The sequence below is a fragment of the Thamnophis sirtalis genome, unplaced genomic scaffold, assembly GCF_051295495.1.
Source record: "Thamnophis sirtalis isolate CommonGarterSnake01/CBP01778 unplaced genomic scaffold, rThaSir2_p1.2 scaffold_2, whole genome shotgun sequence".
Taxonomy (NCBI): domain Eukaryota; kingdom Metazoa; phylum Chordata; class Lepidosauria; order Squamata; family Natricidae; genus Thamnophis; species Thamnophis sirtalis.
In genome coordinates, this window is record NW_028261382.1 from 113,804,538 (window position 1) to 113,876,626 (window position 72,089).

Genomic DNA, 72,089 nt, shown 5'->3' on the forward strand with positions numbered 1-72,089 from the left:
GGGAGCCTGTTTTTAAAAAGCTCACAACGCTCAGAACAGATAGGAGACGTAGATGGCCCAGCGTTTCCCCTCTGCAATAATTGTGCCTGTCGTTTCATGCAAACCAACCAGCAGATTCCAAACTTAGAATATATATATATATTTTTATTGCCAGACAGTCATTCCAAGCAAAAAGACAGCCGTTTCTGGCAACTAGCAGTTGGTGAGAACATTTTGAGGTTTGTAAATGGAGCCTATAATTTGACGATAGACATGTCTTAGTGCTTAGACAGACAGACAGACATTCTTGAGAAAGCTCTGTAGAAAGAGATACAGACCGAGATAAAATTCCCTTTCTGGTTTTCTGCGCCCAGATCTCAGAAGGTAGATGGGGGGCTCTTCACCAGGGCACAATTTTCTATGAATGCAACATCTACAGGTCAGCTATGCGGACCCAGACACGATTCACCCAGCTTTGTTATTCTTTGCTTGGTTTTGAGGGACAGAGCTGAATAAAGGAGCTCAGAACGGATTATAGGTATTTCTTGATTTACAACTGGTCGCTGAGCAAACATTTGAAGTGGTCATCCCTTGGGGGGTTTAAAACACAAGTTCCAAAAGCCACTTTCCCCTCCCCTTGTGGTTACCTGGCTGCATTTCAGATGCTCAGCGACTAGCTTATGTTTATGGCCGTTTGCAGAGGTGGGTTTCATATAGCAAGAGCAATAGCAGTTAGACTTATATACCGCTTCATAGGGCTTTCAGCCCTCTCTAAGCGGTTTACAGAGTCAGCTTATCGCCCCCACAATCTGGGTCCTCATTTTACCCACCTCGGAAAGATGGAAGGCTGAGTCAACCCTGAGCCGGTGAGATTTGAACCGCTGAACTGCTGAACTAGCAGTCAGCTGAAGTGGCCTGCAGTACTGCACTCTACCCACTGCACCACCTCGGCTCTTATGCGTTCCAGTATTTGCTTGTTAGTCACCTTTGCTGTCCAAACTTCCAAGGTTCCAAGCAAGCTTGCATAATCTTACCACTGGTTCGCTGCACACTGAAAATGTGCTCGTGTATGTGGCTTGCATGCATGCACGTGGCTTAGAAAACGTGGCTAAATAGGACGGCCTAACACGAGGGTGGCACCCCCACCCACAGGTCAACGCTACCAGTTCTCGCGAACCAGTCCGAACCGGCTGAATACCACTACTGCCTGTTTGCCAGTGTCCCATGGTCACATCTCTGTGTTTTATGAATTTTCTGTTCTTTTTTTGACTGAAAAGTGATATTTACTTCCAGTTTTTCGACAAAGCCAGCCCATAGCGAACAATTGGTTCCCTAATGAGCAAATCCGCTTCAAGGTGCTGGTCGCTACCTATAAAGCCCTACATGGCATCGGACCTGGGTACCTGAGAGACCGCCTCCTGCTGATTACCTCTCTCAGACCAATTAGATCGCACAGGTTGGGTCTCCTCCGGATTCCATCTGCCAGCCAATGTCGGCTGGCGACTCCCCGGGGGAGACCCTTCTCTGTTGCAGCTCCAGCCCTTTGGAACGACCTCCGCGTGGAGATCCGGACCCTTACTACCCTCCCGGCCTTCCGCAAAGCCACCAAGTCCTGGCTGTTCCAGCAGGCTGGGGGGAGCTGAGAAACATCTACCTCCACGGAAATTGTGAATGTTGGTCTTGTTTTTAATATGTTGTCTTTGTCTCGTTTCCCCCCTTTCCCTTGTCTTTTGTGAGCCGCCCGGAGTCCTCCGGGAGTGGGCGGCATACAAGACAGACAAACAAACAAACAAACAAACAAACAAACAAATAAATAAACAAATAAATAAATAAATGTAGAAAATCAGGTTGGTGACCATCATGACATATAACCATCATGACATATAACCCTAACGGGCAGGCTCCAAGATAAAGACCACCACTTCTAGAGTTAGATGATGGTCTCCATCCATAAAAACTCACGCAAGGAAGAAATTAGCCTAACAGGAAATGATTTACCAGGTGAAAGTTCTAAAATGTATAGATAAGTGTAAAACATAGAGGGGCTTACTTACAGAACAACAGCATTGGAAGGGACCTTGGAGGTCTTTTAGTCCAACCCCCTACTCAGGCAGGAAACCCTATACCAGAGGTCTTCAAACTTGGCAGCTTTAAGATTTGTGGACTTCAACTCCCAGCATAGCTGGCTGGAGAATTCTGAGACTTGAAGTCCACAAGTCTTGTAGTTGTCCCATTTGGGGACCCCTGCCCTATACCATTCCAGAGCAATGGCTGACCATTTGGGTCTTAAAAACTTCAAGTGATGCAGCATCCATAACTTCTAAAGCAGATCATTCCACTGGTTTATTTTTGTCTCTGTCAGGAAATTTCTCCTTAGTTCTAGGTTGCTTCTCTCCTTGGCTAGTCTCGGAGTCTTCTAAAGTCAACAACAAATAAACAGGCCAAAAGAAAAAGGAAGAGAAAAATACAACAAACTCGCAATGACTTAAACATGATTTTTTTTTTTAAATGACCATTTGTCTAGAAGAGTTCAAGGAGAAGAGAGGCCAATTAAGCACTTTTTTTTTTCATAAGAAACCTGGGTTGTTTAGACAACTTGCTGGTTAGGTTAAAAGTCCTGGAAACGAGGTGCCATCTTTCCTCATGGTGCTTCACAAAAATAATTACCGTGAATACACCCTGTAACTTATATAAATCGGTCCTAAATTGTATTTATTTGTTATTCGTGTATTTACTTGCACATTGTGCTGTTTTCCTGAAAAAGCTCAGATTGGAATACAACCAAAACAGTAAAACAACGTTGATAGAGACAATTGGATAAAACCAGGGGGTGGGATTGAAAACTGTTAGCAACCAGTTCTGTGCCCGGTTCCTGGTGGGCGTGGCCATGGTGGGCGTGGCCTACTCGGCCTCCTGCACCATGGCAGGGTGGCGTTTTTGCCCTCCCCGGGCTCCAGAGGCTTTCCTCAAGTCCACAGGAATGAAAACATGGACTTCCCTCGGCTCCGGAGGCCCTCCAGAAGCCAGAAACGGGCCCATTTTTGGACTTCTGATACTTCCAGTAGGCCCATTTTTCACTCTCCCCAGGCTCCAAAGGCTTTCCCCGAGCCTCCAGGAGGGTGAAAACAGCCTCTCCTGGGCTCCGGAGGCCAGAAACAGGCCTGTTTCCGGACTTCCAGGAGGCCCATTTTTCTCCCCCCCAGAGCCTCTGCATGGGCCCTGCACTTACCTGGCAGGATGAATGGGCTGCGTGGAGACTCCTGGGAGGGGAGGGGTGGGCAGGGCCAGCCAGTTCTTGCAACAACCGGTTCGGCGAACCAGATGCAAAATTAACATCTGGGTCGCCTGAACCGGTGCAAACTGGCTGAATCCCACCCCTGGATAAAACAGTCATTAACATCATAGCCAACTGTATGACAAAACAATGAAAAGCAATAAGAGATACATAAAAACATGGGATACATGTCTTCTACGAGGGGATTGAGTCTTCGAACAAATGGTGCCATTCAAATGCTTGGATAGACAGTCATTATTTAAAACAAAGCAGCAAGAGAACCAGATAGACTTCCTAGGAGATGAATTCCATAATCTTGTCCAACTCACCCAGCAGCGCTTAATTTCAGCAGCTGCTGTATGAGCCAGACCTATTGTAGCTCCAAACACAGGGCATTCAGAACTGACCATCATTTGTGTTATGTGATATTAGAGAATAGCAATAGCAGTAGACTTATATACCGCTTCATAGGACTTTCAGCCCTCTCTAAGCGGTTTACAGAGAGTCAGCATATTGCCCCCAACAATCTGGGTCCTCATTTTACCCACCTCGGAAGGATGGAAGGCTGAGTCAACCCTGAGCCGGTGAGATTTGAACCGCTGAACTGCTGATCTAGCAGTAGCCTGCAGTGCTGCATTTAACCACTGCGCCATCTTGGCTCTTGAGAAACTAGCTTATAAGTTTGCATCCTAAATCTGTCAGGAAATTATCCAGGGTATGAATCATTGAAGAGCCATGATGGCACAGTGGTTAGAGTGCAGTACTGCAGGCTTCTTCTGCTGGCTGCCTGCAATTTGACAGTTTGAATCTCACCAGGCTCAAGGTTGACTCAGCCTTCCATCCTTCCAAGGTCAATAAAATGAGGACCCAGATTGTTGGGGGCAATAGGGTGACTCTGTAAAACCGCTTAGAGAGGGCTGTAAAGCACCGTAAAGCAGCATACAAGTCTAAGTGCTATTGCTACCCTTGTCCAAGAAGATCATAGCTGGCCACCAATTGATGTATGGCAGGTTGCCATCTTTTGCCACTGACACAAATGTTAGTCAATGCTTACAGAGTTTGGGTTCCACAAAGCATGTCTGAAATGCTTGCACAGTTGTGAGAGGACACATTTGTCTGTATGTTACTTGGACTTTTGTGGAGTCAGCTTAGATCCATCTTCATCTCCACTGGTATTATGGTAGTGTTTGCTTTCTTCTCCAACAGACATTTTCAGTGACACATTGACCATGGGAGTGATAAAGGAGTTGGGATCTACTAAGCTCTCATTGGCTGCTGTGGGATCACCTTCTGATCACTGGATAGGGCCCTCTACGACCATTTTGCCCCTGAAGAGACTAGGCTCCTGGCTTTTGCAGAAGGAACTGTCCACATAAAGTCTATGGAGATTCTCAATCATCCAGGTCATGGTTGTCTCAAAAGGTGTTCCCCATCCCCCAAAAGGCAAATGGACTTTCTTGGTGTTTTCTTTGCTTCTCATCCAAGAAGCTTCTTCAGAAATAACTGTTAGAAGTGAAGAAGCTTCTTGCTTGAGAAGCAAAACGTTTTTAAAGAAAACACCAGGAAAATTCAGTTATATGGACAGCCTCCAAGCCGTGCACTTGTATTTTCAGAAGAAGTGCTCCTTTATCCCGAAGAAGCCACCTTTTGTTCTGACCGAGGCTTCCCAAGAGCATGAAGCAAACTCCTGGTCCCGACAAAACCCTCTTTTATTAATTTACTGTGAATTCTGCTCATTCACATCCAGCAAAGTCTTTCAAGGGAGGATTTGCAGTCACAGACCTTATCTGGCTTGGAGAGCTGCCAGGCCGATATCTGCAAAAAAGGGCAAGGAACCTCGGAGAGTCACAAACCAATTAAGCGAACTAATTGTCTTCTGCAAACTCCACTCCCCCTTTGCTCCTCTTTTATTTCCTCTGGGAGGGGCCATTCACATCCACCTGTGGCCTTACTCCCAAGTCGACCCCTGTTCCTTAGCTGTTCCCTTCGTCTGGCAACTCTGTGCATGCAACACACTGGGAACAGGCTCCAGCTGTTTATCTGCCTCACTGATATCTGACTCCGAAGGCAGCTGATAACTGGCATACAGCTCTGGCCCCATCTCTGCCTTCAACTCAGAGCCCTCATCAGAGCCTTCCCCAGACTCCAGGACTGGCCCATGTTCCTCCCCAACCTCCTCACTGTCCGAATCTGCTGCCAGCTCCACCGTCCACTGGTAGGCCACAACACCTTTAAATTTCCAGGGAGAAGCCCAGAACTATGACAAACAATTGCATGCAGTTCTTCCCCGCTGCCCCAATCCATTTTACAAAACCAAGCTGACACAGCTGGGAACCCAGACGTGAAAAGTAGACAGACAGTCCAATCCAAGACCCAAACTGAAACAGCAGGGACTCTAAGGATCCCTGGGCTGCCTCTCGCCTTTGCCCAAACTTCTCATCTCTGAAAGATTTTGCTCCACTTCTGCAGGAGCTAATTCTTCCAAGGGAAGTGGTGGCTTGGATCTTAATTAATTCAGGGCTCTTGTATGGCAAAATGCAGCAGCCTTTCGCAAAGGCCGTATAACCTCAAACTTCTGCACCAACCGGGCTTGGTAATTGAATCAATGTACAGTAAGAGAACTTCAACGCAAAAGTCTGGTTCCAGGTTAGATGGGAAACAGATGTTCTAACGGCTCTTCTTTCCTTCTCTCCCCCCCCTGCCAACGGCAAGAAAGGGGACTTCCAGTATAGATTCAAAGGGTTGGCGAGTAGCAGGAGAAGAAATGGCAGGAGGCTTTTGGCTTCTCAAACAATGGAGGGCTTATATTTCTGAAAACCATGCATCGGTTTCCCCAGAGCTCATGGCGGTGAGGTTAAAAGGAATGGCTGGATGTGGGTCTGGAGGGGAGGGAGGTGCTCAGAACCACCAGGTGGCAGTTTTAAAGCAATTTTGGCAGTTTTAAGGCAAATATACTCTGTGACAATCATGGGAGTTCAAGATGGAGGAGGCACCACTTACAGGTAGTTCTCGACGCACAACCAGGGTGGGCTGCTGGGGGTTCGGAAGGGTTCTGGAGAACCCCTAGTTAAGATTCTGTACTGTTCAGAGAACCCCCAAATCCCACCCCTGGCTGGCCCTGCCCACCCCACCCTGCCCTCCCAGGAGTCCCCACACAGCCCATTTTGGTTGCAGGTACTTGCAGGGCATGTGCAAGGGCTTGGGGAGGGCGAAAAATGGGCCTACCAGAACTTTGGGAAGGCTGGAAAAGGGCTTGTTTCTGCTCCGGTGGGCCTCCGGAGCCTGGGCAGGCCGTTTTCACCCTCCTGGATGCTCAAGGAAAGTCCCTGGTGTCTGGGGAGAGCCAAAACGCCAGAGGTGGATTCCTACCAGTTCGCACCTATTCGGTAGAACCAGTTCGTCAAATCTACCGAACCGGCTAGAAGAGGTTCCACCAGTGGACCCGGAAAGCAGGCCACACCTACAGAAGAGGTTCCAAATTTTTTTGAAACCCACCACTGGTCCTTGGATATGATTATTCTACACTATCATGCTCCTATTTATAAAACTCAGTGCCTCTGTGAAAGGTAAGGATGACTTCTGCGTTTGTGGTGCAATCAGAACATTGCGTGTGTTGAAGTTGTTTTAACGCAAACCAAAGATGCCTTTTAAAAAACAAGTTTAAATCATATTCTTATGCATGCCAGTGCTGTGTGTGAGGTAATTTAAAGTAGTTCTGACAAGTGTCGTTGCCACCTTCATATCCGGTCACATGGGCGGCAAGCCACTCCCATCCGGTCACATGGGCGGCAAGCCACTCCCATCTGGTCACATGGGCGGCAAGCCACTCCCACAAAGGAGGCCACACCCACAGAGTAGGTTCGAACAATTTTTGAAACCCATCACTGCAAAACGCCATTGGTGCAGGAGGCTAACTATGAACACCTTATAGATGCAACATGACAAGAATACCTGGAAGTTTTTTTTTTTTAAAGATATGACCTAGGCTTTTTAGGTGATCCATAGATAGCAGCCGCCTCCAGATGTGCATGGGGTTGTGATGGGACTCGGACACGACTTTTTCAACTAACAACAACAACAACAAAATGTACTAATAATTATGGTTGTACGTATGTACTAATTTAGCTTAAGTAACAGCACAAGATTGTATTCTCCATTCCTAAGACATTTACTGAAAAAGATAATTAGGTTTTTCAAAAATCATTTGTCCTACAAAGATGATGAGCAACTGATTCAATTAAACAACAGAAGCCTGAGAATTTTTTTTAAAAAAAGCTTATGGAATATGGCTTTGACTTGTGACCGATTGCTCAGTGACTGTTTGAAGTTATGACAGACCTCCCCATAGCTACCTGTGACCACAAAATGTGGATGGACGGCCCCATCCATGGTCATGTGATTGCATTTTAGCCACCTGGCAACCAGCCTGAACTTAGTATTTTTTTAACATTACATTTATTTATTAAACAAATTTATATAGCCTCCCAACTCACACAGAGTGTTCTGCAGCCAGTTGACCACAATTTATGAACTGTTTGTTGCTAGAAACTGGTGTTTGCTCTCCTGACAAAAAATATCGATCGGCTAAAATTTGTTTTGCTTAATGATCATTGCATTTACTTCTCTACCACCACCACAAAGAACGTTGCAAAATTCATCATGTGACTTGCTTGGAAGATTGGCATGAGTGTAATTCCAGACTCAATGGAATATTGCATCCAGTTTTGGTCACCACGATGTAGAAAAGATGTTGAGGCTCTAGAAAGAGTGCAGAGAAGAGCAACGCAATTGATTAGGGGACTGGAGGGTAAAACGTATGAAGAACGGTTGCAGGAACTGGGTATGTCTAGTCTGGTGAAAAGAAGGATTAGGGGAGACATGATAGCAGTCTTCCAATATCTCAGGGGCTGCCACAAAGAAGAGGGAGTCAAACTATTCTCCAAGGCACCCGAGGGGGGAACAAGAAGCAATGGGTGGAAACTAATCAAGGAGAAAAGCAACTTAGAACTGATCAGAAATTTCCTGACAGTTAGAACAATTAATCAGTGGAACAACTTGCCTCCAGAAGTTGTGAATGCCCCAACACTGGAAGTTTTTAAGAAGATGTTGGATAGCCATTTGTCTGAAATGGAGTAGGGCAGTGGTCCCCAGCCTTTTGGTTAACAGGGGCCACTTCCGTGGACCTGAGAGGGTTGGGTTTGCATGCTACCTGATCCCAAAGATGGGGCTTTGCTTTTTGCGCAACTGGTTACTGGCATGCTGCAGACCGGTGCCGATCCATGGACCAGGGGTTGGGAACCTCTGATAGAGGGTCTCTTGCTTGAACAGGGGGTTGGACTAGGAGACCTCCAAGGTCCCTTCCAACTCTGTTATTCTGTTATTAATTATGGTTGTAAGTTGAGGAGAACCTATATAGACAAAAGCATTTGCTGAGCTGAGATTCTATGTGTATTGATCCAGAACATAGTCATTTATACTTAGTTGGCCTTACTCCCAGTTAATCTGAATGGACAGACAACTGGAATATATTTGCTTTCTTGCGTTAGAAGAGCTGAGGGAGTTTGGCAGCATCCTCATGATGTCACATGAAGAGGGCTTGGAGTTGCTTTCGGGAGATTTGGGGAAGGTTGTTTTAAATTTAAGAAATGCATTAAGTCTGTCAGACATAACTCATGTATTGACTAGTTTCCTGTCACAAGCCAGGAGGAAAACATGCCCCCACAGTTCCATAATTTGCTGCCAATTTCTTTTCTTATAAAGAAATTGAACACAATGAGAAACAAAACATTGAAAACCATAAGCTGAAGGGGGGGGGGAAACCCTCCTTCACCACCAATCCTGCAACACCCCTCATAAAAACGGCACAAGGGAAAATAAGACAGCACTCCCAAACTTTTGGAAAATGTATCAGCTTTTGAAATCTTAAGTAGAAGTACAATGTTTTCTACTTCCATATCACATATTTAATGCCCCAAAGGTATCCATAGAGGCGGAGATAAACTGTTAGGGATTATTTTGTCAACGGAACTCTAAAAAAAAAATAAAAAAAATGAAGAGCAAATGTGAATGAAATAATTTTTTCCAACAAATCTTTGGCATGCAGTTTTGAAGCTCTACAACATTGACATCTGCAGAGATGTCATTGCACAAATTGTACCATGAGTCCACAAAGCACACGAGACTCTTCTGGCTTGTACTACCTGTCTACACCTTGGAGGCCACACATTAGAATTGAGCTAATTTCCATGTTGCGATTTAGGATCTCCCAATGTATAAGCAGAGAACCACTTTGGTGTAGTAGTAAAGGCCTCGGTTAGAAACCAGGAGGCTGTTAAGTTCCTGAGACATGAAGGCAGCTGGGTGATCTTGGGCAGTCACTCTCTCTCTCAGCCCTAGGAAGCAGGCAGTGGCAAACCACTTTCATAGAACTATCCAAGAAAACTAATCAAGCTGAGAAGCAACCTAGAACCAAGGAAAAACTTCCTAACAGTGTGTAGGAAGTTAGCACCCACCCAGGGATGGGTTCCTGCCAGTTCTAACCTCTTCTATAGAAGAGGTTCCACAAATCTACAGTGCCGTTTAAAACCGGTTCCAGTTCTCTCCCCCCGCCCGTCCGGACATCATCAAGATGAAGAGCGAGAGGAGGAATTCTGGGAGTTGAAGTCCACAAGTCTTAAAGCTCTCAAGTTTGAATACCCCTGGGGTTTTTTTTCTAAAGGGTTAGGGTTGCAAGGGTCTTGTAACTTGACAGCTTTAAGACTTGAACACTTCAATGCCAGAGTTTCTGAGCCAATATTTTGGTTGCTAAGCAAGAGTGTTGTTAAGTGAGTTTCACCACATTTTACAAGTTGGCCATGCCCATCCAGTCACATGGCTGGCAAGCCACTCCCACCCAGTCACATGGCTGGCAAGCCACTCCCACAAAGCAGGCTACATGATACAGAAGTGGTTCTAAAAATTTTTGAAACCCACCACTGCACCCACCCCTCTCCTAGAAAATGAAATATTTTAGGAAATATTAAAAGGGCAGAATATTTTCCCCTAAAAGAGGCAGAAATTCATTCCCTCCACCTTTGTCAATGAGCCATTTAGGCCTGAGTCAGAGAAACATGTTTTTAGGCAGAAAACAGACTCACTCTTAATAGCTCCCCCCCCACCTTTGTCAATGGGTCATTAAGGACCAGGCCAGTCTATTCTACATAATAAAGATCTACCCCATCTCATTGTCCTTCATTGCACCACCCAACAAGTTTCAACCAAACTTAGAACACAACCTACAAGTTAGCTAAGACCAACTTTAGCCCCTGGGAGTCTGACAACCAATCAGAATACATTTCTTACACAGGAACAGGAAACAGAGAGGTGGGGCCGAGCAGAGGATATAAAAAACTCAGGAATTCTCAGCAAGGCCCTTTTCCTTTCTTTTTCTTCACTCAACATCTTTGAAGCATGTGATCGTCTTTTTCCCCAGGACCTCAAGCCATGTGGTCATGTCCACCATTAAAACCATCTTTCAAAACAGCCTCCATGTTTCCCCTGTCTTTTCCCCCACTTAGAGCTGAACCCAGGTAGACATTTCTTTCAACAGGTGAAAGCAATCACTGAATGGAACAGCTTTCCTTCCAAAGTTGTGGGTGCCCCATCACTGGAGGCTTTCCAAAAGAGACTGGACAACCATGTGTTTGAAATGGTACTGGGTCTCCTGCTTGAGCAGGGGGTTGGACTAGAACAGAACAGAACAGAACAGAATAGAATAGAATAGAATTCTCTATTGGCCAAGTGTGATTGGACACACAAGAAATTTGTCTTTGGTGCATATGCAGTGTACATTAAAAGACTGTTGAAAGAAATGTCCTTCTGGGTTCAGCTCCAAGTGGGGAAGAAGACACTAGAGACATGGAGGCTGCTTGGAAAGATGGTTTATTGTTGGACAGGGCCACATGGCTTGAGCCCTGAACAGAAAAGGAGATCACATGCTTCAATGTTGGTGAAGAAGAAGAGAAAAAGGGCTGAGGAAGGGGCTTGCTAGGCTTTTTATACCCTGTTTAGTCCCACCTCTCTGTTTCCTGTTCCTGTGTAAGAAATGTATTCTGATTGGTTGCCAGACTCCCATGGTGCTATGCAGGGGGCTACTCTCTAGGCTGTTTTGAATCCAGGTATGAGTTCTCAGATGCCATGTGGAGAGTTGAATAAAAAGCCAATATCATCATGCCTTTCTGTAGCTGCTGCTGAAATCTTTATCATGTAAAGTAGGCTAGCCTGGCTAGTCTTAATGGGCCTATTGACAAAGTGGGGGTGGGCAGGAAGCTACAGGCAACTATTCTGTCTTTTAAAGCATGTTTCTTTCTTTTCATATCCAGAGAAATATTCTGCCTTTTCAATATTTCCTAGGATATTTCATTTTTCTGGGAGAGGGCTGGATGATAACTTCTCACAAGACAAGATACATTCATCAAGAATCATAAGATACAACACTTAGTGATAGTCATAGGTTACTAATAAGCAATCAAATCACACTAGGAAACAAACAGAACAATATAAATTGTAAAAATACAAGCAACATGGTTATAGTCATAAGTGGGAGGAGATAGGTAATAAGGGTTCCACCACAAATCCGCGAAGCCCTTCTGTGCGGAGACATAAGTGCGAAGACTAATTCGCGCCGTTCTAAGCGCTAAGGAAAAACGCGACCCTACCACGATGACATAATCGCGGAGGGCAAAATCGCACATTCCCAAGCACTCAGTACCCTAAACCTAACCCTAAACCTAACCCTAAACCTAACCCTAAACCTAACCCTAAACCTAACCCTAAACCTAACCCTAAACCTAACCCTAAACCTCCCTAAACCTAACCCTAAACTTAAACCTAACCCTAACCCTAACCCTAACCCTAACCCTAACCCTAACCCTAACCCTAACCCTAACCCTAAACCTAACCCTAAACCTAAACCTAAGCCTAAAACAAACCCCTAAACCTAATCCTAACGCCTACCTTAAATGAAGTCGGCTTTCTGCTGCGGCGCCGTTTTAAAGCGCCCTTCTGTTGCCGCGCTGTTGTCGCGGCGGTGATGACGCGCGGTGATGGTGTCGCGGCTTTAGCGCCGCGATTTTATCGCCGTGATTTTGACCAGCGCGGTTTTGTCGTGCCACGGGTAATAAGAAGGCTGAGAAGAAGAATAGTAATGCAGTCTTAGCAAATAGTTTGGCAGTATTAATTGTTTAGCAGAGTGATGGCATTCAGGAAAAAGCTGTCCTTGTGTCTAGTTGTTCTGGTGTGTAGTGCCCTATAGTGTCGTTTTGAGGGTAGAAGTTGAAACAATTTATGTCCAGGAGGTGAAGGGTCTGTAGATATTTTCACAACCCTCTTTGACTCATGCAGTATGCAGGTCCTCAGTGAAAGGCAGAAGACTTCCAAGGTCCATTCCAACTCTATGTTCTTCCCAAAAAACCTTGCTGCAGGGGCTAGTCCGAGCAATCACCAGGAGTCAAAAACTGACTGGGAGCAAGTCCCCATTCCAAGAAAAATGTTCAGGCAGCCCCCCGAGCAGTGATCTCATTGGTCTTCCTGGGTGTGCTCACTCCCATTAGTAGCAGGCTTTTAGGATCCATATATTTTACAAAGACCAGCCTTGCATCTCCCCCGTCCTCTTTTCCTCTCTAGAATTTGATCTGGTTTTACCTTTATTGGACCCTTTTCTCCTCCATAAAGATTTCTTAGACAATGTAATTAGCCATAAAACTTTCCATGGTTGAAGGTTTCCAGATGAAAGCCCTGCCTTTTGCAAGCTAATGAAAGTAAGCCTTGGGCAACTGTTCTTTAAGATCAAAGGATCTTAACGTTGCTCACAAGGCCTCAACTTCTTTCCAACTGAAGCTGAGATCAACAGCAGAGCCTAAGCTGTGGGCTCATCTAGATTTAGTCTCTTGCCAGAAATTCTTACAAAACATTACATCCTTCTCCAAAAGCCAATGCTTACAACTAGTCTTTAAAATTAGGCTGAGTTCACACATCACACTAAACTAGTTAGTGTTAACCACAGTGTGGAAAGATAAACAAACAACGGTTTGTAGAGTAAATCACAATTGCTTGAGCCTCACAATTTAGAATAACAGAGTTGGAAGGGACCTTGGAGGTCTTCTAGTCCAACTCACTGCCTAGGCAGGAAACCCTACACCACTTCAGACAAATGGTTATCCAATCTCTTCTTTAAAACTTCCAGTGTTGGAGCATTCACAACTTCTGGAGGCAAGCTGTTCCACTGATTAATTGTTCTAACTGTCAGGAAATTCCTCCTGCATTTTAAGTTGCTTCTCTCCTTGATTAGTTTCCACCCATCGCTTCTTGTTCTACTCTCAGGTGCTTTGGCGAATAGCTTGACTCCCTCTTCTTTGTGGCAACCCCTGAGATATTGGAACACTGCGATCATGACTCCCCTAGTCCTTCTTTTCATTAAACTAGACATACCCAGTTCCTGCAACTGTTCTTCATATGTTTTAGCCTCCAGTCCCCTAATCATCTTTGTTGCTCTTCTCTGCACTCTTTCTAGAGTCTCCACAACTTTTTTTACTTTGTAGCAATCAAAACTGAATGCAGTATTCCAAGTTTACAAACCACTGGAAAAGAGCCTAACGCTGGGAAAGATTGAGGGCAAAAGAAGAAGGGGACGACAGAGAATGAGGTGACTGGATGGAGTCTCTGAAGCAGTAGGCGTGAGCTTAAATGCACTCCAGGGGATGGTAGAGGACAGGAAGGCCTGGAGGAATGTTGTCCATGGGGTCGTGATGGGTCAGACACAACTTCGCAACTAACAACACAAACTGGAAGAGTTAGGTTTGCCCATGTTGCAAAGCCGGCAATGAGTAGCTAAGCCCCACAAATATGTTCAAGTCCCTCTGTGACCCAATTGTTGAAGACAAGGGGCTCCACGCTCTGTGAGGAAAACCTTGGAAAGAGTGCCGAGCAGAGCAACAAAGATGATTGAGGGGCTGGAGGCTAAAATATACGACAAATGGTTACAGGAATTGGATACGTCAAGTCTAGTGAAAAGAAGGACTAGGAGTAACATGATAGCAGTGTTCCAATATTTATGCAGTTATGCAGTTAGACTTATATACCGCTTCATAGGGCTTTCAGTCCTCTCTAAGCGGTTTACAGAGTCAGCATATTGCCCCCAACAATCCGGGTCCTCATTTTACCCACCTCGGAAGGATGGAAGGCTGAGTCAACCTTGAGCCGGTGATATTAGAACCGCTGAACTGCAGATAACAGTCAACTGAAGTGGCCTGCAGTACTGCACCCTAACCACTGCGCCACCTTTGAGGGGCTGCCACAAAGAAGAGGGGGTCAAAGCACCAGAAGGCAAGACAAGAAGCAATGGATGGAAACCAATCAGGGAGAGAAGCAACCTAGAACTAAGGATACATTTTCTATTCATTCAACCAATGGAACACCCTGCCTTCAGAAATTGTAGGTGCTTAATAGGCAACTAGAATTGTATTTGCGCAACAAAGGAAAGATGATGAGATCCCGTCTGAGGGGAATGTGATCAAGAAAATTTTAGATTGCGCAGAAATGGATAGATTAACACTTGCTATGAAGGATAAAGAAGAAACGGAATACTTTTTGATATGGGACATACTACATCAATGGCTAAATAATAGAACGGAGGAGATAAAACTGGAGAAAATGGTAAAGAGGAGAGTTGTTAAAGAAGATGTCAAATATTAAATATTAATGTTATGATATGATTATGTTATTGTATTATTAATATGATGGCATGGAATTATAAGGACAAAAATGTACAATATGATTACTTAAGCACAACTGTACCCAGAACACACACTGTTGGATGAAAATTGGATGTTACATAAATAAAACAAATAAAACTTGGTGGTGGTGGTGGAAGAAATTGCTCCAACACTGGCGACTTTTAATAAGAGACTGGACAGCCATTTGTCTAAAATGGTCTAGGGTCTCCTGTTTGAGCAGGGGGTTGGACTACAAGACCTCCAAGGTCCCTTCCAACTCTGTTATTCTGCATCAGATTTGCCCACACCCACTTGGCAGCATTGCGAATGGGAATTTCCAAAGACCATTCCCATTTAATGAGCCTGAAGGTTTCCAGATCTGAAGACACAAGGCCCTCTGTGCCAAAGGCGGCTTTGCCTCCTGTTGAAAGGGAGCGAATCGTAAGCTACCCCGAGGGGATCTGACAGTCATAAGCACCCATCAAATGCAATCTATCCAATCCAACAGCAAATGAGCTGTAATGAACCACATCTGGAATTCGCTCAGCAGCTCCGGAGGGCTGGACGAAGGAGGGGCTGGCAGCCCGCAGAGTCGGTCACGTTTCTTGCAAGCATCAAGGCGGTCGTCCCTGTGAATTGGCTGCTTGCCCACTCAGCTCATAAGAGATTCAGCCGACTCTGCGCTCCCATTAAATGCATCCGGGAACCCGTTCAGTTCTTGGGCATGAGGAAGAAAACTTCAGAGATTTCTCCCTCCCCGCCCCACCAACTTCTCTGGGTTTCTCCTCCTGTTGCTTCCTTTTAAATCCTTCCTAAAAACATATGATTGGGGTGAGAGTACATTTTTTCCCCTTTTTCATCCATACCTTTTTCATTCATACATTTCATCCATGGTCTTGTGCAGTTCTTTATTTGTAGCATAAAGTGATGATACCTCTTTTAAGTAAAGCAAGAAGCTCTTTCCTTGTGTCTTGGAGGTTGTCCCAAAGGAGCTTTTTCAGGAGGCAACTGACTTTCTTGTTTTTTTTCCTTTTGAAGATGTTTTGCTTCTCATCCAAGAAGCTTCTTCAGCTCTGACAGGATAGTGGGGAACGGAAGGATTTATATATTTATATCCCTCGCAGATAGCTGATCATTTGCATCCTTGTAGAGCAGGAGTGTCAAACTCAAGGGCTGCAGGCTAAATCTGTCTCATGGGATGCTTAGATCTAGCCCGTCACTGGCCCCATCACTACCTCTGACACAGACCACTTGACAGAGCCTTCCCCAGACTCCAGGACTGGCCCATGTTCCTCCCCAACCTCCTTATTGTCCGTATTTGCTGTTGTGCCACTGGTGGGCCACAACATCAGGAGGAGACACCTTGTAAACACTCACAAAGGTGTAAAATATTTTATGTTAAGACTATGTTACAGAGGTGAGTTCCTACCAGTTTGCACCAGTTCAGTAGAACTGGTTCGTCAAATCTACCGAGCCGGTTAGAAGAGGTTCCACCAGTGGACCTGGAAAGCAGGCCACACCTACAGAAGAGGTTCCAATTTTTTTTTGAAACCCACCACTGACACACACACACACACACAGACAGACAGACTCACACAGAGAGAGAAAGAGAAAGAGAAAGAAAGGAAGAAAGAAAGAAAGAAAGAAAAAGTGAGAGAGAGAGATGAAAGAAAAGAAGGAAAAAGGGACAGAGAGACAAAAGGAAGGAGAGAGAGAGAGAGAGAGAGAGAACACATGGCAAGCTACTCCCACCAGGTCACATGGCCAGCAAGCCACTCCCACAAAGGAGGCCACACCCACAGAGTAGGTTCGAAATTTTTTTGAAACCCACCACTGCTATGTTAGCCATCTGATGGGAGCTAGGAAGCTGGCTTTTCTATGGCAGACCCTGCCCTATGGAACTCTCTGCCCCCCCCGAAAGCTTGGCTGGCCCCCACCCTTTTAGTTTTCTGTAAAGCTACGAAGACTTGGCTTTTCCCCAATCACTGAGAGAAGATGGGGTGACTGCACATTGGAAGTTTGACTTGGCACCAGCTTTTTGTTGTTTTAAATGTGTTTAGTTTTATAGTTTTAAGATGGTTTTGTTTGTTGTTTTAACTTTTGTTTGAGACCCGCTCAGAGTTGGTTATAAGCTAGAGAGTTATATAAATGCTATAAATAAACAAACCAAGCAAACAAATAAGCCAACCAACCAACCTCCAGTCCTGGTGACTGACTCAGACTGGATCCTGCAATGTCATCCTGGAATACATGTATTTGCCTTCATTCATAAATACCATATTTTTCAGAGTATAAGATGCACTGGAGTATAAGACTCACCAAGGTTTTGAAGAGGCAAATAAAAAAAAAGTAGGTAGGTAGATAGAGGGAGAGAAAGGGAGAGAAAGAGAGAGAAATACAGTAGATAAGGAGGGAGAGAGAGAGAGAGAGAGAGAGAGAGAGAGAGAGAGAAAGAGAGAGAGAGAGAGAGAGAAATACAGTAGGTAGGTAGGGAGAGAGAGAGGGTAGGTAGGTAGAAGTTTCCAGGTGTATTTATCCATGTGCTGGAGAAGGAAATCACTAACAATCTGCAGCACCTAAGACTTTGTTTCTGCTGACACAGCACTTGATCAATCTAATTCTCATCAATCAGTTAAAGAGCTTTCCAAAAGTAAAAAAAAGTTTCTGCACTCTGCAAACCTCCCAAAAACGGCCCATTTTTCATGAAACCGGGCCCGCTTTTTAAAAAAAAAAGCATGAATAGCCTTGAGAGGGGGGGGCTTGCAGAGTGCTCCTGGGGGTGGGGTGGGGTCAAAAACAAGGAAAAAATGTCTTGAATGGCATTAGGACTCCTGCTTGCGCAGGGAGTTGGACTAGAAGGCCTCGAAGGTCCTTGCCAACTCTGTTATTCTGTTAAGCCTGGTCTTTCTCCTAGCTGCTGAGCCAGGAGATGACATCAGTTTAACCTGATCTTTGCAGTTTTGTAATGGGCCCATTGTGGTCCCTGGCAATTTGAGAGAGTTTTTAAATTTTGTCTCTTTCAGTCTATATTGGTTTTTCTATTCTTAGCAGCCCAGAGTCATTTCATATATATATATATATAGGGAGCAACCAGGCCAACCTAATAAATAAAGGTTTTTACATTCTGAGTCCATAGCGTATCCTCACAAAATCTCATCGAAGCAAATGGGTAATTAGAAACAGGTGCTTGGTAACAAATTGCTTTGGTTACATGAGATTTTGTTATCATTCCTTTTGTCTGCATCCCCCTCTTCTTTCCTTTCCCCTTTTTCTGGTTGAGAGTGAAATACAGCAATCAAGCTGTGTTGAAAGCTTGCGTGAAATTGGGTGCATGCTGCAGATGGAGAAGAAATAAATAAGGCTGCCCCACACACGTTGGCGACAAGGCTGTTTTTTCCAGGGGCTTGTGTGGTTCAAGACAGAGATGGTATTCAGCAGGTTCTGACCAGTTCTGGAGAACAGGTAGTGGAAATTTTGAGTAGTTCAGAGAACCGGTAACTACCACCTCTGGCTGGCCACGCCCCCATCTATTCTCTGCCTCCTGAGTCCCAGCTGATCGGGAGGGAATGGGGATTTTACAGGATCTTTCCCCTGCCATGCACGCTAAGCCATGCCATGCCCACCAAGCCACGCCCACAGAACGGTAGTAAAAAAAAATGAATCCCACCACTGGTTCTCTCGTGCTGGAGACTGTCTTCCTGTAAGTTTATCATTGCAACGACAAACATGAGCCATATAGTCTTCAGGTCTTTCCAAAGCCTCTGGCTCAATATTTGCTTGAAACAGATGTGGAGCTAGATGGAAAGCTGCAATAGGACATCAGGATCTCTCTTTGACCAGATGCTTCTCAAATAGATACAATACATGATTCCTATGAGTAATTCCAGCTTGCAAGTATAGCACTATGTATTGTATAAGGAAACGATGAATGCCTGCAACCAACGTTATGGATGAATGCATGTATAAATTGGCTTCTATTGTGACTATCAGGTCCTGAGAGTTTGTTTTATCAAGAGAATATATGAAGCTCAGGGTTGAAGTGTGTGGTCCTTGGTGTTCTCTGAGCTTGACTGTTTTCTTGCAAATGTTTCATTACCCAACTGGATAACACCATCAGTGCTAAAAGGAGTGAGGTTTTGCTCTCTTTTTATACACTAGTGATAGCAATTGGTCCACCCCCCCACACCGATAGAATAAGCCACTGGTATATAAAAAGAAAGCAAACCCCACTCCCTTCTAGTACTAGTGATGTTACCCAGTTGGGTAATGAAATGTTTGCAAGAAAACAACCAAGCTCAGAGAGCACGATGAACCCCATCATTGAAGAAGTAAAATGAGGAGGAGGAGGAGGAGGAGGAGGAGGAGGAGGAGAAGAAGAAGATGATGAAGATGAAGAAGAAGGAGAAGACGAAGAAGAAGAAGAAGAAGAAGAAGAAGAAGAAGAAGAAGAAGAAGAAGAAGAAGAAGAAATAATAGCTAGTGAAATCTACCTGTTCATTTCCATTTGTGGGGCTGGAAGAGCACAGGTGAATCTGAAACATGGCAAGAATGTAAATTGTGATGATTGTGAGGATTTTATCACCAACATAGGTTTCAAACCTATTCTGGGAAGAATCTTCACCAGCCAAAGCAACCCAGAAATCTCTTTGAATACAGTTGGCCAGACAGGGTGACGCTTCCCTTCCAATTGTCTATGAAGATTCTCAGTCATCCAAGTCATGGTTGTCCCAAAGGTGCTTTTTCAAAACCAAGCCCAGTTGCCTTTTAGAATAGAATAAGAGTTGGAAGGGACCTTGGAGGTCTTCTAATCCAACCACCTGCTTACACCACTTCAAATGGTTATCCAACATCTTCTTAAAAACTTCCAGTGTTGGAGCATTTACAACTTCTGGAGACAAGTTGTTCCACTGATTAATTGTTATCCTCAATTCTAAGTTGCTTCTCTCCTTGATTAGTTTCCACCCATTGCTCCTTGTCCTGCCTTCAGGTGCTTTGGAGAATAGCTTGACTCCCTTTTCTTTGTGGCAGCCCTTTAAACATTGGAAGACTGTTATCATGTCATCCCTAGTCTTCCTTTTCATTAAACTAGACATACCCAGTTCCTGCAACCGTTCCTCATATGTTTTAGCCTCCAGTCCCCTACTCATCTTTGTTGCTCTTTTCTGCACTCTTTCTAAAGTCTCCACATCTTTTTTACATTGTGGCGACCAAACCTGAATGCAGTATTCCAAGTGTGGCCTTACCAAGGCATTATAACATGGTATTAACACTTCGCATGTCCTTGATTCTAACCCTCTGTTTATGCAGCCTAGTTGGCTTTTTTGGCAGCTTCTGCACACTGCTGGCTCATATTTAAATCTTTGTCTACTAAGACTCCAAGATCCCTCTCACAGTCACTACTATTGAGCATGGTACCACATATACTGTAACTGTGCATTTTGTTTTTCTTGCCTAAATGCAGAACCTTACTCTTTTCACCATTGAGTTTCAATTTGTTGGTTAGCGCCCAATGTTCATGTCTGTCAAGATCCTTCTGTATCGTGAGTCTATCTTCTGGAGTGCTGGCTATTCCTGCCAGTTTGGTGTCATCTGCAAATTTGATGAGTTCCTCATCTATCCCCTTGACCAAGCCATTGATGAAGATGTTGAAGAGTATTGGGCCTAAAACAGAGCCTTGGGGTACTCCACTGCATACTTCCCTCCATGTATATGTTAGTGCAGTTGGTCAGCCAGTTAGGAATCCATCTGGTGGTGATGCTGTCTAACTCACATTTTTCTACTTTTACACATTTTTTGTAAAAGCACTTTGGGGATTCCCTTCCAGTTGATTAAAACTTCCATGTCAAATGTCCAGGTTTATTTCATAGTATAGGATGCACTACAATAAAAATCAATACGCATGCTTTTCATTTCCAAAATAAAAATGTCTTTCTCATCAAAATCAGCATTAATATACATATTGTTTTAAGTTCCAGTATTTCCTATCAAAATTTAACGATAACGTTTAACGATCCCCTTTGAAAAGCCCATTACTAATTATTCTGAAGAATAATAGAGCCATTCCAAAAATCCCCCAATGGGATCCAATGTAATCAATTCCCAGTCCATTACTCCAGGCGAGCAAATGTTTGCTGAGATGCTTCACGAGATGTTCTTCTCTGCCAAAAATTAAATGTCGTTGTTTCTATAAATGTGCTTTCCAGCTGAATCAGCCAATCTGATATCCTTCCCCCCAATCTTGGCTTTCATGTTTTTTATTTATATTTTAAAAAGACGATAGAATTTCCCTTTTGATGCACTGGACAGAAGGCTCAGTTTCAAAAACAGCATTTGAGTGAAGATAATTTAAGTACTAAGGAGGCCAAGCCTTGATCTGTGAAAGAAGCAGGCAACAATCCATTGGTTTGGATGTAAAAAAAAAACCTAGTCAGGAATATCTGTGACGTGAAAAAAATCATGAAAGTATAGCAATAGATTTTTAAAAAATTAAACAGCAAAAAGGAATTTGTTATATACAGGCCTCTGAATGCTTCCTGGACTCAATCTGCGTTTCTGGATATAATTGTGTTTACAGCATAAAAGTAATCTCAGGAGAGTGAAACATGAAAGATAAATGTATAATTAGAATAAGAGTTGGAAGGGACCTTGGAGGTATTCTAGTCCAGCCCCCTGTTCAATCAGGAAACCTTATTCCATTTCAGACAAATGTTGGTTGAAAACTTTTCAGACAATCATTTTCAACCAACCAAAGGAAAAATTATTTCTTTCTTCATCTTCTCAAAACGTGATGCGCTGCAAGAATGACAAAGATGAGCACCGTTCTCTTATCATTTATTTTCTTGTATTCTTTTTCATATTCATTAGTCTTTTTCATTTGCTGTCCTTTGCAAATTATATACATGCCATTGGCAGCCTTTTGCCATTCACTACGAGATTTGCGGGTAGCGTGGAGTCCTTGATACTCTCTGAGCTTGGTTGCTTTCTTGCAGATATCCTATTACCCAACTAGGTAACATCATCAGTGCTAATGAATGTGGTGCTTGCTCCCAGTTTATAAGCAGTCACTTGCCCTGAAGTTGACTTTCTCCTTGGTGGTTTCTTCATTTAGGATATTGTTTTCTTATTTGATTGTTTGTCTGCTATTAATCCCTGCTTATCTGGATGTTGGCGCAGTAATGGGTTTCCATTTTTTTTTACTACTGGTTTGCTCATGCATGCATGCTTGCCTGTGTGTGCGCGTGATGCTTCTGCGCATTCGCAGAAGCATCTGGATAGGTGGGTGGAGCCTCCCATCGCTACCACTACTGGTTTGCTCCATCCAAGCTGAACCAGGAGCAACCCACCTCTGTGTTGCCTGTTAAAAAGGATGTATTCTGGTCTTTTTGATTTTTTTAGCTTGTTTATTATCCTTTTAAATGGTGTGTAAATATGCTTTAACTTTAGTGTATATTGATGGCTATTTTGTTTGACAGCCAAGCCTCCAGGAATTCCCCAGCATTTTTGGATTTGGCTTGGTCTACGATGCTCAGTTTCCTAGTTGAATCTATGGTTGAATCTGTCCATGTGTTCTGAGATTAAGGAGTTTTCATCTTGTACAAGTAGTCAACTATTAAACAACTGCTAGGAGACAACTAGCGGTCAACCAATAAATTTTTCTGAATTAACCAAGAAGAAGAAATGTTTCAAAAGTCTCTCAAGGGCAGGATACTTCCTTGGCAGGAATAATACTTCCTTGGGAAACATCTTCTCAGCATATGTATTGGGAACACTCTTCTGGACGAAGGATTCTTCACACGTTGTCCATTTTCTCACTAAGTGGAACAAAACCATCATATTCCACTCATGAAGATTTGTCCAATATTCTCTCTTCTGTAAAGTTTCAAATTGCTTTCATGCAACTGAATTAGAACTGGTGAAGATAAATGTAGATTTATTCTGGCCCAGACTAAGCAGTAGTGCTATGTGCAGTAGTTCTCCCCACAGTCCGTCGGCCTAGGGGGCGTTGTACTCGCTCCTGATTGGCTACCTGTTTGACAGCCGGTATATATAAAGAGCTGTCAAACATGGCTCAGCTGTTGCCAGTTAGCTGAGACGCGCACGTTGTGAATTGCCGCGTTTGGCAACCTGTTAAGCATTAAAGCTGTTAGTATTTGAAAGACCTGGCTTGCCTCAGTCTGTCCACCCGGCATTCTCCCTAGCTAGAACATTGGTGACGAGGGTGGGATACTGAGGTAGAGCCCAGGCAAAGAGCTGGTGAAGATCACTATTACAGAGCCGAGTCTCTCAGAGGAACTCACTCAACAGTCAGTGGGCCTTGGCTGAGAGCTACAAAATTTACCTCAGGATGGCTTCTATGAACATGCTGGCGATCTTTAACGGAGCCACAGAAACCTGGGAGTCATATATGTCCCATTTTGAATTCTTCTTGGAAGAGAAGGACTATACCAATTTATCTGAGAGCAGAAAGAAATTGTGTTTTTAAAACTTGTGTGGCATGGAAATGTTTAAAATGGTGGGCACATTAGTGCTTCTCTTGTCAGTGCACACAGTGTCCTGGGACAAGTTAATGGCCAAACTCAAGAAGCATTATGCCCCAGCACCATCCCGGATTGTCCCCCGGCACGCTTTCCACAGAAGGAACCAGCGTGAAGGGGAATCCATCAACGAATATGTAGCAGCATTGAGGGCCGCAGCTCTGCATTGCAATTTCAGAGACTTGGACGAAGTCCTTCTGGACCACATCGTCGGTGGTGTACGAGACCTCCACATACAGCGCCGGCTGCCTACTGGCCAAGCCAGACCTGACCCTGCAGACTGCGCTAGATGCAGCCAGAGTGATGGAACTGTCAACACGATCGGCAGAGGAGATCCAGAAAAAAATCAAACCCCCAATTCGCAGGAAAACCATTTGAAGTCCACTATGAAGATGCCAGCCCAGATGTAACAGATGATGATGACGAAGTACACCGATTAAAGGCAAAAGAACCATAATCTCGCTCGCCTACCTCTGAGAGGTTCAACGCCACTGAAGTAGAACCAACCATAGACTTACCTGATCTTCACAGTGCCATTCCAGCATTGCTGGGTCCTGCAGCAAAGAAGGCCTATCCGGGGAAAAAAGATGGCATTGTCTCCAAATAATCTCCAAGCTTCGATGAGCCAACCACCCTCTTCACCTGCTGCAGGAACACGGAGAAGATCTGGGCGGGTCCCGCGCCTCCCAGTCTACTTAGAAGATTATGCATGCACATTCTAAGTGTGAAGGAGTGCTACGTGCAGTAGTTCTCACTCCAGTCCGTCTGCCTAGGGGGGCGTTGTTCTTGCTCCTGATTGGCTACCTGTTTGACAGCCGGTATATATAAAGAGCTGTCAAACAGGGCTCAGCTGTTGCCAGTTAGCCTTGTGAATTGCCGCATTTGGCAACTTGTTAAGCATTAAAGCTGTTAGCATTTGAAAGACCTAGCTTGCCTCAGTCTGTCCACCCGGCGTTCTCTCTAGCTAGAACAAGTAGTATAAAGATCTTTGGGGAAGAAAACAAGAAATAAAACTTGTGTATCTGTTAAGGATAATCAGAACTGACTTGTGTATGTGTGAAATAACCAGCCATTGTCCACAAGTCTCACAGGGAATGTGAACTTAATCTGTACATCAAATGGGAATTGAACATTATTTCCTGGCCAATGTACAGATTCCCTAACAAGCCTTGGGAAATGTGGACAAGCTAGACAGCATTCTGTACCGCACCTTTTCCAATCATTCCGTAGGCAGTCTGGGAATTCTTGGGGAACTGCAACACAGTTCATATATTATCATGCACAGAATTAATTTTGGGGTTAATTGGTTGTGATTTTGGTAGTCATCAAAGTGAAATGTAGCTGTTGTACAACATCTGTTTTGGATCTTCCGACCATTTCCTTTAAGCTTGATAACAAATGTGCTTCTATCATCCAGAATGACATCAACTCTCCCCACTATTCTTGCTCTGATGACTAGTAAATTCATGACTCAAGGTTTAATATCCTACTTCCAAATTCACGTGGAGTTGGCCCAGGAAACAGTGCTGTGGTATTACAGTTACTAGTGTGTAGTGTTGTGCGTGCTTTGCGAGCCGGTAGTAAAACAGGCAGCAATCCACCCCCTGATTTGCTTAATGATGGATGGAATTAACAATGAATGGAAAGTAATCAAGGAGAGAAGCAACCTGGAATTAAGGAGAAACTTCCTTAACAGTGACAGCAATTAACCAGTGGAACAGAAGTTGCCTTCAGAAGTTGTGGATGCTTCAACACTGGAGGCTTTTAAGAAGAGACTGGACAGTCATCTGTCTGCAACGGTGTCAGGCCTGGAAGCCATCTTTTGCATTGGGCCTTCAGGCCTGCCACATTCAATGTTGTGAGAAAATGGGAGGAGGAATTATATGGAGAATGGGCGATATATATAGTGAAAAAAACATTCCTTTCTCAGAGAGTCAAGGACATCTTACCCTGCATTTGGAGTGGTGGGACTGGGAGGCATCTATCTCTAGTTTTGGATGGTGCCTGATTAGACCATGCGATGGACTTGTGGGTGCTTGGCAGGGGCTTAGACTTTTCTTTTGGGTGGGGAAAACCTGGAGCCTCCTAGATTCGGGTTTTTCCAGATGTGCCAATATGAGATCTCTAATAAAATGGAACTTTGAGGAAACCCAAGCCTCAAGAGTCTTCTTTCGTTGGGGGCATTACTTGGAACCCTGACAGTAAGGTCTCCTGCTTGATCATGGGGCTACACTAGAAGACCTCCAAGGTCCCTTCCAGTTCTATTCTGATCAATTGATTTGCATGACAATTGTTGCATAAAAGGTCCTAAAGTAAGGCCAGTCACATAGGTGAACTGATTTATAACTGTTATGACTTATGACCATGAGGGGCAGGTCCCATTACAGTCATAAGTCAAGGGCTACCCATATATTACTGCTGTTGAACATAGAGACCTGTTGGCTTTTGTTGGGCAGCTGGGATGATCTTCATTCCTTGGTGACTCCTGGGACTATACACTTCCAAAATTCCTTGCTCATCCATCCAGGAACAGCCTTCTACATGCCACAACGAGGCAGCCCAATAGGACTTAAGGGGGGCATCATTGGAATGAACGCTAAATGAATGACATCTCTAAAGATGCCTGTCCAGATGTTTTGGTAGATCAATGACATCATTCCATAATTAATAACGTTTAGTGCAGACCAGCTTCTTCTAGATTTGGCCCACAGGGCAAGAGAAGATCAGTTGTCCCAACAATAATGATATATTCCTGTTTTTCTTCTATATCTAGTTTCATATAGGCAAAATATTATGATTATGCATATGGTAGATATATAGTTTGCTTCCACGACTCAGCCTCTTCCTATATTTACACCCAAAGGTAACAATAACAACAGAAAGTTAAAACAAACAGTGTCCAATCTGGACTCCATTACTTCTTGCTTCGGTTGCCGACTTTCCATTTTACATGCTCTTCCCATAAAGGCAATTAATTTCCCTTTTCTGTTTATGTGCAGTCCAATCATACGAAATGTCAGGAAACCTCAAAACTCCCAAGAGAAGTGCATGTGTCTTGCTTGGGGTTAATAACAAAGTTGAAACAGTGTGTTTGGCAATCATTCAGAATTGCCCTGGTAGCTTAGCATCTTGCTAACGTCTCCATACATTCAAGTTTTCCATCTAAGGACAGATAGTTAGGCTCTGCAAAGTTAGACCTCCAAGGTCCCTTCCTCTCCTCTCCTCTCCTCTCCTCTCCTCTCCTCTCCTCTCCTCTCCTCTCCTCTCCTCTCCTCTCCTACCTTACCCTACCCTACCCTACCCTACCCTACTCTACTCCCATTACTTATTCTATTCTATTCTACTCTACTCCTATTCCCTATTCTACTCTACTCTACTCTACTCTACTCTACTCTACTCTACTCTACTCTACTCTACTCTACTCTACTCTACTCTACTCTACTCTACTCTATTAAGATCTCTGCATCCTCTTCCTCAAAGAATGCCCTCTGCAGGAGTTGCAAAAGCATGATCTCCCTATTACTACCATCCAGGAGTGGGCTGCTATAGATTTGCCCAGGTTCGGGAGAACCCATAGTTAACATTATGGACGGTTCGGAGAACCTCCAAATTCCACCCCTGGTGGCCCCTCCCACACCTCCCCTCCCTTCCCACCCTGTCCCTCCCAGGAGTCTCCATGTAGCCTGTTTTGGATGCAAGGTAAGTGCAGGGCCCGCACGGAGGCGTGGGGAGGGGGAAAACGGGAAAAGCTTCCAATGTAATTTTCTTGGCATGCTTGGTGAAACAAATGGAAGGATGAGATACCATCAAACTTCATTTTGGCTAATGCAAGAATTCATTGCATAAGCTGACGCAAAGGTGAAAAGATCTCAATAAATTTGTCTTTAGTGGAGGATGCTTTACTCTTTGTTGTGTAAATATGTTTTATTTTCATTTCATTTCGTACAGTCACACTTTACTCTTGTCGTAGATGTAGACTTAGTCCAAGAGTCAGAATAACTCGAGAAAACCCTTTAGCAGTAGTTGTTTAAGTCAGTATCATTCCTCACTAAAGAAAGATAAAAGTAACAGAGCATTAGTCAAGCCCCAAATATTGATTGATTGATCCTGTGCCATCAAGTTACCAACTTTTAGCAACTACTGTGTTTTTTGGGGCAACCTGATCTACCCAACTATGGGAAGGAGCATACAGCTCCCTTTTTCTCCTTCCCATAATTGCAGGCTTGGGCTGCTGGGGATTCACAGAGGTTTGGGAAACCCTCTAGCTAAGATTCTGTGCTGTTCGGAGAACCACCAAATCCCACTCCAGGCTGGCCCTGCCCACCTTGCCCCACCCCTCCCAGCAGTCCCCACATGGCCAATTTTGGATGCAGGTAAGTGCAAGGTGTGCACGGAGGCTTGGGGAGGGCAAAAGATGGGCCTACTGGAAGTTCATGAAGACTGGAAATGGTTTCATTTCTGGCCTCCAGAGGGCCTCTAGAGCTTGGGGAGGCTGTTTTCACCCTCCCAGAGGCTCGAGGAAAGCCTCCGGAGCCTGGGGAAGGCAAAAACAGCCCCCCTGCCATGGTGCAGGAGGCTGACTAGGTATGCCCACCATGGCCACGCCACCCAGCAACCAGGCAGAGAACCCATTGCTGAACTTTTTGAAGCCCACCCCTGCTACCATCTTCTGGTGAAACAAATCCTCTCACCCATTGAAATAGTCCCTTCCTTGTTACATTTAGGAAGTCTGCAAGGACCTGGCTATTTCAATGTGACCTTCGCTCTGCACAATGACTTGAGCTATTGAAGTTGTGTTCAGCTGATGGTGTTTTATTCCTACTTCTGGATGATTTTATTGATTATAGTAAATGATAACATTACTTTTAATGGCTTGGCTTTATTCTGACATTTGGAGGAGTAATTGTAGGCCTCTCAGTCTGTTCTAACCAGAAGCCCTACAAGTAGCTTAATGAATTAATTTCAATTTTCCCGACTTGGACCACAGCTCCCATTAACTGAAGCCAGGGTGGCTATCCTTTAATACAATGTCAGCCGTGTTAGAATGGAATTGTTCCTAAATTAATTGGATTTAGCGGAACGACCTTTGCATTTGTTTAATTATTCTTCAGAGAATCTATTCATTATTTGTGGATTTTTCAGGATTCAATAGAAGTCATAATTACATTCAGTTGCATGCTAAATAGGCAAAGGGATCAGAATAATCCCCTCTGTGCTTGGCACTTTTCAAATGGGCTTTGTGCAATCTCCTCCAGTCTTGCTTTTAGTTTAACACCACTGATTCATAAAACTGTCAAGCTCGTAAAATATGCCTTCCAACCAGAGCGGCTGCCAACGCACATTTGTTCTGAATTTAGGAGCAAACATTAGAACACTAACATTGTCAAGACATTATCCCGAGATCTTGGTTCACCTTCTCCAACTCTTTCTTACCCTCGATGGGCTTGGGCCTTGGCTGTATTCTTTGCAAAAGAAAAAGAGAGATTAAAAAGAAAAGGAAAAGAAAGGATACATTTCTTGTGGGGACCGATCCGATTTGTAGCTTAAGGTATTCTAAATTTTAGCATGCCCGATTTTGTTGAAGTTATGGCTAGCACTTTTCGCTGAAGTCGCTATTCATTTAGCTGTTATGGTGAATTCACATGATCTACGTAACAGGCTACTGCTGTCCAATGGTTTCTAATTTATTAGCTCACTAGCCGATAACCCGGCATTGCCCGGGTATTTAATTATGGGGGGAAAATGTCTAGACCAGCAATGGCAAACCTTTTGTGGCTTACATGCCATAAGTGGGAGGAGCAAAGTGGGGGTCATGTGTGGGCATGCCGCACCCATAATGCAATGCGCGACACTCCTCCAGTGCACATGCACACATGAGAGGCGCTTCCCCCCATTTTTTGCATGATTTTTTCACCCTCCCCAGGCTCCAGAGGCTTTATAGGAGCCTAGGGAGGGCGAAAACAGCCACGGAGGCCCTCCGGAGGCTTCAGAGCCAAGGTGGCGCAGTGGTTAAATGCAGCACTGCAGGCTACTGCTAGATCAGCAGTTCAGCGGTTCAAATCTCACCGGCTCAGGGTTGACTCAGCCTTCCATCCTTCCGAGGTGGGTAAAATGAGGACCCAGATTGTTGGGGGCAATATGCTGACTCTCTGTAAACCGCTTAGAGAGGGCTGAAAGCCCTATGAAGCGGTATATAAGTCTACTGCTATTGCTATTGCTATTCAGAGACCTCCAGGAGGCTTCCCTGAAGTCTCTGGAAGGCATAAAAATGACCCTACGAGCAAACCGGAAGTGACTTCCGGTATGCTTGTAGGGTCAGTTTAAGCCCTCCGGACGTTTCAGGGACCTTCTGGAGGCTTCCCTGAAGCTACTAACACAGACAGATCTTCAGAATTCCATTATTAGCTAATCTCATTCACAGTAGTTTTAACTTTCTTATAGGGTTGACTTCCTGATGGCCCGATCTACCATTAAGGCACCGTGACATCTTCAAATACCATTCATAAAATCCTGAAATGATTTTGTTTATAAAAAAAAAAATAGGCAAACTCTTGCAAGACTTGATAACAGTCTCAAAATAAATTAAAGCAACGGATCCCCAAATGATTTTCTTTAAAAAAAAAAAAAAGGCAAAATCTTGCAAGGCTTCCAAATCTGATAACGATCTTAAATAAACGAAGACCATGAAGTGATTTGGGAATGAATGTGCCAAGTTTTTCAACCATTCATTTCCAAAAAGGGGGAGGCATCATGAGATTGAATGACAATGTTTTGCCAAATGTTGCCCCTGGTATGGTGGGAGGGGGGGAGGTTAGACCACAAATTATGTTTTGTATTTATCTTAGAAGTAGTTAGTAACTGAAGGATCACGAACTCCAGTGAGACAATAACTCATCCGATTGCCCCATTTTCCTTCCACTCAGCATCTCATGCATTTTCAACTTGCATTCTACAATGTAGGAATGGGAGAGGCACAAAGAAAGCTGGCTCAATTCTGAGAGTAACCATGATATGATACCACACACAGAAAATTTGAATTAAAAAATATTTGGACCATTGTGTATGATCAAGGATCAAAACCTGCCAGGGTATTTGCATAGAAAATGGCATCTTCTCTGCAAGTTTTAGCGGGTGGGGTCTGGGAGAAGACTTTTCTGTCATGACTCTTACCCTTTAGAACAGGGGTGTCAAACTCAATTTGATTGAGGCCCGCATCAGGGCTGTGGTTGACCTTGGGGGGCTGGGTGGGCGTGGCTGACTGGGTGAATGTGGCCAACTGGGTGGGCATGGCCAGGTTGATGCCACTCACTGGGTGTGGCTGACTGGATGAGTGTGACTGACTGGGTGGGCGTGGCCAGTTGACGCCACTCCCCAAACTGCTAGCATGTTTCCTCTTCGCATTGGGTAGACTGGGCCGAAGCGATGCGGTCTGGCCCCTTACATTTTCCAGGATGGCTCCATGGACCAATCTGACCACATCCAACCATGGGCCTTGTGTTTGACACCTCTGCTTTCAAACATCGTATTCCTTGAAGTGAGATATGATATCACCCTCTTGGACTTCCAAAAAGGTCTGAAAACTTGCACATGCCAACTGGTTTTGGGACCCCAAAGGGGTGTCTCATTTTGGAGGTGATTAGTGGATTATAAAGAACTTCCCACTTCCATCCCTTACTGGTTCATCGTTTCCCAATTTCATCTTGTCTATAGAGAGTGTCAAAAGGAAATAAAAGGAGCTTTTGGATGAGAAGTGAAATGTTTTCAAGAAAAAAAAACAAGAAAGTGTAGTTGCCTTTTGGAAAAGTAACTTCCGACCAATTGCCTCTTAATTTTAATGTTTTAATCTATATCTATATCTATATATCTATATATCTATATATCTATATGTCTATATGTCTATATGTCTATATGTCTATATGTCTATATGTCTATATGTCTATATGTCTATATGTCTATATGTCTATGTCTATGTCTATGTCTATATCTATATCTATATCTATATCTATATCTATATCTATATCTATATCTATATCTATATCTATATCTATATCTATATCTATATCTATATCTATATCTATATCTATATCTATATCTATATCTATATCTATATCTATATCTATATCTATATCTATATCTATCTATATCTATCTATCTATCTATCTATCTATCTATCTATCTATCTATCTATCTATCTATCTATCTATCTATCATATATATCTCTATCTCTATCTCTATCTCTATCTCTATCTCTATCTCTATCTCTATCTCTATCTCTATCTCTATCTCTATCTCTATCTCTATCTCTATCTCTATCTCTATCTCTATCTCTATCTCTATCTCTATCTCTATCTCTATCTCTATCTCTATCTCTATCTCTATCTCTATCTCTATCTCTATCTCTATCTCTATCTCTATCTCTATCTCTCTATCTCTCTATCTATCTATCTATCTATCTATCTATCTATCTATCTATCTATCTATCTATCTACCTACCTACCTACCTACCTACCTACCTACCTACCTACATACATACATACATACATACATACATACATACATACACATATAAAAGCCAAATACCACTCACTCATCACAAAATCTCCAGAACTATAAAGCCTACAAACTTGAAATTTGGCACATATGCTCACTAGGAAAGGATTTTTCATATTTCTTATACAGTAATTAACACTCTCTGATGCTAAGGAGTTCTACTTCCCCTCCCCACCTGAAAAGAATTCTTTTCCAACTGCCAGTTGCCTCACATTCCGTTACCTCAGTTCAAACTGGCAGACATTCCACTCTTTCATTCAGGAGCGGTCTGGGGCTCCTTACAGTACTAAACATTGGTACCTCACCAAAATGTTTACACCTTCCGCCTCTAGAAATGGTTCCAAACTCAAGGTGGAGGGAGTGATATTCCCTGATGTGTTTCAATCACCGATCACCACTGAGGCAATGGATTGAACTGGAGTGAACCGGATTTCTCCTGAATTGCCCAATCACATAGTTTTGTCGCGAAGCACGGGTATCCAGCTAGTGTTTATATATTCTTGTTTATATGACTCTCTAGATAATGAGATGGGTGGCATATAAATTTAATCAATAAACAAGTTCCTACTGCAAACACTAACTATCCTTTTCCACACTGAACGTACAGTAGAGCTTAATTGGCTAGGAACTGGCCTGCTCCTCAGTTCCAAGTGACATCTGAAGGACATCAAGGCCTGGGAAGATGGGTGGCCCTGAGATTGCCTGTTCCTAAGGTCTTCTTGAAACTTGAGATGAAAACTCTATGGGTCATTTCACTTGGAAGTTCATATTTGTGCCCAAGATGCTAATCCTACGCTTCTGTTTTTAGTTATTGCTTTAATTGGGAACCAAGATATGGTCATCAAAGCAAGTCTCCTGAAAAATTGGATTTGCTCAAATCGCTGAGAGTCAATAGAATTATCCCCCTCCTCTCCCCCAATTTACAACCAATTTAAAGGGATCCTTAATTATCAGGAAAGTCAAGTTCATTTTCCTTTGGAATCATTGGTGTTTGCTGTTTTTCTGTGAAATTGCAACAGTCTTGCTCCCAACGCAGGAAGGGGCTCTAAATTGATTTTTTTCCCCTTTTTCCACAAAAAAAAGTGCATTGAGGTTGAGAGAGTGACTGACATGCTGGAACAAGGCCTGAATGTCTAGACGGGAACGAAAGTGAGATTCTCTCAATAACGAGCTTCCTGAAATAATCAACATCCCCCCCTCCTTTTTCCCCCCATCAAAGGGAGCCTGTTTCCATCAGGGGAACAATGAGGGACTATTTGTGGATCAACAGAGGCGGCGTTGGTGTTTTCTGGAGGCTTCTGAGACAGCAAGAATCACTATGGCCACAGTAAAGATACAGCCTCAGTGATAAGACTTGACATGGTTGTCAATGGCGTATGTACATTTGTGCACCTGAGGTGAAAAGGAGAGGGGATTGCACAAGGGAAGCAAAAGCACACTCAGAGAAGATATTTAAATTGCAATGGGAGTTAATTAAAAATGATGTAAGCTCTCCCTCCCTCCCACCCTCTCTCTCTCTGAGAGAGAGAGAGAAAGGGACAGAGAGAGAGAGACAGGCAGGCAGACAGACAGACACACACACACACACACAAAGAGACAGAGAGGGAAACAGAGAGAGACAGAGAGAAACACAGACAGAGAGAAAGAGACACACAGAGAGACAGAGGTAGACACAGAGAAAAAGAAACAGAGACAGAGCGAGAGACAGAAAGAGAGAGAGAGACAGACAGACAGAAAGAGAGAGAAAGAAACAGAGACAGAACGAGAGAGACAAAGACAGAGAGACAGACAGAAAGAGAGAGAAACATAGAGAGAGAGAGAAAGACAGAGACAGACAGACAGAGAGTGAAAGAAACAGAGAGACGGAGACAGAGACAGACCGAAAGAGAGAGAGAAAAAAACAGAGAGAGACACAGAGAAACAGAAAGACAGATAGGGGGGGGGGGAGAGGCCTGTATCTTATTCATTGTTTCTAATCCTGAGGTCTCCCCACCCCCCATTTGGTTTGCCTTCTCCAGGCTTCAGACACAATGGAGCTGACTCCTGTCTGACTTCACAGTGGACCCCAAAGAGCCACTGTCCATTACTATTCAACATTTGTCTTCTCTTATGGCTAGAGAGGAGAAATGGGGGTTGGGTGGGCACTGCCCCCTGAAAACAAGAAGGGCTGGGACAATTTAATTTATGCCTACCACTTTAGAGTCCTGAAAATCAGCTGATTGCACTTTAACATTTCCTCTTTTATCTCCTTTGTTAAAGAAGATCTTGTTAAGTATTATTATAATTATACAATTGTATCACAGCGGCCAGTTGTTTAGCCGGATTTGGCATTGGTTACTAGTTGGGCCCCACCCAGGGGCCTAGGACGTCGTAACGTATTTTCGTAATATGCGTGCAGATCCAAGCAGTGCGGTTTTTTGCATTTGACTGATGGTGATTTTGTCAATTTGTCAAGTATTATTATTATTATTATTATTATTATTATTATTATTATTATTATCAACAATATTGTGATGAACACTATAACAAATATGTGGATTAGGACTGCTTAAAAACAACTGTGCCCAGATCACACACTGTTTGATGGAAATTGATTTTTTATATGTTATATAAATAAAATATGAAAAAAAACCCAGCTGATTGCAGAACCTTTGAAAGGGATGAGAAAGTGTAACAATCGGTAGGTCTCGTCCCCAGAATTCTGGATAGTAATAGTGTATTTATTTAGCAAATTTGTATAGCATACTTTGTGTATGTGTACGGATATGTGTGCATCTGTGGTGGGATTCAAATAATTTAACAACCGGTTCTCTGTCCTAATGACCAGCTGGGTAGGCGTGGCCCGGTGGTCATGTGACCATGTGGGCGTAGCCAACTCAAAGTCACTCACATCGATGGGTGCTTTGCTTTAGCTCTTACAATGTAATAAGGGTTAACCAGAGAGACAGTTTCTGTAAGCAAGGCAATAAAGATGAGGCTAGAAACAACACCAGAATGTTTCCTTCCTGCCTTCCTTACAGGATTAGACCTGTAAAAGTGGAAAAAACCAAAAGGAGATTTCTTCCAACAACCAATTCTCTGAACTGCTTAGAAAGTTAACAACCGGTTCTCCCGAATAGGTGCGAACTGGCTGAATCCCACCACTGGTGTGCATATTCTATCTATATAGTATTAGAGCACATAGTACAGGCAGCTCTTGAATTACAATTTCATTTAGTGGCTGAAGTGTCAACAACACTGAAAAAAGTGACTTATAACTGGTTTTCACATTCATTATTGTGTTCTAATTTATGTGTTGTAATTTACAACACACTCCTTTCCGCAGTTCCAAGAGGGTTCCACACCCATTTGCACTATTCAGGTGTGAAGGCACAGATAAACCTCCAAGTGGTCTCAATGACTCGCTGAGAGAGAGCTAATGAACAAGATGACTGCAAGGAATATAAATCCTTCCATCCTCCACCATTCCATCCAAACTGACAAAGTTCCTTGGATGAGAAGCGAAACGTCTTCAAGGAAAAAACAGGAAAGTCTGTTTGCCTTTTGAAAAAACACTGCTGAATGTTGTGTTCTGGAGGACTTTAAAGCTTCAGAGCAACAAAGATGATTAGGGGACTGGAAGCTAAAACATATGAAGAACGGTTGCAGGAACTGGGTATGTCTAGTTTAATGAAAAGAAAGACTAGGGGAGACATGATAGCAGTGTTCCAATATCTCAGGGACAAAGAAGAGGGAGTCAAGCTATTCTCCAAGGCACCTGAGGGTAGAACAAGAAGCAATGGGTGGAAACTAATCAAGGAGAGAAGCAACTCAGAACTGAGGAGAAATTTCCTGACAGAACAATTAATCAGTGGAACAGCTTGTCTCCAGAAGTTGTGAATGCCCCAACACTGGAAGCCTTTAAGAAGATGTTGGATAGCCATTTGTCTGAAATGATATAGGGTTTCCTGCCTAGGCAGGGGGTTGGAGTAGAAGACCTCCAAGGTCCCTTCCAACTCTTTTATGATATATCATATATATCATATAATATTGAGATCTCAGTATATCTAGCATAAATCTGCAATATTTTGCCTAGTTTTAGACTAACGATGACTTCTTAAGTAGTTTTAGGATGGATTTTTCCAATGGACAATTCTTTTTTCCAATTATTCACGTACTTTTCTGTGGGAAAACTTGTTAAACAAGACAATGACTACATGTAGCAAGCCCATTTTAGGGTAGAGCGATGTGCAAATCCAGCCCTTTTGGTTCTTTGTGTCATGTGAATCCTCAAAATTGGTCCAACTCAGCAAACCGCAACTCAATTAATTATGAATAAGCCTGATGTGTAAATGGAACTGCTTGGGAAAAAAAAAATTGGAGAGGTGAAAGGAGAAGCTGCAAATATGGACTGTTCCCTTATAAATACAGATATTCGGTGTATTTGCATACTACTTGTTTGAATATACAATAGTAGGCTGTGTTTGGACTGACCCATCACAACTGTTTGGCTTAATGAATCAGCGGTTGCTAGGGAACTAGAGCAAGTGAAAGATATTTGGGTCTGTTGCTTGATGTTTTGTTGGTATCTTGTTGACCTTTGTGGATAAATAGATAGAGAGGCCTTTGGTCTAATCAGGCAGGATGGTCCTTCATGATTTATAATGAAGCATTTATCTGGATTATCTGTAGGTTGAAATCTGAGCTTGGACAGGCTTCAGTATTTTGGAATTCTGTTTTTTCTTATTATTTTGGTCATAAATATTTGATTGAGTCAACGAAGTGGATCAATTATTTTCTGTGTGTGCAGCAGTTCGATTTTGATTTTCATTGAGGGCCGCATCGGGGTTTGACTTTGGGGGGGGGGGGGGCTGGCGTAGGAATGGGCAAGGTAGCCATGGCCAGCTTGATTTCACTTGTGTTGGGGTTGCCTGTGGTAGCCCGAGCGTTCTGCCAGTGAAAATGGGCTCCCGAGCTCCGTTTTCAGCTGTGACAGCCTCCTGCAGCCCTCCATCAGTGAAAATGAAGCTCGGGAGGGCCGCACACAGCCCTGGCAGAGGAACTGCAGGCCGGTCCTTTGCTGTTTTCAGGCTGGTCCTGCGGGCCAGATCTAAGCATTCCGTGGGCCAAATCTGGCCCCCGGGCCTTGAGTTTGACACCCCTGCGTCTGTGGATTGTGAGCTATAGAGGAATACAGCTAGTCCTCCACTTAAAACCACGATGGAACTGAACAATTCTGTCATTAAGTGAGACATTTGTTAAGTGCATTTTGCCCCATTTTATGATCTTTCTCGCCACAGTGATTAAGTGAATCCCTGCAGTCAATAAGTTAGTAACCCGGTTGTTAAGTGAATCTGGCTTCCTTATTGACTTGTGAGAAGGTTGCACTCCTCTGCTCACAACAGAATACCTTATGCCACCAGACTTGAAATTTTGGGCTTAGACAACTTAGAACTCCCCCATCTTCACTCCTACGTAAGCCTAGAACATAAAAGTATCTCCAACGTTGTCCTACCTGTCAATGAATACTTCATCTTCAACAACAACAACACACGAACTCACAATAGATACAAACTTATGGTAAACCGCTCCAAACTTGATAGCAGAAAATACGACTTCAGTAACAGAGTTGTCAATGCCTGGAATACACTACCTGGCAACTCTGGTTTCTTCCCCAAACCCCCAAAACTTCAATCTTTGACTATCTACTGTCGACCTCACCCCATTCCTAAGAGGTCTTTAAGGGCCGTGCATAAGCGCACCAGCGTGTCTACCGTCCCTGTCCTAACATTCCCTTGTATTCGTTTTCATTTCATGTATTCATAATCATGTTTATACATATATGTTATCTAATTCATGCTTGATGAATTAAGTAAGTAAGTAAGTAAGTAAGTAAGTAAGTAAGTAAGTAAGTAAGTAAGTAAGTAAGTAAATAACTACCATATTTTTCAGAGTATAAGATGCACCAGAGTATAAAATGCAAAATTTGAAGAGGCAAATTAAAAAAAAAAAGTTTTTGCACTCTGCAAACCTCCCCAAAATGGCCCATTTTTCATGCAAATGGGCCCATTTCCCCCCACCAAAAAAAGAACATAAATAGCTTTTAGGAGGCTTATAGAGTGCTTTGGGGGGGGGGGAACGAACAAAAAAAATGGCCCATTTTTCACAAAAACAGGCCCATTTTTGGCAAAAAAAGGGCATGGATAACCTTTAGGAGGCTTATAGAGTGCTCCTGGGGGCTGGGGGGGGGCAAAATTGAGCAAAAACAGGGCCATTTTTTGCTCATTTCCGCCCTCCCCAGCCCCCAGGAGCACTCTATAAGCCTCCTAAAGGCTATGCATGACCATTTTGGTGAAGGGGCAGGGTTTCAGGAGGCAAAAAATGCTGTATTCAGTGTATAAGACACACCCAGATTTTCACCCTCTTTTTTGAGGGAAAAAGGTTTAAAAAAGTCTTATACTCCGAAAAATACAGTAAGTAAAATAAATAAAATAAAATAATGAATAAATAAATAGATTTTTCCAAAGCAAATTAACTATTAAATTGAATTCTAGGACTGGTTCTGTCAAAGATCCAAAGAGTCAGTTTGGTCTACTGGTGAAAGGAAAACATAGATACCAGGAGACTGTGAGTTCTAGTCCCACCTTAGGCATGAAAGCCAGCTGGGTGACTTTAGGCCAGTTATTCTCTCTCAGCCCAACCCACCTCACAGGGTTGTTGTTGTGGTGGGGAAAACAGGAGGAGGTGGGGGGCTGTACTGGAAATATTTTCTGCCTTGAGTTATTTATAAAAATAAAAGTGGAGTAAAGATTTCTTTAAAAGAAATCCAGATATAATGAATACATGCACCATTGGCTAAATCCCCTCGTTCTGCTAAGCCATAATGCAATTTGTTTGGTTTGGGCCTGTTACTACGATCTATGAATACACCATTGTGGCTTGTAGAATATGGTTTAGGGCTGAGATCCAGTTCCCTTAACAAAAATGGTTTTGGTTTGGTATGTTATACGAACCCCACACAGTGGTTTATTAAATTGTGATTTAGAGCTTAGTGTGTTGTATGAATCCACCCAAACATGGTCCAGCCAATAAACACAGTTCAACAAATGAAGGCTAACAATGATGTGTGTGAATCCAAGCAGTGTTTGTTAGAAGTGTTCAGTCTGGGCCAGTTGTGGTAGTATAACGTTCTAGCAGATTACAGAAAGAATATGCATTTCACAGCCATGGTGATTTCCGATAAAATACTTTTATCTGCCCACATAAAAAAAAATCAATTAAGCCTGAAAAGAGCATTTAGAGGAGCGGTTGGAACATGAATCCTTTTAAGCTTATGAGCAATCTTATTAAATTTGGCAAACAATCTCTCTGTGAAAGAAGCTTTAAAGGAAACAAGATTATAGAGAATAACTTCTGTATTTTTCAGAGTATAAGACTCACCAGAGTATAAGGTGCACCAAGGTTTTGAAGAGGCAAATTAAAAAAAAAGTTTTTGCACTCTGCAGACTTCCCCAAAGCGACCCGTTTTTCATGAAATAGAACCCATTTTTTTTCAAAAAAGGGCATTCATAGTCTTTAAGAGGCTTGTAAAGTGCTCCTGAGGGGTGGGGGGGGGCAGAATGAGCAAAAAATGACCCATTTTTCGCTCATTCCTGCCCTCCCCAGCCCTCAGGAGTATTCTGCAAGGCTCCTAAAGGCTATGCACAACCATTTTTGCAAAGGGGGTGCGGTTTCGGGAGGCAAAAAATGCTGTATTCAGTGTATAAGAAGCACCCAGATTTTCAGTCTCTTTTTTGAGGGAAAAAGGTGTGACTTATATTCCAAAAAACCCAGCAATTTTCTTGTGGATTGCAAGTCCACAGGGGGTTGGGGTTGTGCTTTTACAAGCTAGTTACTCTCTCCCTCTTTCCTTGTTTACGGTGGTACTCGGTATTCATAGAGTGATAAAAAAATTCCTCTTCTTTATCCCCCTTCTTTCCATTAATAGTAACATACTGATCAGGGGTCAGATTTAGCAAGTTCTGACAGGTTCTGGAGAACTAGTAGCGGAAATTTTGAGTAGTTCAGAGAACCAGCAAATACCACCTCTGGTTGGCCCCCAGAGTAGGGTGGGGATGGACCAGTGGTGGGTTTCAAAAATTGTTCGATCCTACTCTGTGGGTATGGCCTCATTTGTGGAAGTGGCCTGCCGTCCATGTGACCGGATATGAAGATGCCGATGACACTTGTCAGAACCACCTTAAATTACCTCACACACAGCCCTGGCATGCATAAGAATATGATGTAAACTTGTTTTTTTTAAAGGCATCTTTGGTTTGCGTTAAAACAACTTCAGCACATGCAATGTTCTGATTGCACCACAAATGCAGTAGTTGTCCTTACCTTTCACAGAGGCACTGAGTTTTATAAATACGAGCATGATAGTGTAGAATAATCATATCCAAGGACCAGTGGTGGGACTTCCTTCAGGAGTGAGGAGGGAATGAGGATTTTGCAGGATCCTTCCCCCTGCCATGCCCACTAAGCCATGCCCACAGAACCGGTAGTAAAAAAATTTGAATTTCACCACTGATACTGATGCTCAATTCAGAGCATAGAGGAGGCATAGTGGCAACTGTCCTATTGGCTGAGAAGGCAGTGGGCTATATGGGTAGTCCTTGACTTACAACCATTCATTTAGTGACCATTTAGTGACCATATGAACAGAGGTGGCTCAGTGGTTAGAGTGCAGTACTGCAGGCTACTTCTGCTGACTGCTGGTTGCCTGCAGTTTGGCAGATTGAATCTCACCAGGCTCAAAATTAATTCTGCCTTCCATCCTTCTGACATGGGTAAAATGAGGACCGAGATTGTTGGGGGCAATTGTGCTGACTCTGTAAAATCACTTAGAGGGGGCTGTAAAGCACCGTAAAGCTGTATATACTGTAAGTCTAAGTGTTATTACTATTCAAAGTTCCAACAACTCTGAAAAACAAATATACTATCACCATTTTTCACACTTGCAATCATCCCCATGGTCACATGATCAAAATTCAGATGATTGGCAATTGGTTCATACTTATGACTGTTGCAGCGTCCCAGGGTCATGTGATCACCTTATCAAAAGTGGGAAGTCAGATTCACTTAATCACCATGTTACCAATTTAACAACTGCAGCGATTTATTTCACAGTGGTGGCAAGAAAAGTCGTAAAATGGAGCAAAACTCACTTAACAGGTGTCTCACTTAGCAACAGAAAAGTCAATTGTAATTGTAAGTTGGGGTCTACCTGTGTTCCTAATACATCTGGAAAGTCCCAGATGGGACAAACATATTTTTGAAACCTTGTTGAACGTCCAGATATTTCCATTGGGTTTACGTTAATGCACAGATTATCAAGGAATGTTATTTCTCTATTAATCTTTATTGCCTTCTTATGATGACTGATGCATTTGTCATTTAAGTCAACCTTCTCTTGACTTATTACTTATGGAATGAGGTCCCAAGCACACAATAAAATTGAGTATCGTACTAGGGGAAACACACAACTTAGTCCAGTTTCTTTCCTGTTGGTTAGCCAAAATGGGGAATTTCAACCACTGGATTAATTGTGTCACTAGTGACAATGAATTTACGTGTAGATTTGCATTTGGTGGTTTGTTTGTTTTTTAAATGCAAAGTTACAGGTGGTTTTTCTTAGGTTCTTGGGAAATAGACTGTTTTAATCAAGTAAACCCAATTTTGTTTTAAGTGCACGTTTTCCATTCCTACTATACAAATTTTAGCAGGGGTGCAGGTGATAAAAAGTAGTCAGAATAGTGGTTACAGCCATAAGTAAAACTCCACTCATTTTATTCATGCATTGCATGTGCAACATGTGTAAAATTGAGAGAGAGCTTGCACCTGCCATCTTGACTGTTTTGACCCCCAATTTTATTGACACCTCTGAATTTTAGTCTTTGATACTTAGGTAGAACTAGGAAAGGCATAGAGACTTGTTGCTATTTAATGTGGACAATAGGCAATATACTAAGACAATAACTTCATTTATAGATAATAGCAACCTTGGTTTTCTTAACCACAATCTTTTAAACATGCAATAGTTGGCTGGACTCAGACATTATGAGTTATATTATAATAGTTGATAACCTGGCGTTGCCCGGGTATTTATTTATTGGAAGGGACCTTGGAGGTCTTCTAGTCCAATCCTCTGCTCAGGAGGAAATCCTATACCATTTCAGACAAATGGTTGTCCAATCTCTTCTTTAAAACTTCAAGTGTTGGAGAATTCACAACTTCTGGAGGCAAGTTGTTCCAATAGCTAATTGTTCTAACTGTCAGGAAATTACTTCTTAGTTCTAGGTTGCTTCTCTCCTTGATTAGTTTCCACCCATTGCTTCTAGTCCTGCCCTCAGGTGCTTTAGAGAGGGTTCTTCATATGTTTTAGCCTCCAGTCCCCTAATCATCTTTATTGCTCTTCTCTGCACTCTTTCTAGAGTCTCAACATCTTTTTTACATCGGTGCGACCAAAACTGGATGCGGTATTCCAAGTGTGGCCTTACCAAGGCATTATAAAGTGGTATTAACACTTAACGTGATCTTGATTCTATCCCTCTGTTTATGCAGCCTAGAAGTGTGTTGGCTTTTTTGGCAGCTTTTCCTCACTGAACATTTTCAAAACTTCTCAAAATGGTTTCCATGAACACTGGTGCAGTTTCATTTCCATGCAAGACACTGTTGGAAGAAATGTCCATCTGGGTTCAGTTCTAAGTGGGAAGAAAGACACTGGGAAAAAATGGAGATTGCTTGAAAAGATGGTTTAATCGTGGACAGGTTTGAGGTCCTGGGCAAAAAAGAGCATCCATCTCTCTCTCTCTCTCTTTCCCCCACACTCTCTCTCTGTCCCTCCCTCCCTCCCTCCCTTCCCCTCTCTCTCATATCCATCCATCCATCCCTCCCTCCCTCCCTCCCTCTCTCTCTCAGTAGTGGGTTGAAGGTGGTACACTCCGGTATGGGCACACCAGAATCTGCCCGGAGCACCAGTTACCACTCCGGTATGGTGCTCCGGAGGACCCATCCACCCGCCTGAGCTCCTTACTGTGTTTTAGAGCTTTTGGTGCTTCCACACAAGCACATGGCATGTACAGAGCCTGCACGATGCTCTGCCGAGCAGCTGGAGCGTTGCGGAGGCTTGCGGAAGCGTTGTTTGCGGCTACAATGCATGCGTATGCCACACACATCCATGTGGGTGACTCCAGGGCCGTTCCAACCGTACTGGTTGGAACGGAATCCGGAACCCACCCCATATCTATCTCCTCTCTTAGGCCCTGTCTTAGAGCTTCCTGTTCCTGTGTAACACATGCTTTCTGATTGGTTGTCAGACTCCCATGGGGCCATGCAGAATTAACTTTGTAGGATGCCTTGAATCCCAGGCCTGGTGGAATCTTGCTGGGTGATTCAATGAAGGGCAATTTCCTTTTGGGGCTGAATGGCTTTGCCCTGAGAGATAAACCCATCATCCTGGAGCTGATGGCCTTTTGTGTTGTAGATAAGATGGCCCAGTCTTTCTATTTACAAAGGTGGGGGCTGCTTTGTAAGAGCATGTTTCTCCTTTTCTCATCCAGGGAGGTATAATATTCTGCCTTTTTAATATTTCCTGGAATATTTCATTCTTCTAGGAGAGGGCTGGGTGCTAGCTTCCTACAACAATGATTCAGTTTTCCCATCTCACCATTCACCATAACTGTGAATGGGTTTTAATTGGTCTGCATGTCAATTTTCTTCTACCTGATGTCCCTGAGCTTACGTCCCAGAAGAATTATGAATGTAAACCTACCTTGTCACTTCTGATATGGCTCTTCAACCAAGTCCTATCACGTCTTAGGAAATCATTTTAATGAGATATTTGTCTCACTCTCTGGGTGAAAGTCCTACCTGTTCAGATAGTTCACGAGCAGAGACTATATTAAACTAATGCATTTACTACAGTACTCGAAGGAAGACAATACCTCCAGAGAATAAAGGGGGTGGGGTGGGTGCTAAGTCCTCAACTTGCGACCGGTCCTAAAGTCCTCGACTTATGACCGGCTGCAGGTCCTCATAGAGTTCAGAGGTGCTGAACTCTATCTGTATATAGTTGACTGTTGCTGTTACTCAATAAATAGCTGTTTGCTTACCTCAGCTGCCTCATGCCTCATCTGTTCCGTCAAACTTCAACAGTGGGGGAATTGAAATTCTTCTTAACTTCCCTTGCTTCATAGCTTCTTTTCCAGAGAAAAGTCTCTTCCCATGTTTATTTAGAACCTTTTAATTGCTCAGGAAGCTAACTTTGTTCTATTATCGTTTTATCACTTTAGTATTCCGTATTTTAATCGCTGTGATTTAGTGAGCATTTTCATCGTTTAAAATGTTAGCGTGTCGTAAACTGCAACAGCATGACATTTGGTAATAAAAAAAGTAGAATAGTTAAATAAACATTTTTTTGCATTAGTTCCCTCTCCACTCTTTTTGTATACAGGAAAAGAGGGAGGGAAGAAATGAATTCACATACTAGGCAGTTTTAAATAAACAATCCTATTTAAAATAAGAATTCTATAGTTGCAAGGAGAAAAAAACCTCACAACACTGAGAGGGAAGTCTGGCCATTACTTATGTAAATGATGGATTCCAAAAAGTTGGCCATTGTTGTGAAAATCTCTATAGAATAGGGGTCATCAACCTTTTTGGACCTCAGGGACCACTAAATTCGTAATTTTAAATCCCGTGGCCCACTAACATGATCCACCTAATGACTGGCTGGATGGGCGTGGCTAATTGGTCATGTGACTGGGTGGGCGTGACCAACCTGATGTCACTCATGTCAAGGGGGGGGCCTCGCCAGCCTCTACTTGACCCTCCCCCCCAGCCACTCCTCGCCTCCCCACCCAGGCTCCTTAGGGCCCCAACAGGAAGCAGTTGTTGGAGCTAAGCAGCCACCACGAGAAAGAGTTGGCAAAACAGCTGGCTCAGTTCAAATTGGAGACTCAGCAGAAGCACCTCAGTGAGGACTACGAGCGTAGGCTTTCCTAGCAGAGGGGAAACCTCTGCGGGAGTGCAAGGCCAGATACCAGCGCCTGGAGGCTCAGTGGCCTGAGATGGTCAGCCAGTTCCACACCACTGGAACAAGGCTCTCTGGCTATTTGCCACCAGTGGCACTTTCCTCCAGCCTTCACCCAAAGCCCCACACCGGAAGCCTGAAGCAAACCCCAAATCAGAATTTCTGCCCCCCCTCCGACCCACACAGAAAGATCCTGAAGTAGGAGACTTTCTGGCACAACACAAATGTTCATTGCACGTATCCAGCCCAGGGGCTGTAGTTTGAAGACTTCAGATTTATTGCAATATAAAAATTGCAAATAATTTTTCTGCGGACCACCACATTTTTCTCACAGACCACCAGTGGTCCACGGACCACCAGTTGGTAACCGCTGGTATAGAACATTGGATTCTTGATTAAAAAGTTTCTTGATAGCATGATTGGTCATTAGTTTTGTGGGCTTTGTGATGATTGGTTGCTGTTTTGACAGCTCTCCAACCCAGATTTTTCCAGGAAATGATTATGCTCAGAAGTCAGAAGTGTTTTAGCGGATACTTTTAATTCTCGGCTTAATACGATGGATTTTGTGTGTGATTTTTGGCTTAACCCAGGAAAAAAACTTACATTATCAGGCTTTGGATTTATCCAACTAATGATGGAAAAATAGTGAAATCTTTGCTAATATGGATTGTGATGAAAAACCTTGTGTTTATCCAATCAGGGGTCGAGCGATATTAATGATGAAGTCTTTTTCCGCCAGATGTTAATTTTTCTCGGTCTGGTGGTTGTGAGTAAATGAGTGTTTCATGTCTGCAAAGGAGATTAGTGTGTGTGTTTGTGTGTGGTGGGGGGAAAGACTCGTGCTTTGGAGACTTTCAGATATTCCTGGGGAAATTTTATATTATCTTTTAGAGGAAGATAATATAGTTTAGCTACTGTTCAAAATTACAAAGGACCAGTGGTGGGATCCTATTGGTTGAATAACTGGTTCAGTGATCGCGTGCCTCTCACGCTGTGTGTGCATGTGCAGTTTTGAGAAAAAGTGCCTTCTGCGTTACTGCTGGGGAGTAATGCAGTTGAGGCATGGAAATCTGCTCAGCTGTATGACTCAGCTGAGAAGATACAGGTGAGTTTGAGCGCAGGAGCGGACGGGCGGGCCCATTTCATCGTCATAGCAAACCAGTTCGCTCCCATCTGATGGTCGGAGCTACCAGTTCACCCAAACTGGTCTGAACCGGTAGAATCCCACCCCTGTGAAGGACCCACCCCCAAAATCCTTATGACCTAGTCCAGTGATTGGATTACAATTTTTTTACTACCGGTTCTGTGGGTGTGGCTTGGTGGGCGTTGCAGGGGAAGGTTACTGCAAAATCCCTGATGAGCTGGGACTCGGAGGCAGAGAATAGATGGGGGCGGGGCCAGCCAGAGGTGGTAATTACTGGTTCGCCAAACTACTCAAAATTTCTGCTCCCGATTCTCCAGAACTGGTCAGACCTGCTGAATACCACCTCTGACCTGGCCCCAATGTTTCAACAGCTGCACCCCATGAAGTCACCCCATTTCTGGAGCTCAGCAACCCTGTCAGATCATTTGCAGTATTCTGTGGTCGTGTGACCACTATTGAAAACATTTTGGATGACATTTTGACAATTTTTACAGCATTGGAATTTACTTCTGGTTTTCGTGAAAACCTCCCAATAGCAAACAATGGATTTGCTTAATGACCATAGATTCATTTAACCACCATGGTGATTTGCTTAATGAAAGCTGCAGAAAATGTTTGCAAAGTTGGGTTGGTTATATGATGACCTGCTTTATCACTTACAACCATAATTTTCAGGCTCCATTACTGTCATAAGTTGTGGATTACCTGGATATCTTAAAAATGGGCCTCTGACGGCATGGTTTTTACACTCAAGACTCACTGTTGTGTTGTAAGGTTGTAGGGACTGTGTGTGTTGCATCCTGGTGAGCAACAGATGTTATCCTACTAACTTATATAATGCATCTCCTCTGCATTGTTATGTTGAGTATATGGATGTGTATGCATGCAGTTTTCATGTATATAAATTCAGAGTTTAGGGTAAAAGAAGGGGTCACCCCAGGGTGTAAACTTACAAGCCATTATAGTCTAACAGATGGGAAGAGACAAGATGAGAGATGAGACGAGACCAGAACAAACCAATAGTTTGAAGAGAACATAAAGGTCTTCTAGTCCAACTCTCTGCTCAGGCAGGAAACCCTATACCAGTGACAAAACTGTGTGTGCATTCTCTATCGGGAGTGCATGTGCCTACCTACCTGCGCATGCACAAGTGACCCCCCTACTCGTGCATGGGCGAGCAATCCCCACATGGGGGGGATTTTCACCCTCCCCAGACTCCGGAGGCTTTCCTGAAACCTGGGGAGGGCGAAAACGGCCTTGGCGAGGGGGCTGGGGGAGGACATTTTCATCCTCCCTAGGTTTCAGGAAAGCCACCAGAGCCTGGGGAGGGTGAAAAACAGGTCCAATGGGGCCAACCAGAACTTCGGAAACAAACTTCCGGTTCAGCCTTTAGGTCTATTTTTCGCCCTCTCTAGGCTCCAGAGGCTTTCCTGAAGCCTGGGGAGGGTGACAAACGGCCCAATGGCCCAACCAGATGTTCGGGAACAAACTTCCGGTTTGTTCATTGGTCCATTTTTTGCCCTCCCTAGGCTTCAGGAAAGCCTCCGGAGCCTAGGGAGGGCAGAAAATGGCCCAACGGCCCAACCGGAAGTTCCTGCCACCATTCCTCATATGTTTTAGCCTCCAGCCCCCTAATCATCTCTGTTGCTCTTCTCTGCCCTCTTTCTAGAGTCTGATCCAGGCCTACTCATTGGTAAGTGTGTATTTGTTACTGTTTTGCCAACATTTCTGTACATCCAAATGAATCCCTTCTGCTGAATTAAAATTTGGAGCATGCTCACAGTATGGCAGAAAATCCAAGCCTAAAACTGTTGATAAGCATATCCTGCTGAACACAGTTACAAATCCGTTTTAGATTATGGTGCTAAATGCACGCAGGTCTCTAAAAGTAGCTGAGTGAGCAGAGATCTTTCAGTAGGAATCGTCACGCATCCAATTTAAAGACCTCATATATTAGAAGGAAAGCCTTTTCAACAGGCTTTATATTCCCCAGAAACAACTGTTGAGAACCGTCTTCTTGTAGCTGAGCGAACGCCAAAAGCGGATTCAACTAAGGAGAATAGTTCTTTGGAGATTTGAAAAGGTGTGTGGCCTCTTTTAAAAAGTTTGTGTTGTATCTTTGCATCTTCCAATGGTGACAGAGCTTCAGATGTAATTTTCTTGGCATGCTTGATGAAACAAATGGAAGGATGAGATACCATCAAACTTTATAAGATCACATAGATTGGGCCTCCTCCGAATACCATCCGCCAGTCAGTGCCAACTGGCAACTACACGGAGGAGGGCCTTTTCAGTAGCAGCTCCGACCCTCTGGAACGATCTCCCCGTGGAGATTCATACCCTCACCACCGTCCAGACCTTCCGCACAGCCCTCAAGACCTGGCTATCCCGTCAGGCCTGGGGATAAGATCACAATTTGTCCCCACCCGAATGAAGAATGAATGTTGTGTACTATTTTTAACTCTTATGTATTGTTTTATGTTTATTGTTTATACCCCCCTCCCTATTTTATGTAAGCCGCCCTGAGTCCCCGCGGGGAAAAGGGCGGCCTATAAATATTAATAAAATACTACTAAAAAAAAATTTATTTTGGCTAATGCAAGAATTCATCGCATAGGCTGACGCAAAGGTTAAAAGATCTCAGTAAATTTGTCTTTAGTGGAGGATGCTTTACTCTTGTAGTAGATTTAGTCCAAGAGTCAGAATGACTCGAGAAAACCCATTGGCAGTAGTTGTTTAAGTCAGTATCATTCCTCACTAAAGAAAGATAAAAGTAACAGAGCATTAGTCAAGCCCCAAATATTGATTGATTGATTGATCCTGTGCCATCAAGTTGCCAACTTTTAGCAACCCCTAAGTGTCTTTCAGGACAACTGGTCTACCCAGTTATGCGACAGAGCATACTGCTTCCATTTTCTCCATCCCATAATTGCAGGGGTGGGCTGCTGGGGGTTTGCAGAGGCTCAGGGGAACCTCTTGCTATAATTCTGGGCAGTTTGGAGAACCCCCAAATCCTGCCTGACCATGCCCACCTTGCCCCACCCCTCCCAGGAATCCCCATGCGTCCCATTTTGGGTGCAGGTAAGTGCAGGGCGCACGTGGAAGCTCGGGGAGGGCGAAAAACAGGCCTACCAGAAGACTGGAAATGGGTGCCTTTCTGGCCTCCAGAGGGCCACTGGAGCCTGGGGAGGACATTTTCATCCTCCCGGAGATTCAAGGAAAGCTTCCGGAGCCCGAGGAGGGCAAAAACGCTCCCCCTGCCATGGTGCAGGAGGCCAACTAGGCCACGTCCACCATATCCATGCCCACCCAGCAACCGGGCAGAGAACCCCTTGCTAAAAATTTTGAAGCCGGCCCCTGCATAATTGGGTAGACCAAGTTGCCCTGATAGACTGGTCTCACCAGACAAACCACTTGATCTCTTCCCTGGTATAGCCAAAAAAGCAAGGAGACCCAATGGCTTAGAGGTTAATACATCTACCTAATATGCAAGTAGCCTGGGTTTGAATCCCAGAAGGGTATGGCTAGCTGATGAGAACTAAATAGCTTGAAATAAATCTATACTAGTCTCCCTTTATTTCTTTGTCAGTAAACATAAATTCAACGTTTTAGCAATCACTTTCTTTTTAAGGTTCTCCAATTCACTGTCCCCGAAATAGGGTACCCCAGGGTTAGAGCAAACAATTTGGTGGTTTGCAAAAAACAGTAGCTGCTTCCTTGATTAATTTAAAGAATAGAGTATGGTAATAAAATCCTTTTAATTGTCCTTAGTGGTTTGTGATGTCATTGTGCCCATGTAATTATTTTGGTGATGATATGGCAATGGTTGACCATTGCCTCAATGCCTATCTTAAAAGAATATTTGTAGCTCAGGATTGAACTACAATTGTTGTTGGAGTTTTTTTTGGCAGATGTTTCGTTACCTAACTAAACTTATACAAAACTTTTTGTAAAACTTTTGTCAGACCAATTCTCAAATACAGCTCATCTGCCTGGAATCCACACTGTATATTGGACATTAATACAATTGAGTGAGTTCAGAGGTATTTCATGAGAAGAGTCCTCCACACCTCTGACCCAATAGAATACCTTATGCCACCAGGCTTGAAATTTTGGAGAACCTAGAACTACGCCGATTAAGGTCTGACCTAAGCGTAGTGCATAAAATTGTCTGCTACAATGTCCTACCTGTCAATGATGACTTCAGCTTCAACTGCAATAATAAATGGGCAAACAATCAATACAAACTCAAGGTAAACCGCTCCAAACTTGATTGCAGAAAATACAACTTCAGCAACAGAGTGGTCAATGCCTGGAATGCTCTACCTGACTCCGTTGTTACATCCTCAAACTCCCATAACTTTAACCTTAAACTGTCTAGCGTGAACCTCACCCCATTCCTAAGAGGTCTGTAAGGGGGTGTGCATAAGCACACCAGCGTCCCTACCGTCCCTGTCCTATTGTCCCCATTTATTTGTCCCCATTTCCTGTGTTCATGTCCATGTTTATACTTATACCTATTATCTCATACGTTTGACAAACTAACTAACTAACTAACTAACTAACTAACTAACTAACTAACTAACTAACTAACTAACTAACTAGCTAGCTAGCTAACTAAATACATAGATACATAGATACATAGATACATAGATACATAGATACGTAGATACGTAGATACGTAGATACGTAGATACGTAGATACGTAGATACGTAGATACGTAGATACATAGGTACATAGGTACATAGGTACATTGGTACATAGGTACATTGGTACATAGATACATAGATACATTGATACATTGATACATTGATACGTTGATACGTTGGTACGTAGGTACGTAGGTACGTAGGTACGTAGGTACGTAGATACGTAGATACGTAGATACGTAGATACATAGATACATAGATACATAGATACATAGATACATAGATACATAGATACATAGATACATAGATACATAGATACATAGATACATAGATACATAGATACATAGATACATAGATACATTGGTACATAGGTACACAAATAAATACATAAATATATAAATACATAATAATTAACTGTTGGAAAGGAATAGGGTTTGCTCTCTGCTTATGAATCGTTGTCCTGCCAGTGTTGATGGCAGCATTCTTGGTAGTTCCTTAATTAGACTGTTATTTACTATTTTATTGTTTGTCTGAGTTGGTACTTCCTTGATTCCCTGCTACCTTTACTTTTCTAAAAAAAAAAGGATGGGATACCATTGATTGGACAGGATCCAGCATTTTCTGTGATTGTTTTTATAATTATCTTTGGAAGACCATCTAGGAAAAGGTAAATTTGAAGTGACACCACTAGATGGTAAAGCTAAAACTGCTATTGGACATTCTGTACTTAACATGCAGAGATCTCCATGGGAAATTTATAAAAGATCTCCATTCAGCTGTAAGCCATGGATCTTGCTCTAAGTTTTCAGGGGAATGGAGCCAGAATTTCTGAAAGATACTTGTCTGATATATATCAGCACAGAGGCTAAGGTGACCCTTTCAACCTCCTTTTCCAGATCTCTTCATCAAATCATTTGAGGTAGGTGACCAGAAGATATGAGGACCATTCCAGTGGTTAGCTCCCGGCTATAGATTGTCCTGGCTGACGCTGTTGGCAAGATAGCAAATTGTAGCACTGCATTGTAATCTCCTGAATGAGTGGCACGGTGGCCTAGTGGTGAAGATGCTCACCTCCCACTCAGAAGGTTGAGAGTTCAATCCTAGGTAGTGGCAGCTGTTTCTCTCTTAAGGCACAATATCTGCTGCGAACTCCATGTAGGCATCAGGAAGGGCACCTGGCCAGTAAATACTCAGCTCCATCCAGTTGCCCCAACTCTTGCCTGAATTAAGTAGATTACAGTAGTAGTGGGTTACAGATCCCATCGCAACCGGTACGCTGCGACGGGGCCAGGCGTCCTCATCGCACATGCCACCGCCTGCGACATCCAGCTACTCAGCGGAGGTCGCGCAGGTGCCACACGCTGTGCTTGCATGTGCAATTGGCCCATTTGCATCAAAAAGCGGTAAGGAATGCGGGCGGGTGGGCAAATGAGCCACCATTCCTGTACGGTGGCTGCTGCTCCAAGCTACCACCAGTACACCCATACCGGGGCGTACCGCCTGAAACCCACCACTGGATTACAGCGTCGTAAAAAGAGAGTTTTATTGCACTCTCTGGAATGGAAGTAAAGACTTTAAAATCCAGTTTTTGTTATTTTTCAGATATTTTACTCAGGTGTTCAGGCTTTTCTAGAATTTGACTTTTTTTTCCCCTCTTTCTAATGTCAATTTAACACTTTTTGACATTCAATTTGTTCTATTTTTATAGTACATAATTCAAGCTCTATTTTATGAATGGCCAGGTCAGGCCTTTGGGCAGCAGGCAGTCAATGATATGTAATGATAATAATGCTAACTTTCAAACTTGAGAATGGCTTGGCACAGCCCTTCATGAATCCCCATAAACACGTCAACTCTTTTGAAGCACTTTGAACATCCTTCCAAGTTCTGATTTCTCCACCATTAGTTAGACGTTTGTGTATATAGTGTGCACGACGAAAGACAATCCTGCACATAGATAAAAAGGCTTTTTTTAAAAAAAAAAATCCTCATTTCCTGTGCCTGAGCCCCTTGTCATGGGAAGAATGGACGAGGAAGCATGGCTGTGGCAAGCAACAGAATCATAAAATCTTTGAGGATCATGTTTCCGTTTAATCTTCCCTTCTTTAGGCTAAACAGAACAAGTCCCTTTAAGTTGTTCTGCACAGAAGTTTAACTCACCTACTTGTAGCTGTTCTGGACCCCATTTTTTCAACATCCTTTTGTATTATTCTCTCTCTCTCTCCCCTCCCCCTTCCCTCCCCCTCCCTCTGCCCTAAGGTGACCCACTCCTGAAAATTTTGCCATGAAACACATGCAGGCTTGTCTGAATGTATGTCGTTGCCAGGACTTGAAGCAGGGATGGGGTGCTGTCAGTTTAACTACCAGTTCACAACACGTGTGCTCTGTTCAATGTAAATTGTTCTTCGCGCATGCGCAGTCACTAAAAACCACAATGGCAGTGGCCCAGTGGTGGTGAGGGAACCGGTTCAGGGGCATGGCAGGCCTGGGTCACTGCCAGTTCTGTGACCCGGGCCTGTATTCCACTACCGGTTCAGCTGAACCGGGCCAAACCATGAGCAACCCACCTCTGAACTTGAAGACATACAGACAAACAACACAGTAAAATCCCTTCCTCAGATCTCTCAAAGGGACTCAAAAGTCTTATCCTTGCTGATCCTATCACATCGTGTCTCTGTTGGCCATGCCCCCTATGACTCTTGGATACTAAAAGAAGTTAGCAATATATATATAATTCTGGAACGCCTCGAGCAATTTCAACCAAACTTGGTACACAGATGACTTACTCTCTGGAAACAAATGCTGTGGGGGTGGGGGTAAGACGCCCCTAACACCCCTCAGGGTGTGTGTTCTGTTAAGATACAGCTTGTTGTGCCTTAAAATGGCTTCTACTGTACTGCCATAAAATGGCTTCTACTGAACAGGGCAGTGGAGTTGCCATGGTAACGGCTTCACAGTACTCCACAAGGGGGCTCCCTCGGGTAAGGGGGAAAATCCAACATTAGAAATTATGTTTGGTCCGGACATTTCCCTCCTATAAATAAATAAATAAATAAATACCAAGGCAACGCCGGGTTATTGGCTAGTAAATATATAAATATATGTAAATATATAAAACTTTGGCAAAAGGAAATAGCCCATTCTTGACGAAGACGAACTACAAGTTCACCTTTGATGCAGTAAATGTGGGTGCCCGCAAAGGTTCTGATTAACCACAGTAGCGTCACAGCAATGTGGCAAAATCCCTATGGTTTTGGAATATACATTGCAACATTAGATATGTATCAACCCTGGATTACCCATTAAGCAAAATAAGCATGTGCTTAGGGCACCAATTAAAGCGGGGAGCACAGAATTTGTTCCCTAGCAATCATGCCCTTAATTTTTTCACTGCCATTTTTTTCTTGTAATTTTCCTTGTCTGCAGTTTAACTTTAATACGCATTGTGTTTTTAAACGAAGTTTTATTTGGCCCGGTGAGCAACTAAAGTTTAAAAGTCTGGTCTGAAGATATTTTCAGATATCTCATTTGTTTCTATCTTGTGGTGTGAGAGCTTCACTTTCATTGAGGGGCACCATTGTTGGGCTTTGCTTAGGGTGGGTTGTCCAACCTTGGCAATTTATTCAATCTGTGGACTTCAACTCCCAGAATTCCCTAGCCAACCATAACTGAACAGATGGATAAAGTTCTAAGCCACTTTACATAACTTTTTTGCAACTTTCTTTGGTTTGGAAAGAATAAAGAGGTTTCTTTCATTTTATTTTATCATCTGTCTATCTATCTATCTATCTATCTATCATCTATCATCTATCCATCTATCCATCTATCCATCTATCCATCTATCCATCTATCCATCTATCCATCTATCCATCTATCCATCTATCCATCTATCCATCTATCCATCTATCCATCTATCCATCTATCCATCTATCCATCTATCCATCTATCCATCTATCCATCTATCCATCTATCCATCTATCCATCTATCCATCTATCCATCTATCCATCTATCCATCTATCCATCTATCCATCTATCCATCTATCCATCTATCCATCTATCCATCTATCTATCTATCTATCTATCTATCTATCTATCTATCTATCTATCATCTATCAGCAATTATAAATTCTTTCATTATATATATTATACACAATACACACGGGCACACACACTATAATTAAGATGTATATGTGAAGGGCGTAATGGCCTGGTGGTGAAGACACTTGTCTCCCACTTGGAAGGTTGAGAGTTCAATCCTGACAGTGACAGAAGTTTCTCTTTCAAAATGCAAAGAGAAAACATCTGCTGCAAACTGCGCATAGGTGTCAGGAAGGGCATCTGGCCAGTAAACGCTCAGTTCCACCCTGATAAAAGAAATTACAGGGTCATAAAAAAGATGTACAGTATATGTAAATAATATACATGTATGTAATATATGTGTATGGGTGAATGTCTGTCTGTCTGTCTGTCTGTCTGTCTGTCTGTCTATCTATCTATCTATCTATCTATCTATCTATCTATCTATCTATCTATCTATCTATCATCTCTCTCTCTCTCTCTCTCTCTCTCTATCATCTATCATCTATCTATCATCTATCTATCTATCTATCTATCTATCTATCTATCTATCTATCTATCTATCTATCTATCATGTTGCATTTGTGCTGATAAAAAAATAAAGGGAGACTTTATCAGCACAAATGCAACACAAATGTAACAAAAGGCAACATTAAAAATAATGGCTTTCTGTCTGGATGGTCTCCTGGGGTGAGCTGATAGACAGAGAAAGGAAGCAGTATGCTTCCTCCCATATTTGGGCATACCAGGGGTTGTGACATAATACATATGCATATACATATGTTTGTGTGTGTGTATGTATATGTGTGTATATAGGGATTGCATGCTATTTTTTAAAAATTAGATTAGATTAGATTAGATTACTTTATTTGTATGCCGCCCTTTTCCCTGAGGGGACTCAGGGCGGCTCACAATTCAAGGGGAGGGAAGGACAAAAAAACTCTATTACAGCAATTAAGGACATTCTTCCCCAGTAGTTGGATCAAAGCATTCAACATTCAGTGTATCAATAAGAGCAAATGTCCTATCCACATCCAAAAAATCTCTAAGAAAGTGTACTAAACCCAAAGACAAAGGGGGAAAAAATGGTTCCTTGGGCTGTTTAACAATCAGCCATCATGTTTCTATTTCCTTGTGAAATATTCACTATGCGTATCCCAGCCAAGTCTAGAGAGAAAGAGAGAAAACTGGCTATGTTTCATCCTGGAAAGAACTTGACATGGTCTCTGATCAAGCAGACAGTTTAAATCCATGGCTTTATCTGTGTAAGTCCAGTTGCAGTACAGTTAAAAGCTGTGACTTATTTCAAGCAGATTCTTGACACTGCATAATAAATCAAAAGGAATTGGCGAGCCATCTATCTTTTCCATGTTGACTTAGGCCATTCATAAGCAAAATCAGGTCTAATTATATTTAGTTTTGGAATCCTTGCCAAATATCTAATTTCAGAAGCCAGTTGTATAGTATTATAGAGATATAAACTAAAGGAGTGTCCGAATCTTTCTATAGGATCATAGAAGTTGGCCTAGAAGGATCTGGAAGGATCTTAACCATTTTTAAAAATGTGTTACATTTTGGTGTGGCAGCCTAGTGGTGAAGACTCTCACCTCCCATTTGGAAGGTGGACAGTTCAATACTAGGTAGCGGCAGATATTTCTCCCATAAAAAGAAATCTGCTGCGAACTCCTTACAGGCATCAGGAAGGGTATCTGGCCAGTAATTACTCATTTCCATCCAGTTGCCCCGACTCCAGAGATGGGTTCCTACCAGTTTGCACCTATTCGGTAGAACTGGTTCGTCAAATCTATCGAACTGGTTAGAAGAGGTTCCACCAGTGGACCTGGAAAGCAGGCCACACCTACAGAAGAGGTTCCAAACTTTTTTGAAACCCACCACTGGTCCTTGGATATGATTATTCTACACTATCATGCTCATATTCATAAAACTCAGTGCCTCTGTGAAAGGTAAGGATGACTACTGCATTTGTGGTGCAATCAGAACATTGCGTGTGTTGAAGTTGTTTTAACGCAAACCAAAGATGCCTTTTAAAAAACCAGTTTACATCATATTCTTATGCATGCCAGTGCTGTGTGTGAGGTAAGGTGGTTCTGACGTCGGCATCTTCATATCCAGTCACATGGGCGGCAAGCCACTCCCATCCAGTCACATGGATGACAAGCCACTCTCACAAAGGAGCCACACCCACAGATTAGGTTCGAACAATTTTTAAAACCCACCACTGCCCGACTCTACCCTGAATCAAGGGACTACAGGATCGTAAAAAGAGAGTTTCATTCATATCCTACACAGATAAAATATGTTACATTCATATCTTACAAAGATGATTATAATTTCTCTCTTTTCTAACAGTGTTTTCTCACACGAATATATATATATATATATATATATATATATATATATATATATATATATATATATATATATATATATATATATATATATATATATATATATATATATATATATATATATATATAAAGTCACAACCCCTAGTATGCCCAAATATGGGAGGAAGTTCACTGCTTCCATTCTCTGTCCATCGGCTCGTCATAAGACACCATCCAGACAGAAACCCAATATTTTTACTGTTGCCTTTGTTACATTTGTGTTCTATTTGTGCTGATAAATACTAGTCTCCCTTTATTTATTTATCAGCACAAATACAACACACACACAGAAACACACATATATGTGTGTGTGTGTTATATATATATACATATATATATAACATATACACATACACATACACATACACATACACACACACACACACACACACACACACACACACACACACACACACACACACACACACACACACACACACACACACACATATATATATATATATATATATATATATATATATATATATATATATATATATATATATATATATATACGGTATATATATCTGCGTGTGTGTGTGTGTGTGTGTGTTTTCCAGCATAACTCTGGAACGCCTTGAGCAATTTCAACCAAACTTGGTACACAGATTACTTACTCTCTGAAAACAAATACTGTGGGAGTAAGACACCCCTAACACTCCTCGGGGTGTGTTTTGTTAAGATATAGCCTGTTGTGCCTCAAAATGGCTTCTACTGTACTGTCTTAAAATGGCTTCTACTATACAGCGCAGTGGAGTTGCCATAGTAATGGCTTGACAGTAATCCACAAGGGGGCTCCCTCTGGTAAGGGGGAAAATTCAACCTTAGAAATTGCAAAAGGAAGGCATGGAAGGAGGGTTGGGATAAAGAAATGCCCAGGCAGTGTCGGATTATCAGATAGTAAGTTATAAGCCAGGCTGAGAGATACAGCCTTATTCATGATTGTCCAGAGATTTCATTTATTTGGAGCTCTGAATGAGGTCTTCAAGACCGAGTTATCAGATTTTTCATTGGAGAAAAATTACTTCTTCAATTTGCACACCTTAAACAGGTAAAACAGGTAGGGTTTTGTTTTGGTTTTGGGTAAATCGCCTATCTTCTCCTGGATCTGATCTGTATGTTTTGAAAGCTTGATCTGGCTTATACCTGGCAGATAAAACGGTATTCCAGGAAGAAAGATGATCAAATCCTTTGTTCTTTGGGGTCTATGGCAGGAAATATAAGAACTAGCTTAGTGTTAGATCCTTGACTCATCTAGCTTTGAAGTGATGGCAGAGTTTCAGAAACTGGTTTTTCACAACCCTTTTACTACACCTGCTGAGACCTTGAAACTACAGTGCTTCCTTTTGTTATTAGCTAGCATTTATAGAAATATATCTTAAAAAAACCTTATAGCAGAAAAAGACTTAATGGTCCATGAAGTCAGCTCTTTAGTTTGGTCACTGTTTTCCTTTTAATTAATTAATTCTAATATTATCATAACTTATTTTATTTTTACTATTTTAAAATTTAATTTTTGTTGGAGGATAGACATGTGTTTACCCCAAGCATATTTAAACTCGGTTACTGATGATTGATCCATTACTGCTGCTGGAAGTTAGTCCCAAGCTTTCACTCCCTGCCCACCCCTGACCTGTCGTTATGGCATCCTATTTAGGCACGTTTTTGAGGCCATACACATGTGCAGAAGGTGCGCGTGTGAGCAAAGTGCATGCGCAAAGCGGATGGGCACGCACGGGACGAGCCAGTGATAGCGAAATGTGCAACCCACTAACTGCTTCTGGTGCTTTGGAAAATTGTAATGGAGTCCAGAATTACATCATCACGTGACTCGCCTGATTTGACAACATGTTTTGCAGTGGTCAGTAAATAATTTAAGTAATTCAATTTCCAGAATACCCTTGCCAGAAGTCCACACATCTTCAGGTTGACAAGGTTAAGAAATGCTGATCTAGATTCTATTAACTCTAAGGGCTTAAACAGTTGAATTCACCCTTCTCTCTTTTCTCCATTTTTTTTTTTTGCTGGCTGGAGGATTCTGGGAGTTGAAGTCCTCCCATCTTAAGGTTGCCAAGGTCGATATTTGCTATTTAGTTGCTGTTATGCAAGTAACGTCTTGTGCAATATAAGCAAACTGGATAGATATTTGGGAGAAGAGGAGGGGACTCGATGCTCAGAGAATGTTGCAAGCCCATTTCATAACATCTTCCAAGTAGCTTGTAGTAGAAACAAATAATAAGAAATAGCAGGGTTGGCATCTTCCCCTGGGAAAGGCAATACGGATTCCCAAGGTTATCACAACTGCTATATGTTCACTTAACAGATGATACATCCATTTAATGACTACCACAAAAAAAGGCAATAACATGATATTAGCAATGAGTTACATTGCTGCCTTGACTTACAACTGTCTTAACTTATGAGAGACATTCCAGTATCCATTATAGTGTAAGTCAAGACTACCTGTACAGGGATGTCCATGGGTGTTTCTTTGGTAGTAGAGGTGGTGGGGAAAAACCCAAAATGATGGATTTGACTGTGCACTCCAGAAACAGTGCAGAGGAGAGCAACAGAGATGATTAGGGGGCTGGAGGCTAAGCTATATGAAGAACAGTTGCAGGAATTGGGTATGTCTAATCTAATGAAGAGAAGTACTAGGGTAACTTGATAGCAATCTTGCAATATTTGAAGTATTGCCACAAAGAAGAGGGAGTCAACCTATTCCCCAAAGTACCTGAAGGCAGCAGAAGAAGCAGTGGATGGAAACTAATTAAGGAGAGATCCAACCTAGAACTAAGAAGAAATTTCTTGACCGTTAGAACAATCAATCAGTGGAGCAACTTGCTTTCAGAAGTTGTAGGTTGAACACTGAAGGTTTTTAAGAAGAGATTGGACAACCATTTGTCTAGAATGGTACAGGGCAGTGATGGCAAACCTTTTCAGCACCAAGTGCCCAAACCGGAACATGCGTGCATGTGCTTGCGCCGGAGTGCCGGAAACGCAAAGACCAGCTGGCCGGCACATGCCTGTTTTTTGGCTGTTTTTCAGGATGTTTTCGAGGTCATTTTCGGGCTGCTTTTGGCCTGAAAATGACTCAAAAAAACAGCCAGAAAAACAGCTTGTTTTTTTGGCTGTTTTGGGGGGCATTTTCAGGCCATTTGCTAGGTCATTTTCAGGCTATTTTCTGGCGCTCTGGCACCCGTGAAGATCAGCTGTGTATGTGTGCACCAGAAACCAGAAGAGCAGCTGGTGATGGTGCATGTGCCCACAGAGAGGGCTCTGCATGCCACGCATACCAAACGTTCGCCATCATGGGTATAGGGTGTCCTGCTTGAGCAGTGGGTTGGACTAGAAGACTTCCAAAGTCCCTTACAACTCTGTCATTCTCTGTTCAGTTGAAGTGCCACCTTTTTTTTACATGCATGCACTCAAAGGGGACAAGACTTCATTCATGTTGTCACAGTTGTCATGTTGAATTTTTTATTCCCCTCCTCTTTCCCCCCCCACACTACGATTCAGGTGATTTTGCAAAACGTTTCAGCTTCGGGAACAATGGATGGGGGCAGCACACAAATGAAAGAAACATGAGCCCAAGGACTCTTTATTTATGACTCTAATTTATTTATTCAATTTCTATAGCCGCTCAACTCAACCAAATAATTACTAAACAATTAAAAACAATAAAATGGTAGAAGCATCCAAAATATAAACAGAAACAGTAGCCAAGGTAATTAGTCAACTAACAGGGAAGTCAGAAAATGGGGCCTTCCCACATTCCAGGCCTCAGGCCAGGGGACGTAGCCAAGAAGCTGAAGCTGCGTCATCACTGGAGGCTTTTGGACAGCCACCTAACTGCAATGGTAAAGGGGTCTCCTGCTTGAGCAGGGGGTTGGACTAGAAGATCTCTGAGGTGCCTTTCAGCTCTATTCTGATTGACTGATAAAAATGTTGTTGAGCGGGTCCAGAAGTACTTCACGAGAAGATTACTCCACTCCTCTACGCACAATAGAATTCCCTATGCCACCAGGCTTGAAATTCTGGGCTTGGACAATCTGGAACTGTGCCACCTGTGGTATAATCTAAGCACAGTGCGTCTCTTACAACATTTTACCTGTCAATGACTACTTCAGCTTCAACCTCAATAATACATGCGCAAACGATCGATACAAACTCAAGGAAAACTGCTCCAAATTCGATTGCAGAAAATACGACTTCAGCAACCGAGTGGTCGATGCCTGGAATGCTCTACCCGACTCTGTTGTTACATCCTCAAACCCCCCCACAGCTTTAACCTCAAACTGTCTACTGCAGACCTCACCCCATTCCTAAGAGGTCTGTAAAGGGGGCGTGTATAAGCACACACCAGCATGCCTACCGTCCCTGTCTTACTGTCACTATTTATTTGTATTCATTTCCTTCGTTCATGACCATGTTTATATTAATACCTGCTATCTTGTACATGTTTGACAAGCTAATAAAGTACAAGTAGCTTTGCAAAGGGACAGCAGGAGTGGAGCCATTCTAAATCCCTAAAGAGAGGATGTTCCAAAGAGCAGTGGCCATTGGAGAAAAATCCTGTCTTCTGATCCCCACCAACCAGCACTCTTTGATAGATGGGATCTGTAGCGGGCCCAATCTGCTGGATTGAATTGGATGGGTAGAGACACCTGGAAAGAAACAGTACTTCAAGTAATCTAGTCTCAAGCCTTTTAGGACTTTAAAGGTGACAACCAGAACTTGAATTGCACCCGGAAACACCCCAATAGACAGTGAAACTCAAGGAGAACTGGTGTTGCATGTGTAACATGTGCTCCTTGAGCTTCACTGTCTGCTGTTGTGTTTCCAGGTGCAATTCAAGGTTTCTGGGTGCAATGCTCTTCAAGGGCAGCCCCATGTACAGTGTGACCTGACAAAAGCAAGCACGACAAAAGCGCGTCGACAAAACCGCATTGCTAAAACCGCAACGTCATCAATGCGCCGATAACAGCGCATCGCTATCAGGGCGATTTACAACAGCGCGTCGACAGAAGGGCGATTTAAGTTAAGGTAAGGGTTAGGTTTAGTGTTAGGTTTAGGTTTAGGTTTAGGTTTAGTGTTAGGTTTAGGTTTAGGTTTAGGTTTAGTGTTAGTGTTAGTGTTAGTGTTAGTGTTAGTGTTAGTGTTAGTGTTAGTGTTAGTGTTAGTGTTAGTGTTAGTGTTAGTGTTAGTGTTAGTGTTAGGGTTAGGGTTAGGGTTAGGGTTAGTGTTAGGGTTAGTGTTAGTGTTAGGGTTATGTTTAGGGTTAGCGTTACGTTTAGGGTTAGGATTAGGTTTAGGTTTACAGCGCCCTTCTGTTGGCGCACTGTTGACGGCCCGATTCAGCGCTCATTCGTCGGCACAGTTCAGAACTCGCGGTTTTGTCACCGCGGTTTAGTCGGGCGCGCTTTTGTCGGTGAACCCATGTGCAGTGCTTTGCAGTAATCTATGGAGATTCTTGGTCATCCAGGTCATGATTGTCCCAGAGGTCTTTTTTTCAAGAGGCAACTGGACATTTGTTTTTCTTTGAAGATGTTTCGCATCAGAGCTGAAGAAGCTTGGATGAGAAGTGAAACGCCTTCAAAGAAAAACAAGTCCGGTTGCTCCTTGAAAAAGCATCTTTGGGAAATCAAAGCTTGGGGTTACGAGGGCATGGAGGATGGTGAGCAGGACCTCCTGGTTCAGGAATGCAACTGTCACACTACACAAAGGTAGTGAAAGCATGTAAAAATGCAAGTAGAAAAATAGGGACCACCTTGGTGGGAAGGTAACAGCTTTCCATGCATCTTTGGCATTTAGTCATGCCAGCCACATGACCACAGAGGGGTCTTTGGACAGCGTTGGCTCTTTGGCTTAGAAACGGAGATGAGCACCACCCCCTAGAGTTGGGAATGGCTAGCACATATGTGCGAGGTAAACCTTTACCTTTCCAGCAAAACCTGTAGACTAGGATTGTGTACTGGGTCTGTCTGGGGCAGTGCTCTTGGTTTCTAATTGCTTTCCACTTTTATAGTTATATAAATATTTTGATACTGTTCTATTTTTATTCCTAAGCAAGTTCCTGGAACCATTGTTGGCTGAGAAAGAGAGCCTTGTAGCATCCCAGTTTCCATGTTGTTTTTAAACAGAGAAATTTCTTTATACAAACAAAAGTCAGATTCAGAAGGAACATAAGTGCTAAAGAAGGTATCTATGATAGGCCTGCAAATATGGGACTAGGACAATTCCCATGGCCAACTCACTAAAGGACAACTCACCACAGAACAGTTCAATGCTATATTAATCATTTCATTCAGTTACTATTATTATTATTACTATTGCAACAACAGAATTGTATCATAGCTGCCAGTTGTATCACCGGATTTGGCATTGGTTACTAGTCGGGCCCCACCCAGGGGCCTAGGACGTCGTAACATATTTTCGTAATATCCGTGCGGATCCAAGCAGTGCGGCTTTTTGCATTTGACTGATGGTGATTTTGTCAATTTTTAACTGTTTTAAATGTAATTCCAGTGCTTTTGGAATAGCACACAGTGTGCCAATTACTACTGGAATTACCACTGCTGGTTTGTGCCATAATCGTTGAATTTCGATTTTTAAGTCCTGGTATTTCGCGATTTTTTCATGTTCCTTCTCAGCGACCCTGCTATCACCTGGTATTGCGATGATGATGATGATGATGATGATGATGATGATGATGATGATTAAATAAATTTTATTAATTTAAACAGGGACGCCAGTGGCTCAGTGGCTAAGATGCTGAGCTTGTCGATCAGAAAGGTTGACAGTTTGGTGGTTTGAATCCCGTAACAGAGTGAGCTCCCATTACTTGTCCCAGCTTCTGCCAATCTAGCAGTTTGAAAGCGTGTAAAAATGCAAATAGAAAAAATAGGAACCACCTTTGGTGGGAAGGTAACAGCGTTCCGTGCGCCTTTGGCATTTAGTCATGCCGGCCACATGACTATGGAGATGTCTTCAGACAGCGCTGGCTCTTCAGCTTTCAGATGAAGATGAGCACTGCCCCCTAGAGTTGGGAATGACTAGCACATATGTGTGAGGGGAAACTTTACCTTTACCTATTAATTTTCTATTCATTACATTTCTTAGTGCTTAATAAACATCATGTTGTCTGAGTATTTAATTTGCTTAACAATACTAATGCCTTTCTTACTCTCCTTTTTTCCAACAACTGGTGAAATAAATTCCAAGTTTGATAATATTCTGTGTCTTCTTTCTGTTTGGTTTTCAATGTAAGTCTGTCCATTTCTGCACAGTTTAATATCATCTTAATTATCTCTCCATCTTAAGGTGTTTCTTCATTTTTTCCAATATTGTGCGAAGATAATCCTTGCTGCTGTTAAAACATGTAATACTAAATACATACTTCTCTTATCAAGTTTTTCTGATATCATCCCTAATAAAAACAGTTCAGGTTTAAAGTCTACATGCTTCCCTATTATCTTTTCTAGCCATCTATCTATTTTTGCCCAATTTTTTTTGCTTCAGCACAAGTTCACCACATATGATAAAATGTGCCCGTCAGTTACTGTATTTTTCAGAGTATAAGACCCACAAAGATTTTGATTTAAAAAGAACAGTTTTTGGACTCTTTTTGTGAAAACAGGCCTGTTTTTTGTCAAAAAAGGGGGCATGAATAGCCTTTAGGAGGCTTATAGAGTGCTCCGGGGGCTGCGGGGGCACAACCGAGCAAAAAACAGCCCATGTTTTGCTAATTTTTGCCCTCCCCAGCCCCCAGAAGCACCCTGGAAGGCTCCTAAAGGCTATGCACAGCCATTTTTGCAAAGCGGGTGGGGTTTTGGGAGGCAAAAAATACTGTATTCAGTGTATAAGATGCACCCATATTTTCACCCTCTTTTTAAAGGGAAAAATGTGCGTCTTATACTCTGAAAAATATGGTACTTTTATTATTGGTGACCATGTTTTCACCAAGATTATTCATCAAAACTCTTGTATTTCTGCATTGACTTTCTTTTATTATTATTACTAGCTGCACTACGAAACTATGTGATTGGACTTGATAAATTGACACATAAAGCTTGATCTGATTTGTGATATCTTTTCATTGTATTTAGCTGGAGCTGCCTGATTAATGTAGGGGTTATTAGATGCATACCTTTTTACAGCCTCTCTATTGAGTTTTGGATGACTTTGATGATACTTTTTGCAGCTTCCCTTACTTGTGTTTTCCTAACTGCATCTGTAAATCTTTTCCTGCGTTTCCACCCCTCTGTTCCCTTTAACTGGTGTTACACAAGAAGGAACAGATTCGTCTGAACTGAGGAGGTCAGTGTAAAAAGGGAGTTGGGGCTGGGACACTGCAGGAGAAATTCGGTTCACAATCTGTTGGCTCAATGATGGTCAATGATTGAAATTCATAAGGGAATATCTCTCCCGTCGCCTTGAGTCCTGAAGCAGTTCCATCGGTGGAAGGCATAGACATTTTGGTGAGCTACCGACATTTAGTACTGTAAGGAGCCCCAGACTGCTCCTGAGTGAAGGAGTGGAATGTCTGCCAGTTTGAACTGAGGTAACGGAATATGAGGCAACTGGCAGTTGGAACAGAATTCTTTTCAGGTGGGGAGGGAGAGTAGAATGTCTAACGCCTCAGCATCAGAGTGTGTTAATATAATACTGTATAAAAAATATTAATGATCAGATGGTCATTTTGAAAAATCCTTTCTTAGCGAGCACCTAGAAGCCAAGAGTTTAAAATTTAACTTTTGAATTTTTTGAATTGTCCCATGATTGAATTGTCCCACTGGTGAATTGGCCCAGACGACTTGGTTGTAGTGAGTGTGCGAATGCTTGCCCTTGTGTCTTCTGCTGGATTATCATCTGTTAGAAAATGGGAAGAAAGAGAAAGAAACATTTGGACATTTTCTGTGGTCATGCTCAGCTTGGAAGAAAGACCAAGCCATGATTGGTTGTCAGACCACAAGCCACTTTTACTTCCACTTCGGTATATTATTTTTGTTTTGATTCATTTTGGCAATGGTTTGGTTTCCTTCCCCTTTCTATCTTGTTTTGCTGCCTTTTCTTTCCCCTTCGGGTTTTTAATGTTTTGAAGTTGTTCTTTACAAGTTACCCTCAGACTCCGCTGAGGTCAAGGGCAGGATTATATTTCTGTTTTATTAAACACACAAAGAAAAGCTATGCTATGGTGGCTGACATTTTGGGCAATTCTGGAAATAGTGGTTTTGAAAACTCACTTTCAGGAAACACGGGAACTATTGACGTCCATTGGGATTTTCAATAATTGCCAATTCCTTCCCCCACCCCACCCCCAATGTTATCTAAAAAGAGGGAAAAAAGAGCCAAAATTACATTCACGGTGTCACATATGGGATGACTTCATTATGGAGATGTCATAGTTTACATATTGGTGTCAGCTATTGTGACATTAGTTCACTGTAACCTTTGCATGACGTTCCCATGTGGCCATTTTGAAGCCCTCATTGTTTGTTATGGACTGGGATTGTTACAGTGACCATAAAAAAAGCTTTTTGCTAAGATTACAAATGTTGATTTTGTTTCTGAGGAATATAATACACAGTGCAAACGTTATTAACTGATTTAATACTTGCCCACCTAATCTCTGAGGGACCCATCTTACAATAATACAATAGCAGAGTTGGAAGGGACCTTGAAGGTCTTCTAGTCCAACCCCCTGCCTAGGCAGGAAACCCTGTACCGTTTCAGACAAATGGCTATCCAACATCTTCTTAAAGACTTCCAGTGTTGGGGCATTCACAACTTCTGGAGGCAAGCTGTTCCACTGATTAATTGTTCTAACAGTCAGGAAATTTATCCTCAGTTCTAAGTTGCTTCTCTCCTTGATTAGTTTCCATCCATTGCTTCTTGTTCTACCCTCAGGTGCCCTGGAGAATAGTTTGACTTCCTCTTCTTTGTGGCAACCCCTGAGATATTGGAACACTGCTATCATGTCTCCCCTAGTCCTTCTTTCTATTAAACTAGACATACCCAGTTCCTGCAACCGTTCTTCATATGTTTTAGTCTCCAGTCCTCTAATCATCTTTGTTGCTCTTCTCTGCACTCTTTCTAGATTCTCCACATCTTTTCTACATTGTGGCGACCAAAACTGAATGCCGTATTCCAAGTGTGGCCTTACCAAGGCATTATAAAGTGGTATTAACACTTCACGTGATTTTGATTCTATCCCTCTGTTTATGCAGCCTAGAACTGGGTTGGCTTTTTTGGCAGCTGCTGCCCACTGTTGGCTCATATTTAAATGGTTGTCCACTAGGACTCCAAGATCCCTCTCACAGTCACTACTATTGAGGAAGGTATCACCTATACTGTACCTGTGCATTTGGTTTTTCTTGCCTAAATGTAGAACCTTACTCTTTTCACCATTGAATTTCATTTTATTAGATAGGGCCCAATGTTCAAGTTTGTCAAGATCCTTCTGTATCTTAAGCCCGTCTTCTAGAGTGTTGGCTGTTCCTGCCAGTTTGGTGTCATCTGCAAATTTGATGAGTTCCCCATTTATTCCCTCATTCAAATCATTGATGAAGATGTTGAAGAATACTGGGCCTAAAACAGAACCTTGGGGTACTCCACTGCATACTTCCCTCCATGTAGATGCAGTTCCATTAAGGACTACACGTTGAGTGTGGTTGATCAGCCAGTTATGAATCCATCTGGTGATGATGCTGTCCAACCCACATTCTTCTACTTTATCTAGTAGTAGGTCTACCTTATCAAATGCCTTACTGAAGTCCAAGTAAGCTATATTGACAGCATTCCTCTGGTCCACTAATCTTGCAACACTATAAATGAACTTTGGGCCTCAAGCTTGTTAATTAATCTGAAACTCTATCCTAGTTACTTATTTCCTGCTCTTTTCTCCTTCTGTAATTGAACTAGGTTATATTTATATATTTTTATTCAACTAACACCATAGACTGGTTCGGATGTTCAGCCTTTTGTTCATCAGCAAGATCATTTATTTATCCAACCAACCAACCAGTCATCAGTCTACATTCAAACTGATAATAAAGTTATTCTAAGTCTGTGATGGCGAACCTATGGCATGCGTGCCACAGGTGGCACACAGTGCCCTCTCCGTGGGCATATGCGCCGTCGTCCCACTTCAGCCGGCCAGCTGATTGTCAGGTCTCTGCCACACATGATATAGGTTGGTACAATGTGGTACATGCGGGGTGGCCGTGTGCCCCAGCGCTGGCGCGTGTGCATGCGTGGGGGTGTGTGGGGCGTGTGTGGGGCGCACATGCACAGGGGGTGCATACGGGGCCATGCACACATGCGTGGTAGAAGGCATGCATTGTATTTTGAGGGTTTGGGTGTGCATGCGCGCTTAAGCCACTCGGTCCTGGAAAAGGCTGGCCATCTAACCTTCAAATGGGCCTCTTCAGCTGTTGTCCTCTATAGACGTAGAAATGGATGAGACTCATGGTGCATAAAATGCAGTGACTCACAGGGCAAATTCTATAAACTACATTACCTTAGAAAAAAGAATGAGTATTTCCTTCTCCTCCCTTCTTGGACTCAGAACGGAAAGAAATAACCTGGCCCATTCATGTCTGTGGCCTCTGATGAGTAAACGATAGAGTAAATGATTGAGATGAGAGGTTGGTATAGCTAGAAACAGGCCTCCTTAATTCCCCTTTGGGCGATGAAATGTTCCTTTGTTTTCAAGAGCGGCCTGGACAGACCCTGGTTGCTTAAATAATCCAGCAGGGGTTATGATAACAGACAGCTACAACAAGTGGAAAATGCTGTGTTTCATCATTACTCACAGAGGTTTTATTATACTTATCATAGAGACAGGCATAAATTTTCGGAATGAGTCATACAGTAAGCTGTTCAGCATCTTAACCTTGACTCCAACCTAAAAATGCAATCATGTTTTTTAAAAAAATACACACACTCGCCAAACACAACTAGAAAAGAAAATTAGGTACAAAATGCTTTCTCCCCCTTAACATTAAGGAACAGAGTTGTTAAATGGACCCACTGCCCCCGAAGGTACTTATAATCGAGTTCCAAAGTTTTGATAGTATTTTGGGCCATCAGCCACCAACACACATTTACAGCCATTTGCAGTGTCCCACAATTGCATGAATAGAATAGAATAACAGAGTTGGAAGGGACCTTGGAGGTCTTCTAGTCCAACCCCCAGCTTAGGCAGGAAACCCTACACCACTTCTGACAAAGGGTTGTCCAACATCTTCTTTAAAACTTCCAATGTTGGAGCATTCACAACTTCTGGAGGCAAGTTGTTCCACTGATTCATTGTTCTAACTGTCAGGAAATTTCTCCTCAGTTCTAGGTTGCTTCTCTCTATGATTAAGTGCAGGGTCCATGCAGAGGCTCAGGGAGGGGGGAAAACAGGCCTCCCGGAAGTTCCGGGAGGCTGGAAACAGGTCTCTGAAGCCCTGGGGAGGCAGTTTTTGCCCTCTCAGAGGCTTGAGGAAAGCCTCCAAAACCTGGGGAAGGCAAAAACGCACCCCTGCCCCTGCATGGTGCAGGAGGCCAACTAGGCCAATTGTAACTACGAGGAAATTTCTCCTTAGTTCTAAGTTGCTTCTCTCCTTGATTAGTTTCCACCCATTGCTTCTTGTCCTGCCCTCAGATCAATGGTGGGTTTCTAATTTTTTTACTACTGATTCGCCCATGTGTGCGAGCGCTAGTGCGCGCATGCATTGCTTTCGCACATGTGCAGGAGCGTCCAGGTGGCTGGGCAGAGCCTCCCACTGCCGCCACTACCGGTTTGCATGATTCGGGCTGATCCGGGAGCAACCCGCCTCTATCTCAGGTACTTTGGAGAATAGCTTGACTCCCTCTTTTTAGTGGAAGCCCCTGAGATATTGGAAGACTGCTATCATGTCTCCCCTAGTCCTTCTTTTCATTCAACTAGACACACCCAGTTACTGCAACCGTTCTTCATATGTTTTAGTCTCTGGTTCCCTAATCATCTTTGTTGCTCTTCTCTGAACACTAGTCATAATTACAAGTCTGTTACCAAGTGTTTGTTTTAATTAAATTGGAATCCAATTCATGAGTACAGGTCATCATCAACTTACAACCATTAGTAGTGACGGCAATTCACAGCAGCACAGAGAAAGTAATTTATGACTGTTTTTCACATTGTTTTTACAATCATTGCAGCACCCCCTGGTCACATGACCAGTATTCAGACCCGTGGCAACTCACCTGTAATTATGACGGTTGCCGTGTTGTGTTCATCTGATCAACTTTTCTAACCTTCTGACCAGCAAGTGAATGGGGAAGCCAGATTCACTTTAGCAACTGTGCATTAGTTCACTATAACAACTATAGCGATTCACTAAACGGGCAAAGACTCACTTAACCCCTGTCTCGCTTAGCAACAGAAATTTTGGCCTCAATTGTGGTGGTAGGTTGAGGACTACCTGCAAGGGGAACTCTGAGAGTTGAAGACTCGTGTTTTCAAAACTTCCAAGGTTGACAGATATTCAGTGGGGAAATTCAATTGTTTTTACTACCGGTTCTGTGAGCGTGGCTTGGTGGGCGTGGTGTGGCTTGGTAGGTGTGGCAGGGGAAGGATACTGCAAAATCCCCATTCCTTCCCCACTCCTGGGGGAAGGATATTGCAAAATCTCCATTCCCACTCTACTCTGGGACCAGCCAGAGGTGGCATTATCCGGTTCTCCGAACTAGTCAACATTTTTGCTACCGGTTCTCCAGAACCTGACAGAACCTCCTGGATTTCACCCGTGGAGATATTGGCTTAAGCAATGTAATTGGAATGGGCAAGAATGTTTGCACATGAGGAATATACTGATCACATTATACAGGTGAAGATGTTGCAAATGGTTTATATTGAAATCTTGGCTATGGGCTGATGCCTGTAACTCATCTAAATTGATCGTAGCTCTCACAAGAACCCCCTTCCCACCCGGCTTCATAATTACAGCATGCATAACAGCAAATGTCTGGCCGAATTAAGAGTGCAAATCCCTCACAAAATGCAGCATGCATTAAACGGCTCACATGGTCAAGATACAAACTGCAGGAGATGCCATGTGGCCTTCCAGGAACTAGAAACCTCCCCCCTCCCCCCATGCACCCCAAAGCTGATCAAACAAGCATGACTTGTATACAGTATATCAAACACAAATCAGGTGGTGAATGGTTTTTAACCTCTCTGCAAACGGCCAAATTTATTTCTTCCTTGCCACTTTTTAAAAGGCTCTGCTTATAAAAATGCCTGTTTTATGGGATGCTCTTTTGAGCTTTCCCAAAAGGCTGCGGGAGGTGGGGGGAGTCTGTTATGGTATAAATACTATCTTGATTTATCTAACTTGAGAAAAAATATCCAACACTTCTCTCTTCACCACTGCTTCTTTTAAAGGCATCGATCTCTGTCTGTTTGTGCATTAAGAAGACAGGGTCAAGAATTAAACACAATGTCGTAAAGTACTTTTTCCCCCTAATACGTAGCATAAAACATGAAATTCACTTTGTCCTGAGCAAAAAGTTAATTCATCGCAAGTGTGCCAACCCAGTATCTGAATAGAATAACAGAGTTGGAAGGGACTATGGAGGTTTTCTAGTACACCCCCTGCTCGAGCAGGAGACCCTATACCAGGGGTGTCAAACTTGGGCT